Source organism: Heloderma suspectum, chromosome 5 (genome assembly GCF_057233095.1).
Source record: "Heloderma suspectum isolate Gila_16-S chromosome 5, 16-S_ref, whole genome shotgun sequence".
Lineage (NCBI taxonomy): Eukaryota > Metazoa > Chordata > Lepidosauria > Squamata > Helodermatidae > Heloderma > Heloderma suspectum.
Window position 1 is genome coordinate 52,596,336 of NC_139462.1, and position 72,089 is coordinate 52,668,424.

Consider the following 72,089-nt stretch of genomic DNA (forward strand, 5'->3'; position numbering starts at 1 on the left):
TGCAGTTATATTCACGTGGTGTTATCTTTGAGATTGTGAGCTTGGCATGTTAAAATAACCTCTTGTTTAGTACAACTGGAACGGTGAAGATGGTGGCTTTTTAAATGTACTGGTGGACAAAAAATGAGAAGAGGTAATATTAGGGAAACTTTAGAACAAGTACTGCATTGACAACTGGCAGTGCACCCCGGCAGGAACCTCACACGCTGATGGCTCTATATACATAATAAATAATAATGGGTTGGATCCAGACTTAGTCATACTTAGAGTAGATCTGTTGAGATCAGTGGGATGTAAGTTACCCCATTCATTTCAATGAGTCTACCCCAAGCATGAATAAGTCTGGATCCAACCCAGTAAGTACTAAAAGTGGCTTGATTTAAATAGTCCAGCAGTCAGCATCATCCAACTGTAGCAAAGGCACACTTTCTGGCATCTCTTGTCAATTATTAACTAATTCACATTGTACAGAAAAATGAAGCTGAGGCCACATTTGTCCACCAGTGGTACTTAGGAATGGCTGAGAATTTTGTTTGATTCATTTTTTTGATAAGAACTTTACAAAATTGAATATTTCTTCATAAACTGGTCTGAAAGAACTTGAGATTTAAAATGTTTAAATGTGGGAGAAAGTAAAACTGACAGATCATCTATCCAGGCTTTGAGTGCTTAGCTCTTAAAAGCCTGGGTTTGAATCCATGTATATTTAACCATGTTTTTGCTGATGATTTGGAGCTGCCACCTCTTCTTCTTTTTATGATAGGATAGGATCCTCATCTTTAGGCAGGTATAACATAGTCCTCTCCAAGCTGGGAATAGCTGTACCTATTGAATTTGGCCAGTGCAGAGGAGTAAGAATGTCATTTGATTTTTTTGTTTTTTGAAAAGAAGTTACTCAAATGTGCAAATTTCTTTAAATATGGGATGGAATGAACTTGAAAAGAATTATTTAAAGGAATTTGAATGTGGGAGAAAGGGAAACTGACAGATTCATCCATTGCTAGATGTACTCGACTGGAAGTATTCCCAGAAAGTTCCGATAGTGCTAACCCTTAGTTTCTAAACTGCAGAAGAATCTTGCCAAAAGTGACTCATCAACCATTCACTAGCACATGCCTTAAACTTTCCTTCAAGTCAGTAGTAGAAGTCTCAGAAATCCGCAGAACACTGTGCACTGCATTATGATAGTTATATGCAGTCTCCTGGTGCAGAGGCAGTTTTTGGGGAGCAACAGTGGAAGGATTATATTGATGTCACATCCTGTTTGTGGATTTCCCATGAGCATCTGGATGACTACTGTGGGAAACAAGATGCTGGATTAGACAGACCATCAGGGCTCTTCTTAAGTTCTTATAATAATGAAAACTACATTGGTTGTACAAATTGCAGTGATTGTCAGAAACCTGCAGATCTCACCATATCTAATTTTAGGGAGAAGGATCGTGTGAGGAAATGTGACTGTACCTAGCTGAATTCAGAACACTCACCATGAACTATGGTCTCCCAGGCAGGCAGCAAAAGACAGGACATTCAATGAGTCCCTGGTGAACCATCACGTGTAGCAGTGTTCACTTGTTAAATGTCAAAGTGATGTCCTAGCTTAACCTTATGGATCAGTTTAAGATGTGGCGGCACATCCGTGTAATGACATTGCTGCAGCTGAAAAGCAATACCATTTGCCAGGACCTCTCTAAGATATCCCTGTCTCTTCTCTTACTATTAGAAATGACAGGCACAGATTTCACTGACCACCATGACGTTTATGGACCAAATCTGTCTATATAGGATGGTCTTCCCCAATGTAGTGCCCGTGCCCTCAGATGTTTTGGACTACAACCTCCATTATTTCTGACCATTGGCCATGATGGTTGGGACTGGGAGTTGTAGTCCAAAACATATGGAGGGCACCATGTTGGGGAAGAATGAAATAGGGCAGGTGTAAGCCACCAGGTCCCCTTCAGGTGTGTTGGACTAAAACTTCCAGAATCCCTGACGATTGGCCATGCTGGCCAGGGTTTATGGCAGTTGTAATCCAAAAAATTTTGAGCACCCCAGGATTCCAAGCCCTGATATAGGCAGTTGCAAAGGGGGACTAAGGAGGAAACCTGAACTTTTCCCATCTGGTGCAGTGGTCATGTGAAAAAAAAGTCTTGTGGAAAATAGCGTCTGATAGCTATTCATGTAGTTGCACTCTTTACTCTGTGATTCAAGTACAGACTGCAAATGCAAGTGAAGTGTTTGTAATGGCATATAAGGCAAGATAAATAATAATAGGGTGACTGATGAATTATCTGGTCTGGCCAGCTGCTATATTCCTTGCAGCTGTACTCCATAAAGCTAGCTTCTTTCAGGCATAAAATCCAAGAAATAAAAAAGGGTAGGGCTACAATACAAAAACCAGAAGATGAGTCTGAGAATACCCTTGTTTCTCATCTCTTTCTACTGAAGGCATTTGTTCCAGATAATCAGCATTAAGTTATAGAGAAAGTACAAGCAATTATGTAGGCACGGATGAAAAATGAAACATTAATTAAAGGGGGGGGAGCAACCATAAGGAATACTGCCAAAGCCATAACTCACTTTATTGGCTTAATTAGAAGTAGGAGCACGGTATGTTTTGCAAGTATCTTGGTAAAATATACTTGAAAGGTGCCTAGGAACTGCAGAGAAACTTTGAGTGGAATTAAATACCGAAGCTGTATCTAGACACAACCTCAATTCCATTACGTTGGGAGCTCCAAACAAAACGTTTTGACATAACATGTAAATTTGGTCCTGAGTGATTCAGCTTATAAGCCAAACCATGTTCAGATGTTCAAATCCAGGAACATCTCACCACAGCATAATTAGAAGTTAGATTCTGTAGTGGGAGGGGGGGGCATTCAGTGTGATCAGTATCCCATTCGAAATAGTGTTGCTTCCATAAATAATCAGTGGCTGCATCAAGCAATTGCTTAGTAGTTAAGGATGGACAAATCTGGTCATGTGGAATCTGTCAGTTTTGCTTTGTCCCACAGTTGAATTTTCTAAACCTCAGGTTATTTCTGTCCTATATGTGAAGAAATTTGGGTAAAATTTGGATACAATTCTTATTAAAAAATGAAACAACATTCTCACCCATCTGCACTAGCCAAAGTCAATAGGTAAAGCTATTGCTGGCATGGAGAAGACCAGGATGTACCTGCCTGTTATATAGCTATGAAAGATGAGGAGCTGGTCAGAAAAGATGGATGGCAAGTCTAATTCTGCACCACCAACATGGTTGAAGTCACAGAGTTACAAATCCAGACTTTTAAGGGCTAAGCATTCAAAACCCTTTGCCTTGGGTGGATGAATCTGTCAGTTCCGCTTTCTCCTACATTCAGAATTTTTAAAAATCTCATGTTCTTCCCATCCCATTTATAGAGTAATTTGCAAATTGTGTTAATTTCTTATTGAAGAATTAACAGAGCAAAATTCTCACCCATCCCTACTACTAGCAGTAGAGCTTTAGCACAAAGAGTTACTCTACCTGAAAAACATCTGTCCCATTCATTTTAATGGAGAGACCTTATCCACGTGAATACAACATAATATGTGACGACTGTGTCCCACCATTGAAACGTTCCATCCCGCTGCCCCAGCTGCTCAGTTTACACAGCATACATTTTTATTTATTCATTTAATTTTATTTCTATATCACCCAGTAGCTGAAGGTCTGTGGATCATAGAACTCTGGATCACAGTATAGGTGTCTAGTCAGAATCCTACAAACTTTAAGACAGTTCTAATTAAAACTTTTTAAAAAAATCTTTATCAAAACATCAGAGGAATTAAATGCTTAAGGTTTGTGTTCTGAAGTATTTTTCTTCCCAACTGAAGACATTAGGCATAATTTTTCTAACTTATTCAGCTAATTTATTGAAATAGCTTACGTTACAAATGCCATTAATACCGCATTCCATGCTAATGAGACTCAATTTTAATAATTAAAAACAAAATGCATGAGTAGATTGACAGCACTGAAGGGGAGCTATTTTGATGAAATTTTAATAAAAGTATGATGTGGCGTTGGTATCTTTCTCCTACATGACAAAGAACCACATCATTTCCATTTTTAACTGATTAAAATCAACACAGTGATCTAAATATTTATGATTGCTCCAGGAATGTTCCTGCCGCTACTCACCCATAAACCCATGCATTTCAAAATGCAGTATGCTTATTAAGCTATCTTAGGAATGCAAATGATAATGCTCCACCAATGAAGATGTCACAGTTTGGAGAATTCAAATGACTAGATAAGAGAGAGGCATGTTACTTCACAAACAGACAGAAGTCCCCTCAATTAGTGCTAGCATTATTTATTATTCACTGCTGACCTTTATCTTTTGCAAAGAAGAATACAAAATAAACAGAGGAACCATTAACATTTAATACAACTACTTCCAACAAAACAGCAAAGGGTCACTCTCATTTTTGTTTTTGTGGCTATGCCTGCCTGGCTACCAAATGTACATGTGCCCTGTGTGAAGTGCAAAGAGCATGTGAATGTCGAATTAGGCACATGGCTCTTGGAAGTGACAACCTGATTCTTTCCCAGCTGTTGCATCTGGGTTTTTCTGAAGTGGTGTGCTGAATTCTGCATATGTGCAACTTTCACATTTAATGGGGTTTGCATGCATTTCGTGTAACTGCTATGTGTATTTTTTTAAGCAACAAAGCAAAATAAGAAATGGACTCAAATGAGAAATGTTCCCTATACTTCTCCATTCCCTGCTCAGGTTCTATGGATTTCAGGGGTATAGGGAGGTGAATCAACAAGACGTGAGCTTGCAGAAGTTCTCTGAATTTCCTGTCGAAGCTTCTTCCAACTTGAGTCTGTATCGGATGTGAGCTTTGCTTTTTTCTTTCCCCATGAAAATCCATCCATATTTTACTGTACGTTTACAAACATACACACCAGCTGTGTGCATTTTTTTAATGTACGCATTCTTCTCCCATTGATTAAACTGTATTTTAGTGCATTTTTCCAAAGTATGCATGCATTTAGGGATGTCTGGCATGGGGAAATCTGGCCCTCTTGGGGCTCAATGGCTTTACCTGGAGCCCCTACCTCGGCTTGCATTTGTGAGCCAAGTGGTGGGCTCCCCATCAGAACTTGCAGATTCCCAGCCATGGCGCAACTTGTCTCTCCCTCTCCCTGCTGTAATTTGTGGGAAAACATACTTCTGCAAAAAGGGGGAAAGTTCCCAGATTTGGGGAACAAGTCCCTGGCTCAGCTCACAAAGACAAGCTGACCCGGGGGGGGGGGTCACAATAGGAGGCCGTTGGGTCCTAAAAGGGCTAGATTTAGCCACGATAGATATCCCTAGGTGAAGCAGGGAGTCACATAGCTGCTGCTTCCAGGACATATTACCCACACTGATGCTATAGACCAGATTAAACTCATCTCTATTCAAATACCAATTAAAGGTGTTAAATCCAAGAATGTACTCTGCAGCGGTCTGTGACCTTTTTGCCTTTGCTTGTGCAAAGCAGTTGGTTAATCTTACATATACAACTAGCCAGTTCCTTCAGTTTGGGGGACTCTGGATTAGAGAGAAATTTTCCACCCTAGTTGTGGGCAGAGAAATTGGGAAGGAAATTTCACTGGATTTCTCCAGCAAGAGGAGAAATTCTCAAATTTCTCACAGGTAGGGCTCCGCATTGACAAGAGTGGCAGCATAAATTTATTTTTTAATAATGATTTTTGGCCTTTTTGTGCTGCCACTGTAAGGGGCAACAGCCTGACTTGTGTTGGCAGGCTGACTCCCATTTTGCATCCATCACAATGCAGGTAGGGGGCAGTGTTCTGTCTAGCTCTAGGGAAGAGGTGGAGCTAGGGATGTGCGAACCTACCCCCATCCGGGCTCTCCAGGTGCTGAACCAGCCCTTTCCCCTGCTCGCCAGTCCCCGGACTGCACTTGAGCCCCTCCCATGCTCAGTGAGCAGCCAACTCTCACCCCAGCAGCCTCGTCAAGCTCTGCAGTCACCATTTTTTGAAAAATAAAATAGTGATCACAAAAATGCACATATCTGCATATGAGCAGAAATGTGCATTTTGCAAAAATGCGCATTTTTGTGCGTACTCAAATCCATGCATTTCTGAAAATGCACATTTTCGTGCATATGCAGATATGCACATTTTTGCGATCAGCATTATATTTTTCAAAAACTGGTGACTGCAGAGCTCAATGTGGCCACCAAGATGAGTGTGGGCCTCTCACCAAACACGGGCAGGGGGGCTAGTGGGAACAGGGGCTCAGTAAGCTGGCTTGGGTGTGTGGGAGTGGGGGTGTCCACCAGATTCCTGGATGGAATCAGACACCCACACCATCCCCAAGTGGAGCTAATGCTGAGCCAACATCGCTCCTCCTATTTCCTGGAAGTTTCCCTCCCCCATGAAATAGGCTTCCATTTTACTGCCATTTTCTGCCATTCAGGACATTTTATCATTCATTTTTGAAGGGGAATTTAAGCTTACTTAATCACTTCAGGGCAAGTAATGATGCCATATGTGTGTTTTTCTTTCTCTTACACATCTCTCCATGATAGGCTACGTAAATCTTTATGTAGCCTATCATGGTTGGGTGGGTTTAAAAACAACAACAACCACGTACGCAAATGGTGGCGGCTATGGCCGCTGCCATTTGCGTTCCTTCTTTTTGGCCGTCTTAATCTACGTAAATATTTATGTAGACTATGACGGCGAAAATAAAGGGGAATGCAAATAGCATTCTGTCCTAAATTTCCTACCAATTACTACATGGGATGAGCCCAGATTCTAGTTATGAAAGAGGAAGAAAAACTTTTCACTTAATCCACACCATGCACAATGCACACCTCAATCATGTTATCCCCAACCCCAACTCACAATTTTTCTATAAGCCCTGAATATGATAGCCTGCCTTTCCTCATATGGGAGTTGCTTCAGCCTCCTGATCATTTGGCTGCCTGTTTCTGCACCATAAAAGTAGCTGAAGGAGGTGTGTGTGTGTGTGTGTGTGTGTGTGTGATGTCCTGTTCCTATGAGCTTCTACAGTGATATATCAGGCCACAAGTTCTAGGCACTGATTTGTAGACAAATGTTGTTCTAGCATTAGCACCTGACTCTAGCTCTGGTGTTATTATTGCACCTTGGTGTGTGCAACTCTGGAGGACAGAAGTCCCTTTCTACCCCAGTGTAACCATCCTATAGGCCTTTTTATCCCATTGGTACTGCAGAGGATGAAGCAAAGATGTACTAAACCAAAGGGCTGGATGTGTCTGATCTCGTCTCTGATCTCAGAAGCTAAGCAGGGTCAGCCTTGGTTAGTACTTGGATGGGAGACTGCCTGGGAATCAGGCTTCCTGCACTGAGCAGGGGGTTGGACTCAGTGGTCTTGTAGGCCCCTTCCAACCCTATGAGTCTATAACTGAGAGTGAGGGGAAATGATACCCAGTGTATTTGCTCCCAAGCATACAATTGCATTTCAGTGGCAGTGGTGCAAGTTCTTTCCTATTCTTCTGCAGCTTAAGCTTAATCCACAGGATCAGATGTGAAGCACAGGCAGAAACTGTTGGCTGCTCCAGCCAGCAACTGAGAGTTAGAAGAATAATGACTTGGATTAGGGAGTATCGATTTTTCAATATTAAAAGTGTGTTCCTTTCTTTGCCTCTGCATAGTAAGTGTGTACATGTGAAACAACTAAGGGAAAGAGAGAATGTGCCTTCTCTCGCTGTTTACCTTTTTCGTCATGAAGTTGATTAATGAACTGTAACACAGACACATGCTAACAAACATACAGAGAAAGAAATTAAGAAAGGAAGGAAGGTTCTTTAAATCCTTTCTTTTTAAAATGGGTATGATATACTGTACTTAAATTTACTGTCTGAGGGTGTATAGAAATGTGCACACTCATTTAGATATCTAGTACAAAATACATTAGTGATTGTTGTAAGGTTGCTTTTAAGCTCTATTATTATATAACATTATAAAATTTATTCGTATGTTGTTGTTGTTATTTATCCTTTCTAATCTCCTTCCTTGTTATTACTATTATCATTATTATGAGACTGGTTAGTAAGATTTTTGGCTGGTTAAATTGTTAAGCTTTACTATTATATGTTACCTGAAGGGCAATATATGGTTACTAGAAATGAATTGTAGGCCTGCTTCCTTGTTATAAGACTGACGATATGATATTGAAATGTAAGGTTGATTATTTATGCTGTATTGAATTGCAATATTGCCAGTGTTATAGGTATAATTTTTAAGTAGAATGGGATTTGAAGTTTCTGTGTAATGGAGTTTAAATTTAATCCTTTTAAATAACTTTTTATGTATTTTTTTCATGCTTCCTTCTTCCTTCTTCTTCTGTTTTCTGTTTTCTTTCTTGGACATGATGGCCTTGTAGGCTCCTTCCAACCCTACTATTCTTTTTTTCTTTCTTTTTCATTATTGCTGTGTCCTCCTAAGAATACTGTATTTTTGGGAAATTGTGATTACTTATTAGGTTGTTGGTACTGTTTATTTTATTTATAAAGATAAAAAATAGAATAAAAAGTATTTTTTTAAAAAAAAAGAAAGAAGAAAGGGAGGGAGTCCATTTCATTACAGGACCACTATCCAGTGAACTCCGGAGAACGAAGGTTTTTTGTTTTTTTAAAGAGGCTCTGTGACAAAGCAATAGATTTTTAATGATATTGTAATGTAAAGAGAAAAAGAACTTAGAAGATAGTTAAATTAATTTTAACATCCAGGCCAGAGAAGTATACAATATATGGATTCATTTGTTTTTAAACAGTTGAAGTGTATTCATGGAAATTATTTTAATTCTAAAGCTCGACAACTTTGCAATACATTCCATTTAAAAACAAAACAAGGTTTGTATAGATTTTTTTGTCTTTCACTCTTTGTCCTAGATAACTAAAAGCACAGTCCTATTGATTGCACCCTCACTGCTCGGAAGCCTCTGAACTTGGAGGCTTCTGGGATGCCTATGCTCTGCTGGCCTAAAGCTGGCAGGGTGGGAGGAGTGGTGGAGGTGATCTTTGCCTCCCTATATTCCATGTTTGGTGATTTTCACTAGATGGGCTTTTCTACCTGTCTAGTGAGCGCACTTCAGAGGAGGAGGGGAGGATGCTGGTGGAGGCTCAGGATATCTTGTATCCTGGCCTCTCAGGTCTCCCTCCTGGCCCACTGGAACTCCGCCTTTCCTTCTCTTCCTCCGAGTTTGCTTTTCTTTTGGACATGCGTACAGACATGCTTTAATCAATGGGAGAAAGTGCATACTTTTTAAAATGTGTGCAATGATATGTACATTTGGAAAAAATATAACTGAAAAGGAAACAACAAAGCTTGCAATCTAATACAGGCATAATTTGGTATAAGATTCAAGGTGAAAATCAGAGAAGCTCAACAAGCTTGTGTTTTGCTGAATCACACATCCCTTTCATGTGGACATAGGGATGTTAGAGAATTCCACCACGGACTCCAATGAGGTTGGATTGTAAAGATTCCAGCCCCTTGGAGTCCATGGCACAATGGACCACCCACCTCTGCCACCCCACGAAGTTGCCCCAGAATGGATCCTACCTGCCACCAGCTGGGTCTGGTCCATCCGCTGCTGTCCGCTGCCAGTCTGTGGAAGAAAATGGCATCCAGGTTAGCGGACACCATTTACGTCCCTTCTGTTTGCTGTGATAGGCTACGTAAATATTTATGTAGCCTATCACAGCAAACAGCAGGGATGCAAATGGTGTAGTGGATGCCATTTGCATGACTGTTCTTTGCAGTAATAGGCTACATAAATCTTTACGTAGCCTATCATGGCAAAGAGCAGGGATGCAAATAGCATCCGCTACGCCATTTGCGTCCACAGACTGGCAGCAGATGGAAGTCCGCCAGTGGCTGGAACCGGCTGGCGGCTCCACAGACTTGCCATGGAGTGGAGCCAGGTGGCGAGGATTCTGGGGGGGGGGGAGGGACAGATCGCCTCCCCCTGCTGCGGACCCCCCGCGGACTCCAGGTAAGGGGGTTTACTACATCCCTATGTGGACATAATTTGCAATGTGGACATATAGCCTCTCCAATTAAATATTATTCCCTGTTTGTGAGTGTATTATGTTACATTATAGATTCTAGAAAGTCTACAGGGCTTGCAATGCCCTTGCTTGATAATATATATTTACCAAAGGCCCGAGATCTGAGTCATACTGGTATAGTAGAGAGGTTGGAGTGCTGGGACTAGGACTGAAGAAACCCATCTTGAAATCTCCCTTTGGCCATGAAGCTCACTGGGTAATCTTGGGCCAGTCACTATCTCTCAGCCTGTCCTACTTCACAGTTATTGCAAGGAGACAATGGGGGAGGAGAGGACCATGTACACCATCTTGACATCCTTTGGAGAAAGGGCGGGATATAAATGTAATAAATGCAGATTCAAATAACAACAACCCCAAACCATTGTGATGTGGCTGCTGCTTCTGTATGGTTGGATCCCAGATTACACTGTTACTGTCTTTGTGCAGGATCTTTGGCTGTGTGGGAGATAGGCTTACTTCCTTCCCCCACATCCAAGCTGGTTTTGGACCACTGCTTATACCACACAGAATCTTAAAACACACACACATGCATGTGCACCCCACCCCACCCCAGGCAATGATGGCAGCCAGCTCTTTATATCATCCATCTCTTCTAAACAACACGAATGTAGCAACATGATTGTCCAAAGAAGAGTGCAGAACAAAAGATAGGCATCAAGTTCACGTAGATCCAGCCTCTCCCAGCATGGTTCCATCCAGATCTTTTGGACTATAACTCCCACCCTTCCCAGACAGCATGGCCAGACAGTGATTGCAATTGCTGTCCAGCACATCTGGAGGGCACCAGGGTGGGGGAGGCCAGATGAAACTTTGTAGTACACACTATAAGAGAAACATAGCTACACAATACTTTTAATAAGTTGCTGAAGAGCTGGCGGAGGCACAAATATAGAAATGTCCAAGAGTTAGTAATGCATCAGTGTCTTTAAAAAAAATACAGCATGGTGTAAATTATTCTGTCCTTTGGGGGATTGATCCATAGTCCATTCAATGCAATTAGTGGGCTCCCATTGTTTTTCCTAATGTTTGGATTGAAAGGAGCATATATATCATTGAGGTACAATGACATCAAGAATAGAAAGGTTAAAAATAATTAGAATGGAGTCCTCAGAAAATACATGTTTGTCAAAGATTCTAGGCAGACTTTTTAATAGCTTGTCAACAGATTTCTTATCAGAGACATTTCGTTTTCTCCATGAAAAATTTGCATTTTTTTTTCTTGTTTATGCATGCTGCATATAAGCAAGTGATGAAAACTCGTATTACAACTTGACTCAACTCAATTAGTTGCTGCTACTTCCACATGTTTGAACATAAACCTGGAAGTCATAAACCTAATTCATCAGACCCCTGAGAACTGTCTCAAAGTTATTAAAGTGATGTAGTAAATATTCATTACTTGACATTTTTAGAAATGATATTACTTGTTTTAACCAGAGAAGTATATCCCATAAAAAATTCTTTAATTCACATGAATAGTATAATCATAAAATGATAATAATAAAAGATAAATTTGCCTAAACCAAGCTAGTAAATGGCTTGTCTTTTATAACCAATGAAATCAAATAAACCTGAAGTCAAATTAATTACAAGCATTAAATAATAAGAATAACATAAATATTCATTTGTTCTTTTATTATCTTTCTGCAAGCAGAAATGTAGATGCTAGAATTTAAGCTAAATTAAAGTCAATTCATACAACCATTTTAGCTAGTCACCATCAGGGTGTGTGCGCTCATATACTTCTGTATGTGTTCTAACTTCTTTAAGATAAATTCACAAATGTACCAGTATGCACTCAAGTAATCCCCCATGCCGCCCCCCCCCCCTGACACACACACTCAATATATCTGCACCAGTGGTTTGTTTTTGCAGAATATATCCCTGAATACCATGGTCACAATCCTACATATAGGATGCAATCCTATGCATGTTTAGACAAGGAAAAAAGTCCTACAATTCCCAGCATTGCTGGGAGTTGTAAGACTTTTTTTCCAGTCTAAACATGCACAGGATTGCACCCTTAATTAAGTACATGTAATTGAAGTCAGTGGGCTTGCATTCACTGTGTTATTGTGATCACTATGTATCTGGGTTGGATCCAGATTAATAGGAAGGTAAGCAGCTGGTGGAAACTGAGGGTGAAAAGGGAGTGGGAATCCTTGAAAATGGGCAGAGGCAGCCTTCACAAGTAGAACTCCTACTTGTAGAGTTCTCTCTTTCCAGGTTTTGAAGGTTTTTCCACTCAGTTCCTTGCACCACAGCCAATGCCATTAAGCAATGCCTTCTGACCTTTAGAGAAGTCTTTTCCAAGGGCTGGGGGAGAGCTGCCATCGATGGGGGAGAAGAACAGGGGAATTCAGCTTCTAACTGCATGTTCTGCATGAGCCCTGTTTTTGATAAGTGGTATGTGCTTGGGTGTATCTGCATATAAGTGAGGGCCAGTTTCACGTGTGGATATAAATAAACCTATGTCAATTGGTCAAAACATAGCTTATCCTTTTCTTGCCCCAGTGTTATACTGGACTCAACAATTATGCACTCAAGAGATCTCTCATTTTTATTTCTCCATTATTTTGAAGGATTTTATTCAGATGCATCTTACAGGGGTGATATCTTGGGGGTGGAAGAAGGCAACCTATCTAAGTACCCTCTTCCTGTCACCACTAAGGATGGGTGGATCTGTCAGTCTGGATCTCACTGTTATTATATTGGGTTTGAGCTCAAGCTCTTTCCACCCTATCCCATTTCCAAAAGGGGTTTGTTGTTGTTGTTGTTGTTGTTAATAATAATAATAATAATTCCATGTGAAAATTTGTAAGCATTTTTGAAATGTACACATTAATGTATACTTTTTGGTGCACATTTTTAAACATAAGCATTTGGGATGCATGCACCCATTGACTAAAATCATTTCAGAAATGTATGCCTTTTTCTTTACACATTTTTCAAATGCATGTATGTTAGTGTACTTTTCTTTCTTTCTTTCTTTCTTTCTTTCTTTCTTTCTTTCTTTCTTTCCAGAATGCATCACAAGCTCAGAAATGTACAGATTTTCAACCACAAATTGCATTCGGGCCCATGCTCAGGTCTAGGAAGTGCGACTTGGGTAAATCCATTTAAAAGATCTCGATGGGATTTTTTTTCACACATCCCTAGTCACAGCTGACTGGAGCTGAAAGAAGCTTCTGCACTCTATTCTTCACAGCCCTTTGAAAGCTGTGAGTATATCAACAGACACAGAACTAGGGATGTACGAAAATTCTGCCACGGACCTCGGGGAGGCCGAATGCCAGCGCATTCGCCCCCCTGAAATCGGTGGCAGAACAGCCTGCCCCCCCACCCCCCTGGGACAAGACTTACCTTGGACGGATCTTCCTGGAGGCGGCGGCTCCGGCGGCGGCTCTGGCGGCGGTGCGGTGGCGGCGGTGGCCGGTCTTCCAACCGGTGGCCGCCGCCACCATTTCCAGTTTAAAAACAACCCCCACCTAAAAAAACATGATAGGCTACGTAAAGATTTATGTAGCCTATCACGGCTAGGTTTAAAAAAAAAACGTGATAGGCTATGTAAATCTTTACGTACCGTATCACGGCTGACTTTAAAAAAAACAAAAACAAAATGTGCTTATGCAAATGGCGGCGGCCATGGCCGCCGCCATTTGCGTTCCTTATTTTGGCATGTCTTAGTCTATGTAAACATTTACGTAGACTAAGATGGCCAAATAGATGGCGCTATTTGCGTTCCCCTTATTTTCGCCGTCTAAGTCTATGTAAATGTTTACGTAGACTAAGGCGTGCCAAAATAAGGAACGCAAATCGTGGCGGCCATGGCCGCCGCCATTTGCGTATGCACGTTGTTGTTGTTGCTGTTGTTTTTTAAGTCAGCTGTGATAGGCTACATAAACATTTATGTAGCCTATCACGGCTGACTGCAGGGACGCAAACAGCGGCGGCTACGGCCGCCGCCATTTGCGTCCCTGCTAGCCAGCGGCTGGATGTCCGGCTGCTGGTGGAGCCGGCCGGCGGCTCCGCAGAATCGCTGCAGAGCACAGCCGGCCGGCCAGGATTCCAGGGAGGGGAGGAATGGAGCACCTCCCCCCCGGCGAGGATTCCGGGAGAGGGACGGAACGCCACCCCCCCAACCATAAACATAATCCACGAAAGGTAAGTGCCTTTCGTACATCCCTGCACAGAACCCTTCCCTGCACTCATAGTTTCTGGACTGGAATTGCACCTTCAGGCAAGGACCTGCCATATTTGCTTCAGGCTAAAAAATGCTATTATAACTTAAAAAAACCACACCTCTGTTACAGGAGTAAGTTTATACCCACGCGCACACACACACGTGCGCGCGCACACACACACACACACACACACGTGTCCGTCTATCTATCTATCATCTATCTATCATCTATCTATCTATGAATTCATAGAGATTTTTAAAAGGAGAGACAAGGAGAAATAGCTGACTGAATAATACAATATTGACATTCTGGAAAATATTAAACAATGTTTAATCATATTCCAGAATATTTTACTGTTATATGTAATGGGTTGAATACAGACATAGTCATGCTTAAAAATAGACTCACTGAAACCAAAGGGACTATGTTAACATTCAGTCCCATTGATTTCAATTGGTCTCTTTCAGATATGATTAGGTATGGATCCAACTCAATATGTTTTATTCCAAAATAACGCTGTAAGTCTCTGGCCTTAGCTTATTTAGTAAAAACATTGCTAGTCAAAAAAGGATGACGATGATACAAACATGTAAAAAGAAAACAAAACGTATGTTTTCTTTTAAAATTGTCATATACATTTAACCAAACATCAGGGAATCTATATTCACAAAGTACATTTAGGGATATCATGTAAATCTGAGAGGTGGGTGGAGTCCAGCAAACTCCCCCTCCCCCCCCAGCATCCCAGCCTCCAGTCCATACTCCATAGGCTGTCATGCTAACCCAACTTGGCATGCATTGAGTCCGGCAAGTGCAGCAGTCCCTGCTTGTTCTCCAAGCCACCATTTTGTGTAAAAATGGCAGCTTGGTCATTTTTGTAAATCCCCAGAAATGGTCCATTTACACCTGTAATCTTGCCTAAATGGCTGCTTTATCATCACTATTTGTGTAAATGCGGATTTACAAAAAAGGCTGAGCCAGCATTTTTATGTAAAATAGAGGCTCGGTGAGGGATTGGCTGGCCGGACACCACTTGTCGGGCACCCACGGACTGCCTGGTAGCTTGCCATGTGTGGCAAGCAGGGGCAGATGGCCAACAGAGTCCCGAGTGTTGCATAGCACCCAGTGAGTTTGTCCATCCCTAATTCCCTATGTCTATTAGACTATGAATTTCCCATTAATTATTTTATAACAGTGTTTCTGTCAATATCAGACATAAAAGTGAAGAGATTTTTCATTTTGCCCTAATTGCTGTCTTTGAGATGAAGCAGTTCTTGCTCATGTGGGTGATAAAATAATCAGTAATAGGGGTACATATGAGAATATTCACTTTGGGCTCATTTCAAAGAGTATAAATGAGGCAGTTTCATATGCATGAAGAATTGGTTTAAACAGTATGACATGTTGTTTGATAAACACTTCAGAGATTTACATTATGGTTTGCAACCTACCAACCGAACAGAATGCCCTTTTCCATTGGAAGTACTTTTAATCAGCAAAACCAATCTAGGGATGTTGTATTTAAGCAGCACATTATCATCAGGTCACTATGGAACCAGAAATTGACACTGCAAAAAATGTTCACAGAATTTTAAAGTAATTGTGAGGGTGGTAGGAAAGAAAAGCTGCAGATTCCTTTCCACCAGATTTTGGGATGAATGAAATTCTGCTGCTAGCATAAAAGTTGCTTCCACATTTTTGCCCTGAAAAAATTAAATAAATGTGATCTCATAAATTAAGGCAAATTTTACAATGTGCATAATGATCTCCAGAGACCCTGTTGTTGTCAACAACAACAACAAACAAACAAACGAACAGCCTATGTTCCATGCAAATGCTGTTCATGCAAGAACCTTTTGCAAAGAAAATCAAGATGCATTCAGAAAATCTGTTCTGCATTCAATAGCCTGCTTCATGCACCTAATGTTAGGCTAACTGCAGCCTCCACCCTCCAGATGTGTCAGACTACAACTCCCATCATTCCCAGATAGCATGTTTATGCTGTCCAACACATCTGGAGGGCACCAGATTGAGGAAGGTTACATCCATACATAGAGTTGCTTACATTTCCAAAATTCTCCTTATCCACATTTTTGTCCTATTTCTGAAATGGATTAGGGAACCTACACTGAGATAGATAGATAGATAGATAGATAGATAGATAGATGATAGATAGATAGATAGATAGATAGATAGATAGATAGATAGATAGACAGACAGATTGTTCAGGACATGTCTTGTGCAATACCCTGTATTGTGCATATGCACTTTTGCATAGCATACTTTTCATGTGTATCTTTTCACATCCTTTACTTTACCATGGCACAAATGATTGCAGCAATGACATTATGAAATGCCTGCCCCAGAGGCATTCTAAAGCTAGCTTTAGAAAGTTAGGAGACCTCAAGAATAGCACCCTCAGTGAAGCCCCCACTAATGCTAAGGTTAAAAAAGAGGCACTGGTAAAACCTATGTTAAAAAGAAACTTCCCTGAATCCTACTCTATTGAATAATTTCCAGCCAGTCTCCAATATTCTATTCTTGGGCAAGGTGATGGAGCATATGTGGTTTCTCTGCTCCAGGGATTTCTAGATGAGGTGGATTGTCTTGATCCATTTCAATCTGGCTTGGCCTGGTTATGTGACAGGGACTTCTCTGGTCACCTTGGTGGATGGTCTACACCAGGAACTAGACAGGGAGAGTATGTCCCTGCTAATTCTGCTGGACCTCTTAGTGGCTTTTGATACCATCAAACATGGTATCCTTCTGGGGCATCTGTCTGAGATAGGACTGGGAGGCATTATAATTACAGTGGCTCCAGTTATTATTTGAAGGGTAATTTCAGAAGGTGGTGCTGGGAGAGTCCTCTTTGACACAGTGGCTGTTGGCCTGTGGTGTCCCTTGGGGTTCATCCCATCCCTCATGTTATTTAACATGTACATGCATCTGCTGGGAAAGATTGTTAGGAGTCTTGGGATTCAGTGCCACAAGTATGCTGATGACACACAACTCTATATTTCCTTTCCATCTAAATCCAAGGAAACTGTTCTAATTCTAAATCAGTGTCTGATGTTGGTAATGGACTGGATGAGGGCAAACAAATTGTCGCTTAATCCAGACAAGATAAAGGCACTCAGCCTCAGCTGGATGGGGTTACGCTTTGCCTGAAGACTCAAGCACAGAGTTTGGGTGTACTTCTGGACTTGGCCCTGAACCTGGATGTCCAAGTTTTGGCAGTAGCCCAGTAGTGATGTTAGAGAAATCCACTGTGGATTGAAATGAGTCTGTGGCGGATCAGCCCCACTTATCTCTGCTCCAGGAGGATTCCGCGCAGAACGGCTCAGGCTGCTTTCTTCTGGACCCGTCCCGTTTGCCTCTGTGCTGATCGCCATTTATTTTTTTAAAAAAATGTTGATTGGCAGGACATGCCCATAGACTTATACCCAAGATTCACAGCTGTATTTTGCGCATAAGTCTATGGGCACATCCTGCCAATCACCTTTTTTTTTTTTTTAAAGGTGATTGGCATGGAGGAGAATGGGACAGGTCCAGGAGGTAAGTGGCCCTCAAGCCAGGTGGCTCCGCAGGATCCTCGCTGAGCGGAGCCACTCTGGAGGATTCCGAGGGTGGGGGAGGAACGGGCTTTGAGGCCCCTGGACACCCATGACTAGCAAAGACTGTTTTATTCAAGCAAGCCTTTGGCATGTAAGTGGGTTGGGTGGGTTAGGTGCTGTTTTCTCATAGCTTTATTGTCTGTTATTGCTGTGTTTTTATTGTATTTTTTAAGGCATAGTTTTAGTATAGTTTTAATCAAGTTCTATTTATGATTGTAAGCTGCCTTGAGTACCATTTTTCTTGGCAGAAAGGCAGGGTGCCAATCAAATAGATCAAATAAATAAATACTCTGTGCAAAGTAAAAATGGTAGCACCATTAGAACTGGGTCTGCTGCTGGTCTTGGGGTCCTGAAAAATGCCCAGTGTTGCCACATCTAGAGGTGATCCTGCTACCTTGCTGCTCACCTTTCAACAAGCAGCTAAAATGTGGCTCTTTTATTTGCTGTTCCTGTAAATTTTCTTTGGCAGTTTTAAATGTTCTCTCATGACTGCTTTTCTTTGGGGGGGGCGTTAATATTTTTTATTGATGCTGTATTTAAAATCCAATATTTTAAATGGAGAAATTAGCCAATCAAGTTTAACCCTAACAAAGAAGATGAGAAAGAAAACAGGCAGCACCTATCAAATTGCTGAATCTCACTCATTAAACTTTACACTTGTATAAATGTGACATTTATTTTATGCTTTCTACTTCAAAATCAGCACAGACCATCCAAACAGACCTTGCCTACAATACCAAGATTCAGATGAATCCTCTGGGCCATTTTCTGAGCATAAGCCATATAATTTAATGCCCTTCCTAATTTCTGGCTATAATAGTGGAATGCAATTCATCCAACTCACCCTTAACACAGGGCCACAATTGTAGCCCTATTATTATTATTGTTGTTGTTGTTGTTGTTGTTGTTATTATTATTATTATTATCTCAAAGGACTTCTTGAGGGAGCTTTTCCAGCTCTGCAACACAAGAATAGGTAAAGAGCTTCAAAATGACATATAATTTTAATTAGTGCTCTGCCAAAAACTTATTCCACATTTTTTTGACCGTTCTCATTCAATTTGATACAAAATAAATTACTTTAGAAAAGAAATTCAAAGAAGAAGAAATGTCTGTGAAATTTTCATGGGTTGGGTTCAGGAGACTTGTGCGTAACTTACTTATGAGGTGGCTGAGGAGTGTGCAGGAGTGTCCTGTCTTTCATTATAACGTCATCTCTCCAGCCACCTGTAGCCTCCTCGGCTTCCTATACTTCAGTTAAAGCCCAGGGGAAGACATCATGAGGCAATTCCTTCCATAGGGCTTTTTCAGATCAGGAAGTAACAACAGCCTGAGAGGCTGCAGAGCAATGGAGAGATGTGTAATAGAAAGAAAACATGCACACAGTACCCTCAGCCTCCTTTCAGTAATTAAAATACCACCAGTCATTCAAAATAAATTCTAAAACTTGCTGAGAATGAGGCAAAAAAATGGAAACCTCTTTCATGGGGGAAGGAAACTTTCAGGAAATTGGAAGACACATTTTTGTCACACTACTAACTCCACCTCTTCCCTGGAGCAACACATAAAACTGCATTGTGGAGGATGCAAAATGGGGACCAGGCTGCCAACTCAGTTGATTCTGTGGCCGCTTGCAGTAACAGAGTGAAAAACCAAAATCACTTGGGGGGGGGGAGAAAGAAGCTGTCCTACAACACCTATCAATGGTGAGTCCTACCTGTGAGAAACTGTTGGAGAACTTCTCCCCCCTCTGGAGAAATTTGGTGAAATTGTCACACACACATCCTGCAATGTCTCTGCCCGCAAACAGGGTGGGGAATTTTGAGAGGCCACTTGTGCACAACTTGAAGTTTAATGTCCAGTTAAGACTGTAAGCACTCCCTCCCTACACAATCATGGGAGTGTGTGTGGATGGGACCAAGCAGGAATCACATGAAGGTGCTGATTCTATGACCTACTGTAGCCTTTTCCAACATGGCACCTACCAGATGTGCTGGACTACAACTCCCATCACCCCCAGACACCCCCAGCCCAGCACATCTGGAGGGCATGAGGTTGGGGAAGGGTGAACTATCACTTCCACATGGGACCTATATGCATATATGCAATATGCAATTTTGTGCAATCAAAACTGCCCTTTTCAAAACTGCTATGGTCACACCACCAAGCATATGGACATGTGTGTATCTCAGATGGAGGCTCTTCTTCATGTATTTAGGCCCTCCATGAAATCCCCATCCAGTCTTTCAGACAATAATATGGGAACAGCTAACTGTCAGACCCAGGACTATATTGCTGTTATATTGATGACATCAAGTCAAATGCAAACCTAGAAGAGAAATGGGATCAAAAAACTGGAGAATGATGTCATACAAAAAATATCTTCTAAGTTTCTAGCCTAAGTGATGTTCACAAAAAATAAGCCCTGTGTTGAAACATTCTTTGAAACTAGGGATGGCAGAGAATCCAATGAGGCCAGATGCGAATATTTGCGTAGCCTATCATGTCAAAAAACAGGGATGCAAATGGCATAGTGGACACCATTTGCGGCTGTAAAGCTGGTAGATTAACCTAAATGGAGCCATAAATGGATGTATTTAGGTTAATCTACCAGCTTTACATCCGCAAATGGCACCCACTACGCCATTTGCGTCCGGAGACTTACTTATACAGTGATATGGCATGGCAATGGTTGCTGGCCGCCCGTATCAACAAAATTCGCCAGTGATGCTGAGCTGGCGGCCAACTCTGCAGGATCGACGTCGAGCAGAACCGGCCTGGATGGATTCTGGGGGGAGGGACAGATCACCTCCCCCCATGGGCAGATTCCCCTGCAGAATGACAGGTAGGGAATCTGCCCATCCCTAATTGGAACAACATCCTTTCACAGTGTATATAAACACAACACTTAGTGACAGCTAACAGGAAAAGGAGCTAAATCTTAAGTTCCTACCTTCCTGAAAGTCATTATGTTTCACAAGAAAATTTCCTGTGAAGTAGATTTCAAACTACATCATAATCTGTTATTACACCAGGTGTCACAATGTAGATCAGATATAGAATTGTTTATTTATGCTTGTCTCCTTCTTTAATGTGTCACACTATATTATCCAAGATTTCAGTTCAGAAAACCCATTCATGTTAATAATTTGTTATTAGCATTAATAAGCTATTTATACTTGCTGTTCTAATTCAGTATGTTACTCATTCTTCTCTGCAGTGTTGCTTTGCTGTACAATTTCAGATAAGAAAAGTCATTACAGAAACTGACAGCAGCTTTTCTCCCTGAAATTGTGTATGTCACCTTCAGTTTTCAGTAGAAAGCTGGTATTTTTTTAAAAAACCTACCTCATTTTACCAACTGCTGATATTTTGTAATGTAGGGCTGTGCACCACTTCAGTCCAAAGCCCGAATAATGAGTCAAAGCGGGCTGCTTCAGAGGTGCCTACATGTGATACGTGGTGGAGCAGAATAGCAACGAGGCACCCCGAAGCAAAGTGGCTTGTATGAAGTAGGGATGTCAGAGAATTTCTCCCTGAATCTTCGGGAGGCCGAGCGCTGAGGCATTCGGCCCCCCGAAAGTGTTGGGGAAATTCTCCACTGGCCCCCCACCCCCCCCGGGATGGGACTTACCTTCAGTGAATGTCCCTCTCGGTGGCGGGTCCCGGCGGCGGTTCGACGACGTTTCCTCGGGGGTGGGGGCGGCGGCCAGTCTCCCGACCGGCTGCCGCCGCCGCCGCCATTACAAAATAAAAAAGTAAGTAAAAAAACCCAAACACACACCCATGATAGGCTACGTGATGATTTACGTAGCCTATCACGGCCAGATTTCCAAAGTCAGCCGTGATAGGCTACGTAAATCGTCACGTAGCCTATCACGGGTGAATTTGGGAAAAAAAAAAGTGCGTACACAAATGGCAGCGGCCCATGGGCGCTGCCATTTGTGTTCCTTATTTTGGCACGTCTAGTCTACGTAAAGATTTACGTAGACTATGGCGAAAATAAGGGAACGCTATTTGTGTTGCCCTTATTTTCGCCGTAGTCTACGTAAATCTTTACGTAGACTAGACGTGCCAAAATAAGGAATGCAAATGGCAGCGCCCATGGGCCGCCGCCATTTGCGTACGTGCTTTTTTTCCCCCCCAAAGTCACCCATGATAGGCTACGTGACGATTAACATAGCCTATCACGGCTGACTTTGGAAATCTAGCCGTGATAGGCTACGTTAATCGTTACGTAGCCTATCACGGGTTTTGTTTTGTTTTTATTTTTTCTTTCGCGGCTGGGAGGACGGGGCGCTTCTCCCCGGCCTGAATTTCAGCCGGGCGAGGTGGGGCGCCTCCCCCCCCTTGCCTGAACTTCGGGGGGAGAAGCGAAGCACCTCCCCCCCACTGCAAATCACCCCTGCGAAAAGGTAAGTGACTTTCGTACATCCCTAGTATGAACTGACTCGTCCAACTTGGTGATTTGTTCTGAGCAACCCAGACAGCCTGGGACCAAAAATATGAACTTGAGAAAGTTCAGCGAGGGGTTGAGGAAGAGGGAGGGTGAAGGGAGGAGGAAGAGGGAGCGAGCTTTGGAAAATGGAAACTCTAGTTGCCAAATCAGGGCTGAGCATCACCCAGCAATCTCCAATCAGTGACAGTGGTGGAGGAGGGGGGAAGACTGAATAATTGGAGAAAAATGGCGGCATTTCAGAGACAGAGATCATTCTGGTGGTGTTACTTAGGGATATGAGAACCCACCCCTGTCTGGGTTCCCCAGATGCCCCCACCAGCCCCTGCTCTGCTCACCGGTCCTTCTGCCTCCACCATGATCACCATGGTTTTAAAGGGCATGGCAGTTGGAAGTCTATGTGCACATAGACTTTTATGCAAAAAATGTCATGAATCTTGAGTATATGGGCAATTCACAGCCCTTTTTGCATATAGTCTATGTGTGCACATAGATCTATATGCAGAAAGTGCTGTGTATTGTCCAGGCAGGAGGAGGAGGAGGTGAGGCACACATCCCTGCTGCTCACTAGCTGTCTGCCCCTCATGAGCAGGAGACAGTTAACAGTCCTTGGGGGTGTTTCCACCAGGAATTTATCCCCACAATTGACATGCCACAGAGTGATCTCAAGGCTCCAGTTCTCCTATGTTTGGTTTATTGCCTGAGGAAGAAACTTTGACACTTCGTTATAGAGGGGCTGGTTTCCATCTTTCCCACAACAAACTCATTAGTGTCTCCTCAGAAGTAACTCCCATTGTGGTTAATAAGGCTTGCCTTCTGAGTGCCCACAGAATCCCCCTCAATTGACATGGCACAGTTTAAAGCCCAAATTTCCTAAGTGCTGCAAAGTGAAATCTCAAGGCTCCAATTCTCCTTTGTTTGGTTTATTGCATTAGGAAGAAACTTCAATCCTTCCTTATAGAGGCCCTTCAGGTTAAAATGGGGGCTGGTTTCCATCTTCATGTTTACTGCTCTCCCTCCCAGCACAAGCATATGTGTGTCTACTCAGAAGTAACTCCCATTGTGCTCAATGAGGCTTGCTCCTGAAATGCAGGTGCATGTGGACTTTCAGGGGAAAGGAGAAAGGGGGGAGGGGGAAGCCTCTCTTATTGGTTGAGCAGCCCCTGCCAGTCAGATGACGTTCACTCCAACCCCCACCCTCACCAGGAAGTATGTTGCGTGAAGCAATTTTTAGTGCTCCAGAGAAACTGCTCGTGGAGCCTTGCATGGACCACATCTCAGCAAAGCTGATTTCTTTTAAAAAATCTGGTACTCCTCCATTAGCTCCTCTATCCATTGTCATGGAAACATTGCCATAGAGAGAAAAGCAGGCAGGAAGAGGCGGCGGCTAGGGATGGGCGGATCACTTAGCTTGTTCTGGGTGGGGGGGTCTGCAGGGGGGGGAGGAGATCCGTCCCTCCCCCCAGTATCCATCCAGGCCGGCTCTGCTCTGAGGTGATCCTGTGGAGCTGGCCGTCGGCTCCGCAGAGCTGGTGATACAGCTGGCCGCCATTGCTGTGCCATATCGCTGTGCTAAGTCCGGACGCAAATGGCATCCACTATGCCATTTGCATCCCTGTTTTCACGTGATAGGCTAGGCAAATTATATTTACATAGATATTTGCGTAGCCTATCGTGTGAAAAAAAAGGGACGCAAATGGCATAGTGGACGCCATTTGCACGTTTTTGTGGGACAAATCAAACTTCAGCTGCATCTAGCACAAAAAGTACCAGGCCAAACTGTCTGAAATTTGGCACATGGGATCCTCTCCAAGTTGGCAGAAAGGGCCCCAGGTTTCATATATTTATCATGAAAACTGAAAAATATATGACCATTTGTGTTTTCCCATGCAAGCCAATGGGAAAACACCCAAACTGAGTGATCTGGGTATCCGAATCTTGCTTCAGATCTGGAACCAAGTCAAAGCGAAGGGGGTCCAAATTGGTCCAAGTCAAAACAGGGCTGATTTGGAGGGTGCAAAGTGGCATACAAAGTGAAGTGAGGGGTCCATGCACAGCCCTAACCCAATTTATCAACTAGTGTTGGGTCAGATCCCCTATGCCTCTAGTCAGAATGACTCAGTCAGAGATAAGTTGAGTTGGTTCCCCCAAAATTGGGAAGTGACTCTCAGCTAATTTCTGAAACAAGACAAAGTTGGCCTATGAATCCCCAACCCATTGAGCCCCAAAACTGTCAAAAAACAATCTGGGCATTGTGGAGGCTTTAAAGGCTGCAAATATGCATGGACAAATCTGTCAATTTCACTTTCTCCCACATTCCATTTTTTTAAAAAAATCTGAAGTTCTTTCTCTCCCAAATATCAAGCAGTTTGCAATTTTTTAAAAAATTATTTGTTACATTTTTATACCGTCCAATAGCCAAAGCTCTCTGGGCAGTTCACATCAATTAAAACTACAAAGTACAGAATAAAAATATTGTAAAATATAAACGTATAAGAACTATAGTATAAAAATAAAACCAGAATAAAACCTAGCACAGATGCAGAGATTCAGTAACAGATTTTAAACAGCAAAGTCAAAAGACTATAATGCTAAAATGCTGGGGGGGGGGAAGGGTCTTCACCTGGTGCCTGAAAGAGTACAAAGTAAATTATTGGTAAATTTTGGCAAAATATTATAAAAATGAACTGAGACCAAATTCTCACCCATCTGCATGATCAAAGTTCAATAGGTACAGCTATTCCCAGCATGGAGGGGATCACAATGTACCTTCCTGCCATGTTGTTGTCAGAAAAAAGTGGTGGCAACCCTAACTCAACGTTAACATAGGTGGACCTGTACGAGCTAAGTTCTCAAAGACCCGGCCCTTTTTTTTTTAACTGTCAAGTTAATTCCATCTTGAATATGAAGGAATGTGTGCATTTTGGTAAATTCTTATTTAAAACATGAACTGAAATAAAATTATCTCCCATCCCTAGCTGTAAATGACAACTCCAAGGAGTCCGTTGTGGGAACTCTCATAGGATGATGAGCTTTCATTTGCAGCTGAGATCATGAAGCAGCACATGCAAGCTTCCGTGACCTCAGGCTGCAATCTTCAGGGACAGGGGAAGGACGGGACACTACCTTTGAGACTCTCCTAGCTCCATGGGATGGCTTTGCACCTGGTACTATGGGTATTTGGAAGAGCCCAGAATGTGGGGCTGCAAAGAAGTCCTGTGCAGGGAAGTAAAAAGGCTGCTTCTTAAAAATGCCAGTGGAGGGCCAGATCTTCCTCCTCCTTGTTGAAGAAACCTTGGGGAAAGAGGATCTTCACTAGTAGGTATCTATTTTGCTTTTGTGGAGTTTGCCTGCTTCTGTGAAGGGATGGGTGAGAATTTTATTTCAGTTCATTTTTGATAAGAATTTACCAACATTCACAAAGTTCTCCATATTTGCAGCAAAAAGAACATGATTTAAAAGAAGAAGAACTAGGGATGGGGGAGAATTTCTCCCCAAAAATTCGGGGGGCTGAGCGCCAACGCATTCGGTCCTCCGAAGGTAGTTCGGGGAGAACTTCTTTGCCCCCCCACCCCCCCCCGGGATGGGACTTACCTTTCATGAATGTCCCTCCCGGCGGCGGGTCCCGGCGGCAGTTCGGCAGGTCTTCGTCAGGGGCGGGGGCGGCAGCCGGTCTTTCGACCGGCTGCTGCCACTGCCATTACAAGCAAAGTAATAAAAAACAACACGCCCCTGTGATAAGCTACGTAACGATTAACGTAGCCTATCACGGCTAGATTTGCAAAGTCAGCCGTGATAGGCTACGTTAATTGTCAAGTAGCCTATCACGGGTGACTTTAAAAAAAAAAAGCGCGTACGGCTAATGGCGGCCCCCATAGGGAGCCGCCATTCGCGTTCCTTATTTGGTCCCTGTAGTCTACGTAAAGATTTACATAGACTACGGCGAAAATAAGGACAATGCAAATAGCGTTGCCCTTATTTTCACCGTAGTCTACGTAAATCTTTATGTAGACTACAGCGAACTTTGGGGGGAGCAGCGAAGCGCCTCCCCCCCACCGCGAAGCAAGCTGCGAGACCAGGTAAGTGACTTCCGTGCACCCCTAAGAACATGGGAGAAACTGAAACTGACAGTTTTGGATATCCCTTTTTCTGTGTGCCTATTTAATTCAGTGAAGACCTTAAGTTCAGGCTGAAGGAAGTGCCCATCCAGATGCAGAGACCCCACTGCCTTTCACAGCTAAAGATTGTGGACACTTCCAAGGCAGAGACCTCAGAGGTCAGAAGCACTTGCAAGTCCTCCTGCTATCTGCAGCCCAGGAGAATCCCCATACAGGGACTCTCCTGGGCTGTGGATAGCAGCTTGCCCTTTGCAGCCAGAGATCAGAGCACCTGCAGGTAGAGATTGGAGAATAAGTGAACGTTGAGGTTGCCAAGATTCTCTGAACATCAGCTAGCTTCCCATCTCTCCTCAATTTGCACCCATGTTTGCAATCAGTGTTCATTTTGCACAAATGGGAAAATTGCACAAAGCAAGCAGTGATCGAATGTAAACGTTATACACCCCCCACCAAATTTGTGCAAATTTCTCCCATAGACAGAAGCATGGGTGATTTAAAAGTTGTGCATTTTGAGGAAGTTGTGCATTTTTCAAGTACAAAGTTTGTGAACACAAATACAAGGTCGGTAATCTGCAAACATTTTTTGGAGAAAATGCACTCCATGTTGCATTCAGGATTACAAATGGGACATTTTCCAGTGATTTGCAAACTGAAACAAAATTCTCATTCATTCCTACCTGCAGGAACTCCTAATCTCTGGCTGCAGAGAAGCATCCTATAGCCCATAGCATCCCTATGATGGGACTCTCCTGGGCCATGAGAGCCTCCTTCCCCTTGTGGGTTGAGTAGGGATGGCGTAGAATTTCTCCCCGAAACTTCGGGGGGCTGAGCGCCAACGTGTTCAGCCCCCCGAACAAGTTTCGGGGAGAAATCCTCCGAACCCCCCCTGCCCCCCGCACACCCCCCCGGGACGGGACTTACCTTCACCCAATGTCCCTCCCGGTGGCGGGTCCGGCCAGCAGTTCGGCGGGTGTTCGAGCGGGGCGGGAGCGGCAGCCGGTCTTTCGACCGGCTGTCGCTGCCGCCATTGCAATCAAAGAAAAAAAAAAACGCCCCCTGATAGGCTACGTGACGATTCACGTAGCCTATCACGGCTAGATTTGCAAAGTCAGCCATGATAGGCTACGTGAATCGTCACGTAGCCTATCACGGGTGACTTTAAAAAAAAAAAAGCGCGTACGGATAATGGCGGCCCCCATAGAGAGCCGCCATTCCCGTTCCTTATTTGGTCGCTGTAGTCTACGTAAATGTTTACGTAGCTATCTGCGTTGCCCTTATTTTCTCTGTAGTCTACGTAAACATTTACGTAGACTACAGCGACTAAATAAGGAACGCGAATGGCGGCTCCCTATGGGGGCCGCCATTAGCGTACGCGCTTTTTTTTTTTTTTTAAGTCACCCGTGATAGGCTACGTGACGATTGACGTAGCCTATCACGGCTGACTTTGCAGATCTAGCCGTGATAGGCTACGTGAATCATCACGTAGCCTATCAGGGGGTGTTGTTTTTTTAACTTTCGCGTTCGCGGCCGGGCGAGGCGGGAAGCCTCCTCCCCGGCCTGAATTTTGGCCGGGGCGAGGCAGGAAGCCTCCCCCCCGGCCTGAATTTCGGCCGGGGCGAGGCGGGAAGCTTCCCCCCCAGCCTGAACTTCACAGGGGGAGCAGCGAAGCGCCTCCCCCCCACCATGAATGTCCTTTGATGACAGGTAAGGGACTTTCATCCACCCCTAGGGTTGAGACAAGAATTTTGTACTGCAGGTTGAATTTTAATCCAAGCCACAGAAGAATTTGATAATTTGAGGCTTATTATGCTTGTCTCTTCGGGGGGGGGGGAGACATTCTAAGCCCTCAAAGCTTGTATCCAGGACCAAACTAGGCATGATTTGCCAGGATCTCTAGACTGAACTTCTACATGAGTTAATTGGCATTCTCATGTAATTGTGATTTTACCGGTGTTGGCATCTTCATTCATTTGATACATCCAAATCACTATTCCCATATATGCATAAACTACTACTGTGCCACTCATAAATATTTGTAATGCCCTAATGTAAAGGCCACTTCAACACCACTAGATATGTGGTATGAACAGAGTATTGGACTTGAAGCAGGATAGATAGGTTCAAATCCCCATTGTAGGCAATTTTAAGGCAATGGGAATTTCAGACATATCAAAGAGGCATAGTTAAAATGGCTGTCTGAACCAATGTTTGCTTTTGCTCTATTATTGGCAGGAAGCTTGACCTGGGGAAAAGCGAACTTACCAAACAGGTCAAAACCACACAGGACAAATTGGGAAATTTCTACAGAACTGTACAAGTAAAAATATGATGTCGTGCAAATATGAATAATTATGAAGCTGTGGAATTAAAGGATCACAGTAGCCAGAGTATAGTAAGTAATTACATTTCATATCATGTTCAAGTGTAAACCTATAAAAGAAAAGGGAGGATACTGTGTAAGGTTGCTCCTGGCAGGGAGTAATCTCCCTGCCAGGAACAGAAAAGTGGACAGAAATCTGTATAGGTAATGTATGCACTGTGTTTTGTCTTGTTTTCTTTTCCTATTGTAATCTTTGTCAACAAATACCATGGTATCAATTTCTTTCTATAATTACCTTAAATAAATTTGCTTGGTGTTAATTAGGGATGCACGGATTCCCTACTGTCTGTTCCAGAATCCATGGGGGGGGAGGTGATCCGTTCCTCCCCCCCCCAGAATCCTCCAGAGCAGCTCTGCTCTACTTGGATTCTGGGGGGGGGGAACTGGCTTGGGGGTGCTTACCTTCCCTCCTGTCAGCCAGAGCTGTTCGCCTTCTCCCTGCCCCTGCCGATTTCCTTTAAAAAAAAGTCTTAAAAAAAAGGTGATTGGGAGGATGTGCCCATACTAGACTTATATGCGAATAGAGTCATGAATCTTTCGTATAAGTCTATGTGTCCATAGGCACTCCCAATCTAGGGATGGCGGAGAATTTCTCCCCGAAACATCGGGGGGCCGAGCGCCAACGTGTTCGGCCCCCCGAACAAGTTTCAGGGAGAAATCCTCTGCCCCCCCGCCCCCTGCCCCCCCCCGGGACGGGACTTACCTTCCCTGAATGTCCCTCCCGGCGGCGGGTCCGGCTGGCGGTTCGTCCGGTGTTCGAGCGGGGCAGGAGCGGCAGCCGGTCTTTCGACCGGCTGCTGCCCCCGCCATTGCAATGAAAGAAAAAAAAAAAACGTCCCCTGATAGGCTACGTGACGATTCACGTAGCCTATCACGGCAAGATTTGCAAAGTCAGCCGTGATAGGCTACGTGAATCGTCACGTAGCCTATCACGGGTGACTTTAAAAAAAAAAAAAAAAAGTGTGTACGGATAATGGCGGCCCCCATAGGGAGCCGCCATTCCCCTTCCTTATTTGGTCACTGTAGTCTACGTCAATGTTTACATAGACTACGGCGAAAATAAGGGCAACGCTATTTGCGTTGCCCTTATTTTCGCCGTAGTCTACGTAAACATTGACGTAGACTACAGCAACTAAATAAGGAACGCAAATGGCGGCTCCCTATGGGGGCCGCCATTCGCATACGCGCTTTTTTTTTTTTTTTTTAAGTCACCCGTGATAGGCTACGTGACGATTCACGTAGCCTATCACGGCTGACTTTCCAGATCTAGCCGTGATAGGCTACGTGAATCGTCACGTAGCCTATCAGGGGACGTGTTTTTTTTTTACTTTCGTGTTCGCGGCCGGGCGAGGCGGGAAGCCTCCTCCCCGGCCTGAATTTCGGCCGGACGAGGCGGGAAGCCTCCCGCCCCGGCCTGAACTTCGCGGGGGGAGCAGCGAAGCGCTCCCCCCCACCGCGAAAAAGCTGCGAGAAAAGGTAAGTGACTTTCGTTCACCCCTATCCCAATCACCTTTTTTTAAAAGACAATCTGCAGGGAGAGGGAGGAGGCGATTCTGGCTGGAAGAAGCAGCCGAGTGTGGTTCCGCCTCCAGTCCTCCTGGAGTGGAGGTAAGTGGTCCTGATCCACTGTGGATTCCTGAGGCCGGATTCCAAAGAATCTGGCCTCATTTGAATCCACAGCGGATTTCTCTGACATCCATAGTGTTAATACATGTTTAAAACATAATCTATATGAGCATCTATTTATAAAGTAACTGTGTTGAGTGTAAAATGACGGAGTCCTTTTCAGCAGAAAAAACACCTCTCTATGGACCCAGATATAGGCAGACAACCTGTCCAAAGGTCTCCTTAATTAGATTTATTATCCATAAGTAATTTCTCCTACCACTCAGCCATGAAGCCCACTTTGGCCAATAACCTATCTTAGCAGAGTATTGTGATCACCTCCAATACACTGCTCTATCCTCTTCAGAGAAAGATAGGCAACGACTTTAACAAATACATTGTTTTATTATGCTGTCCTACATATAGAGATGACATATGGATTTCATGTTGGTCAATGAAAATAAAAAAAATGATACAATTAAAATGGTTGCTTTCAAATACAAATCTTACCATGAATGTAGGCTTTTGTTGTTTGCTTTCATTACATGTGACACCAGTTGCTCCTTCAAACCGTCTGAGTAGTTGTGGTATGCAGGGCTACTCAGTTCAACAAATTTAAAAGCAGAAGATTTGAATTTTCATCTTACTATGCATTCTTTTGCATGTACTTATTTATTCCTTCTAACATGTATTTCCTGCCTTATAGCTCAAAGGGCTATCAAGGCAGCTTACAAATAATTTAAAACCAAGCAATAAAATTACAATCCAAGTTATAAAGCAACATCTTCAAAGCAAGCTTTTAAAACACAGATTAACCAAAACTATTCCCTAGCAGTATTTAACAGTACATCATAGACAGCAAACACCTGTATAAAGAATAAACAGCCGTGAGTTCACTTTTATTTGCACAAATCGTGATTTGCGCAAAATCATGCTTATGAATATTTATGGAAATCACTATTTGTGCAAAAATCATGGCTGTAATTTGCACAAAATTCTGCAAAAATGGTCACTTACACCTGTGATTTTGTGCGAATTGTGTTATTTATGGCCACAATTTTGCACAAATTGTGGTTTTCATAAATATTCATACCCATGGTTTTGCACAAATCATGCCTCATGAATTAAAAAAAGGCAGGAAAGTTCCTGAATTTCTGGACCTGACCCACCACTCGGCTCACAAATGGTCACCAAGTTGGGACCACCATGGGGATCTGTTAAGCCAAAAATTAAACAGGATTTCCCCACAGTGGCCATTCCTATTTGAGTTTAGTCTCCTCAGAAGATCTTAAAGCATACAGGACACATGTGAACAACCATTATGTGAAATGTGAATTATACTATAAGATGGCACATACATTAAAAAAGAAGGATTTCTAACTATAACCCTAACCTAGGGGGGTGCAAATGAGCAAACCCCAAGCTTGTCAAGGTTCCCTGATTTCCACCTCAAAGCTCATTCTGATTTCTGTCCATACCTAGGGTTGGCGGAGAATTTCTCCCCGAAACTTCGGGGGGCCGAGCGCCAACGTGTTCAGCCCCCCGAACAAGTTTCGGGGAGAAATCCTCTGAACCCCCCGCCCCCCACACCCCTCCCGGGACGGGACTTACCTTCGCCGAATGTCCCTCCTGGCGGCGGGTCCGGCCAGCGGTTCAGCGGGTGTTCGAGCGGGGCGGGAGCGGCAGCCGGTCTTTTGACCGGCTGTCGCCGCCGCCATTGCAATAAAAGAAAAAAAAAAACCGCCCCCTGATAGGCTACGTGACGATTCACGTAGCCTATCACGGCTAGATTTGCAAAGTCAGCCATGATAGGCTACGTGAATCGTCATGTAGCCTATCACGGGTGACTTAAAAAAAAAAAAAGTGTGTATGGATAATGGCGGCCCCCACAGGGAGCCGCCATTCCCATTCCTTATTTGGTCACTGTAGTTTACGTAAACATTTACGTAGACTACAGCGACTAAATAAGGAACGCGAATGGCGGCTCCCTATGGGGGCCGCCATTAGCGTACGCGCTTTTTTTTTTTTTTTTAAGTCACCCGTGATAGGCTACGTGACGATTGACGTAGCCTATCACGGCTGACTTTGCAGATCTAGACGTGATAGGCTATGTGAATCGTCACGTAGTCTATCAGGGGACGTTTTTTTTTTTTAGACTTTCGCGTTCGCGGCCGGGCGAGGCGGGAAGCCTCCTCCCCGGCCTGAATTTCGGCCGGGGCAAGGCGGAAAGCCTCCCCCCGGCCTGAACTTCACGGGGGGAGCAGCGAAGCGCCTCCCCCCCACCGCGAATGTCCTTCGAGGACAGGTAAGTGACTTTCGTCCACCCCTATCCATACCATACTGTGAGCTTTGCTTCTTTTCTCTTTTCACACAAAAGTTCTTACATATTTTTGTGAAAATTTTTCTAAATGCACACATCATATGTTTGCATCTTTGAAATGTATGCATTTTTCCAATGCATGTTTTGGGGGGTTGGGGGTGGCGCTAATCACATCACAACCTCAAAAATATATGGACGTCAACCACACAGACTGAATTTGAGTTCATGTTTGGTTACTGGAGGTATGAATTGGGTAACCTCAGGTAAAAAACAAACTACAAATAATTTCTATACATGCCTACCCTAAATAGGTAGCCATTTGGCTTACTAATATCTACATAGTATCCTTATTTAAAGCTGTGTCCTAAAACAACTGCACAAACACCTTAGATTCCTGCTTATCCTTTGTAGCATTTTCCCACTGTCATCTGTATTGCCTGATGCTATATTTTTCAGAGACTAACTAAAGAATTATCTACTTTGAATATTTATTTGATTTGTGCCCCACCTAGGGATGGCGGAGAATTTCTCCCCGAATCTTCGGGGAGCCGAACGCCAACGTATTCGGCCCCCTGAAATCGGCGGTGAAATTCTCCGCCCCCCCGCCCCCCCCCAGGATGGGACTTATCTTTCGCGAATGTCCCTCCCGGCGGCGGGTCCCGGCGGCGGTTCATCGGCCTTTCGATGAACAAAACAAAACCGCAATAGGCTATGTAACGATTAACGTAGCCTATCATGGCTAGATTTCCAAAGTCAGCCATGATAGGCTACGTAAATTGTTATGTAGCCTATCACGGGTGACTTTGGAAAAAAAAAAAGCGCATATGCAAATTGTGGCCCCCATAGGGAGCCGCCATTTGCATTCCTTATTTGGTCCCTGTAGTCTACGTAAAGATTTATGTAGACTACAGCGAAAATAAGGGCAATGCAAATCTTTACGTAGACTACAGGGACCAAATAAGGAACGTGAATGGCGGCTCCCTATGGGGGCCGCCATTTGCGTACGCGTTTTTTTTTTCCAAAGTCACCCGTGATAGGCTACGTGACGATTGACATAGCCTATCACGGCTGACTTTGGAGATCTAGCCGTGATAGGCTACGTAAATCGTTACATAGCCTATCACGGTTTTGTTTTGTTTTTTTACTGCACTTGTAATGGCGGTGGCGGCAGCCGGTCGAAAGACCGGCTGCTGCCCCCACCCCTGACGAAGACCCGACGAACCGCCACCAGGACCCACCGCGGGGAGGGATATTCGTGAAAGGTAAGTCCCATCCCAGGGGGGGCGGGGGGGGAGAATTTCACCGCTGATTTCGGGGGGCCGAATGCATTGGCACTTGGCCCCCCAAAGTTTCGGGGAGAAATTTTCCCCCATCCCTAGCAGAATGACAGTAGAGAGGGAGCTAACCTAGCCTTCCTCAGAAGGAGCAGTGACCAAGAAGGCCCTCTCATAAACATGCCCCCTAAGGCAGCAGTACATTTGTAGAGAAGGATATCACTGCATAGTTGAGTTGAGATGAGTTGAAAGTAGGGATGTGGCAGGAGTCTGATGTACTCCCCCCTCCTACTCATCCTTCTGGATGCCAATCCGTGGACTGCCAACACTTACCTGCCCGTGTTCAGCTCCCTGGACAAGCTACCGGGCAGTTCACAGGCACAGGCAGTTCACGGGCAGCAAGTGGTGCGTAGCCACCCAACGCCTCAGTGAGCCACCACTTCATGTAAAAATGATGGCTCATTGTTTTATGTAAAAGGCATTTTACACAAATGGCAGCCCTAAAGCGTCCATTTACTGTATGTAAGATTACAGGAGTGAATGGTCCATTCCTGCCTGTAATCTTGTGTAAATGGCTGCTTTATGGCTGCCATTTGCATAAAAAAGCATTTTACATAAAATAACGAACCACCATTTTTATGCAAAATGGTGGCTCACTAAGGGGTCGGGCAGCTGTGTGCTGCTGGCCATGCACCTGCTGGTCACCTGGTGGCTCATCCAGAAAGCTGAACATGGTGGGTAAATAGTGGAGGTGTGGCAAGAGGCATGTGGGAGGATCATGGGGTGGTTCATCCACTCATAGTTGAAAGTAGGGGGCATGGTGGGAGGAAGACGACAGATGTGTATCCATGAGACTGAACCTGATTAAGAAACAGTGTTATTGTTCAGTCATTAATTCGTGTCCGACTCTTCATGAACCCATGGACCATAGCAGGACAGGCCTTCACGTCCTGTGCTTTCTCCCGGAGTGTGCTCAGGTTCATATTCATTGCATTGGTAGGGACGTACAAAAATCACTTACCTTTTGGGGTTTATGCTGATGGTGGGGGGGAGGCGCTCCGTCCCTCCCACCGGAATCCTGGATGCGGGGGAGGCACACTGTTCCTGGCCGGCCGGCTGTGCTCCGCAGCAATTCTGCTGAGCCACTGGCCGGAGCCGCCAGCAGTCGGACATCCGGCCGCTGGCTAGCAGAGATGCAAATGGCAGTAGCCATAGCCGTTTGTGTACCTGCAGTCAGCCGTGATAGGCTACGTAACTGTTTACGTAGCTTATCACGGCTGATTTAAATAACAACAACGCACGTACTGTTATTTAAATAACAACAACAACGCGCGTACACAAATGGCGGTGACCATGGCCGTCGCCATTTGCGTTCGTTATTTTGGCACGTCTTAGTCTACGTAAAGATTTACGTAGACTAAGATGGCGAAAATAAGGGGAACAGAAATAGCGTAGCGTCTACGCTATTTGAGTTCCCCTTATTTTCGCCGTCTTAGTCTATGTAAATGTTTACATAGACTAAGACGTGCCAAAATAAGGAATGCAAATGGCGGCGGCCATGGGCGCCGCCATTTGCGTACGCGGGTTTTTTTTTTTTTAAGACAGCCATGATAGGCTACATAAACATTTATGTAGCCTATCACGGTGTTTTTTCAAAATCTAGCCGTGATAGGCTACATTAATCTTTACGGTCTATCATGTTGTTTTGTTTTGTTTTTTTAACTGGAAATGGCAGCGGCAGCGCCGGTCGGAAGACCGGATGCCGCAGACGCCGCCGCCGAACCGCCACCGGAGCTGCCGCCGCCAGGAACATCCGCCCAAGGTAAGTTCCATCCCGGGGGGGGCAGGGGGGCGGTCCGTTCCGCCACCGATATCAGGGGGCCGAATGCGCTGGCATTCAGCCTCCCCGAGATCCGTGGTGGAACTTTCGTACATCCCTATGCATCGGTGATTCTATCTAGCCATCTCATCCTCTGCCGTCCCTTTCTCCTTTTGCCTTCAATCTTTCCCAGCATCAGGGTCTTTTCCAGGGAGTTTTCTTAGGGATGTATGAAAATTACTTACCTGTTCATGGATTATGGTGATGGTGGGGGGGGAGGCATTCCATCCCTCCCCCTGAAATCCTGGACGGAGGGGAGACGCTCCGTTTGTCCCCCCCCCGGAATCCTCCTTGGCCGGCTGTGCTCCGCGGCGGCTCCGCAGAGCAGCCGGCCAGGCCCAGCCAGGCCAGAGACGTCCACAGCCGGATTTCCAGCCGCAGAGAGCTCCGGGAAAAAAAAAACTGCATACGCAAATGGCGGCGGCCATTTGCGTTCCTTATTTTTGATGTCTTAGTCTACGTAAATATTTACGTAGACTAAGACAGCGAAAATAAGGGGAACGCAAATAGAGTAGCAGACGCTATTTGCGTTCCCCTTATTTTCGCCATCTTAGTCTATGTAATTATTTACGTAGACTAAGATGGCCCAAAATAAGGAAGGCAAATGGCGGCAGCGATAGCCGCCGCCATTTGCGTACGACTTTTTTTTTTTTTTTACCCAGACTTTTTAGGCTACGTAAAAACTTATGTAGCCTATCACGTGGGTGTAAAAAAAAAAACAACAACAACCCTGCAAATGGCGGAGCTGCCCAGAAGATCCACCCCAGGTAAGTCTTGTCCTGGGGGGATCCGTGGGGGGTGTCGGGGGGGTGGCAGGCCGTTCCGCCAAGGATTTCAGGGGATCCGTGGTGGAATTCTTTGCCAACCCTAAGTTTTCTATTCACATTAGGTGGCCAAAATATTTGAGCTTCAGTTTCAATATCTGTCCTTCCAATGAGCAGTCATGGTTGATTTCCTTTAGAATTGACTGATTTGACCTCCTTGCTGTCCAGGGCACTCGTAAGAGTCTTCTCCAGCACCACAGTTCGAAAGCATCGATTCTTCGGCGCTCACCCTTCTTTATAGTCCAGCTCTCACAGCCATACGTTGCTACTGGGAAAACCGTAGCTATGATTATATGAACCTTTGTCGGCAAGGTGATGTCTCTGCTTCTTACTATGCTGTCTAGGTTTGCCATAGCTTTCCTCCCAAGAAGCAAGTGTCTTTTAATTTCATGGCTACAGTCACTATCTGCGGTGATCTTGGAGCCCAAGAAAATAAAATCTGTCACTGCTTCCATTTCTTCCCCTTCTATATTCCAGGAAGTGATGGGGCCAGATGCCATGATCTTTGTTTTTTTAATGTTGAGTTTCAAACCAGCTTTTGCACTCTCCACTTTCACCCTCAACAAGAGGCTCTTGAGATCCTCTTCGCTTTCTGCCATTAGGGTGGTATCGTCTGCATATCGGAGGTTGTTGATAATTCTCCCAGCAATCTTAATTCCGACCTCTGATTCATCCAACCCGGCATTTCTCATGATGTACTCTGCATATAAGTTAAATAAGCAGGATGACAATATGCAGCCTTGTCGTACTCCTTTCCCAATTTTGAACCAATCGGTTCTTCCATGTCCGGTTCTTACTGTTGCTTCTTGACCCTCGTAGAGGTTTCTCAGGAGACAGATAAGGTGGTCTGGTACTCCCATCACTTTAAGAATTTGCCACAGTTTGTTGTGATCCACACAATCAAAGGCTTTAGTGTAGTCAGTGAAGCAGAAATAGACGTTTTTCTGCCACTTGGCTTTCTTGCATTTCTTTTTCTTTGGGATGGATTGAGTTGCTGCCTCCTGAACAATGTTACAAACCTCCGCCCATAGTTCCTCAGGCACTCTGTCTATCCGGTCTAATCCCTGAAATCTATTCCTCACTTCCACTGTGTATTCATAAGGGATATGATTTAGGTCATACCTGAATGGTTTAGTGGTTTTTCCTACGTTCTTCAATTTCAGCCGAAATTTTGCAAGAAGCAGCTCATGATCTGAGCCACAGTCAGCTCCAGGTCTTGTTTTTACTGACTGAATGGAGGTTCTGCATCTTTTGCTGCAAATTACATAATCTATCTGATTTTGTTATTGACCATCTGGTGATGTCGATGTGTAGAGTTGCCTCTTGTGCTGTTGGAAAAGAGTGTTTGCTATGATCAGCATGTTCTCTGGGCAAAACTCTACTTGCCTTTGTCCTGCTTCATTTTGTACACCAAGTAGGGTTGGTGGAGAATTTCTCCCCGAAACTTCGGGGGGCCGAGCGCCAACGTGTTCAGCCCCCCGAACAAGTTTCGGGGAGAAATCCTCCGAACCCCCCCCCCTGCACCCCCCCCCGGGACAGGACTTACCTTCACCGAATGTCCCTCCTGGCAGCGGGTTCGGCCGGCGGTTCGGCGGGTGTTCGAGCGGGGCGGGAGCGGCAGCCGGTCTTTCGACCGGCTGTCGCCGCCGCCATTGCAATCAAAGAAAAAAAAAATGCCCCCTGATAGGCTACGTGACGATTCACGTAGCCTATCATGGCTAGATTTGCAAAGTCAGCCATGATAGGCTACGTCAATCGTCACGTAGCCTATCACGGGTGACTTTAAAAAAAAAAAGCACGTACGGATAATGGCGGCCCCCATAGGGAGCCGCCATTCCCGTTCCTTATTTGGTCACTGTAGTCTACGTAAATGTTTACGTAGACTACGGCGAAAATAAGGGCAACGCTATTTGCGTTGCCCTTATTTTCGCCGTAGTCTACATAAACATTTACGTAGACTACAGCGACCAAATAAGGAATGCGAATGGCGGCTCCCTATGGGGGCCGCCATTCGCGTACGCGCTTTTTAAATTTTTTTTAAAGTCACCCGTGATAGGCTACGTGCCGATTGACGTAGCCTATCACGGCTGACTTTGCAGATCTAGCCGTGATAGGCTACGTGAATCGTCACGTAGCCTATCAGGGGGCGTTTTTGTTTTTTTTTAAACTTCTGCGTTCGCGGCCGGGCGAGGCGGGAAGCCTCCTCCCCGGCCTGAATTTCGGCTGGGGCAAGGCGGGAAGCCTCCCCCCCGGCCTGAATTTCGGCCTGGGCGAGGCGGGAAGCCTCCCCCCCGGCCTGAACTTCATGGGGGGAGCAGCGAAGCACCTCCCCCCCACCTCAAACGTCCTTCGACGACAGGTAAGGGACTTTCGTCCACCCCTAACACCAAGGCCATGCCTGCCTGTTATCCCGGTGATTTCTTGACTTCCTACTTTAGCATTCCAATCCCCTATGATGAAGAGGACATCTTTTTTTGGTGTTAGTTCTAGAAGGTGTTGTAGGTCTTCATAGAACCAATCAACCTCAGCTTCTTCGGCCTCAGTGGTTGAGGCATAGATGTGAATTACTGTGATGTTGAATGGTTTGCCTTGGATTTGTACTGAGATCATTCTATCATTTTTGAGATTGTACCCCAGTGCTGCTTTTCCCACCCTTTTATTGACTAGAAGTGCTACTCCATTTCTTCTAAGGGATTCTTGCCCACAGTAGTAGATATAATGGTCACCTGAATTAAATTCGCCCATGCTTGTCCATTTTAGTTTGCTGATTCTGAAGATGTCGATGTTCAACCTTGCCATCTCATGTTTGTCTACCTCCAGCTTCCCTTGATTCATTGATCTTACATTCCAGGTTCCTACACAGTATTGTTCTTTACAGCATCGCATTTTCTTTTCGTTACCAGACACATCCACAGCTGAGTGTCTTTTTGGCTTTGGCCCAGCCACTTCACTCTTTCTGGCGCTACTTGGAAATTCGCTCTGCTCTTCCACAGTAGTTTATTGGACACCTTCCGACCTGAGGGGCTCATCTTCTGGCGTCATATCTTTTAACCTTGTGATACGTTCCTTGGGGTTTTCTTGGCAAGAATACTGGAGTGGGTTGCCATTTCCTTTGCCAGTGGACCACATTTTGTCAGAACTGTCTGTCATGACCTGTCCATTTTGGGTGGCCCTGCACGGCATAGCTTATGGCTTCACTGAGTTACGCAAGCCCCTTTGTCACAACAAGGCATTGATCCATGAAGGGGTAAGAAACAGTTGGGGAAGCCTAATATATTGTCCATATTGATCTATAAGTGCCTAGATAAAAGAACAATTGTCCAGCACTGTATTCACCAGAACTATCTCCATTTTTGAGGCTTCAGAATTTCACAATGTCCTTCCTGAAGGAGTGTGGTCCTTCCTTTGCATCAACAATTCTCTCCCCTGGCTTGGTTTTTACATAGAATTGAACGGGACTGTCCCAACACAGAGACTACCGAAGGCTGACCTTAAATAATTGTAAAAACAATCAAAGACCATTAGGGATGTGATGGATAAGTTGCTACAGCAATATTCAAAGCAGATACCATTCCATCACTTCACAGTCATATTCCCCTTTCTCTAATTATGTAATCCACTACAAATCTGGTACAAGTCTATGGGAACAGATTCCAAGAAAGTCTGGAATTCTGGGTATTTAAGAGTTTTGAAATAGGGCAAGATTCAACAGATGTGATTTTGAATATCATTGTATACTCTTATGAAAGTAGTGGCACCTGTAGAATATATTTTAGGGCTACTTGAGGAATTCTGTCTCCAATGCATTGCTTGGGGAAAAATTAATAAAAATACATTATCTAAATATGATTTTCTCTTGAGAGAAAATATGTTTAGAAGTTTGTGTTTTGAGAGAAAATATTTTTAAAAAACCTTAATTAAATGTGAATTTTCTCTCCCCCTCCCGCCTCCCCCATCATATGTTAATGCAAAAATTGGATGCAACTAGGGGTAGATGAAAGTCACTTACCTGTCCTCGAAGCTTGTTCGTGGTGGGGGGGAGGCGCTTCGCTGCTCCCCCCGCGAAGTTCAGGCCGAGGGGGAGGCTTCCCACCTCGCCTGGCCAAAATTCAGGCCGGGGGGAGGCTTCCCACCTCGCCCGGCCGAAATTCAGGCCGGGGAGGAGGTGCCTCGCCTCGCCCGGCCGCGAACTCAGAAGTTTTTTTTTAAAAAAAAAAACGCCCCGTGATAGGCTACGTGACGATTAACGTAGCCTATCACGGCTAGATCTGCAAAGTCAGCCGTGATAGGCTACGTTAATCATCACGTAGCCTATCACGGGTGACTTAAAAAAAAAAAGCGCGTACGCAAATGGCGGCCCCCATAGGGAGCCGCCATTCGCGTTCCTTATTTGGTCGCTGTAGTCTACGTAAAGATTTACGTAGACTACGGCGAAAATAAGGGCAACGCAAATAGCATTGCCCTTATTTTCACCGTAGTCTACATAAATCTTTATGTAGACTACAGCGACCAAATAAGGAACGGGAATGGCGGCTCCCTATGGGGGCCGCCATTAGCCATACGCGCTTTTTTTTTTTTTTAAAGTCACCCGTGATAGGCTACATGACGATTTACGTAGCCTATCACGTCTGACTTTGCAAATCTAGCCGTGATAGGCTACCTTAATCGTCATGGAGCCTATCACGGGGGCGTTTTTTTTTTCTTTGATTGGAATGGCGGCGGCGGTCGAAAGACCGGCTGCCGCTCCCACCCCGCACGAACACCGGCCGAACTGCCGGCCGGACCCGCTGCCGGGAGGGACATTCGGCAAAGGTAAGTCCCGTCCTGGGGGGGTGCGGGGTGCGGGGGAGGCAGAGAATTTCTCCCCGAAACTTGTTCAGGGGGCCGAACACATTGGCGCTCGGCCCCCCGAAGTTTCGGGGAGAAATTCTCCGCCATCCCTAGATGCAACTGACTTATCAGAGAACATAAGAGAAAGTGACATGGACTTGTTGAAACAGACTAAGGGGGGAATCCTATGCACATTTAGAGAGACAAAAGTTCTGCAACACCCAGCATGCCACAGCCAGCACTGCTGGCTGGAGGATGGAGGGAGTTGTAGGACTTCTTTCTCTCTAAACTTGCATAGGATTGTGCCGTACATTATCTAGTCCTAATTTCTCTCTTCCACAGACCACAGAACAGAAGTGTGCTTCTTTTTTCAACCATTCATCATACCCACAAGCTTCTCTTCTTCTCTCCCACCACTGCCTGCCCACTCTTACGCTGATCTTGAGCTACTTGATTGTGATGTGCAAAAGTGTCTTTTGTCTCTGGAGTCTTTTGCTTGCATGGTGATGTTTATTGTAATGTGAGATTGTCAAAAGCAATTAACACCTTCATAAATTATATGTCACCAAATACTCACAGAATGATGTTTCTATACATTGCTCTATACATTGTACTAATCAACTTGGATAAAGAGTTCACAAATGCTTGATTCTTCTCAAGGGCATCCTGGCATGTAATTATCTTCAAATAATTCATGATGGTTTCTTAAAGCCTGCTGTATTTGAATTTTTTTAAAAAACACACACACACATATGAAAGAAGGTATAAGAAAGAACATTTTAATCAGCAAAGTAGGAAATTATCTAGGAAATATTAATAGGAATAACTGAAGCCTGATACTTGAAAGTATTACTTTAAGTGTTTGACACATAACTGAACTTCAGTCATCTTGAACCACTCAAGAAGATAACACGATACACGAATAAGACAGAAAGCAAAAGTGAATGTCGGAGAATTTCTCCACGAATCTCTGGGAGGCCGAATGCCAACGCATTCAGCCCCCTGAAATTGGTGGAGAAACAGTCCGCCCCCCCGGGATGGGACTTACCTCGTGCAAATGTCCCTCGCGGCGGCGGGTCCCAGTGGCGGTGCGGCGGCGGCCGGTCTTCCAACCGGCTGCCGCCGCTGCCATTTCCAAGTAAAGTAAAAAAAAAAAATGTGATAGGCTACGTAAAGATTTACGTAGCCTATCACGGCTAGATTTTCAAAAAGCACTATGATGGGCTACGTAAATCTTTACGTAGCCTATCACAGCTGACTTTGAAAAAAAAAAGTGCATACGCAAATGGCGGTGCCCATGGGCGCCGCCATTTGAGTTCCTTATTTTGGCACGGGTAGTCTACGTAAATATTTACGTAGACTACAGCGAAAATAAGGGCAACGCAAACAGCCAAAATAAGCCATAACAGCCATAATTCATTCACCCGGCTCTGCTCCGTGGCAGCTCCGAGGAGCAGCCGGCCAGGGCCGTCCGCAGCCGGAGTTCTGGCCGCGGACGGGCTGCTGCGGACGCAAATGGCGGCCACTGTAGCGGCCGCCATTTGCATCCTTCCAGGCTGCTGTGATAGGCTATGCAAGTATTTACTTAGCCTATCACAGCATGCCCCCCCAAAAAAAAGTGTACGCAAATGGCGGCGGCTATGGCGATCCACCATTTGCGTTCCTTATTTTTCGCCATTTTATCCTACGTAAATATTTATGTAGGCAATTACGGTGAAAAAAAAGGGAACCACAAATAGTGTAGTGGGTGCTATTTGTGGTTCCCTTTTTTTTCGCCTAATTGCCCACGTAAATATTTATGTAGGATAAAACAGCGAAAAATAGGGAATGGAAATGGTGGCCACCATAGCCACCTCCATTTGTGTACGCCATTTTTTTTTCTTGGCTTGCCATGATAGGCTACTTAAATACTTACGTAGCCTATCATGGCAAAGACCAGAATGCAAATGGTGGCTGTGGCAGCCGTTCAAAAGACCAGCCACCTCCGCCGCCGTCGATGCCACCGCTGGAGCCGCCGCCATCCGGAACATCCACTCCAGGTAAGCCTCATCCCAGGGGGAATCTGCAGGGTGGCGGGGAGGGTGGCAGGCTGTTCCACCACGGATTTCGGGGGGCTGAATGCCAGTGCATTTGGCCTCACTGAAATCCATGGCAGAATTCTCCACCAACCCTAGTTCCATGGGGTTTTCTTGGCAGGAATACTGGAGTGGGTTGCCATTTCCTTCTCCAGTGGAAGACATTTTGTCAGAACTCTCTGCCATGACCTGGCCATCTTGGGTGGCTCTTCACAGCATAGCTCATGGCTTCACTGAGTTACGCAAGCCCCTTCGCCAAAACAAGGCAGTGATCCATGAAGGGGAAAAGAGAGAATAAAACGGACTTATTGTGAGGTTGTTAACAGACATTAACAGTTTTGTTTACCAGAAATGAAATGCTTCATTACACTTCTCAGATTGCTTGTGCTTTGGGGTCATGACATTGTAAACCCATCAGAGGCCATTGTGACAAGATAGTCCGTAGTCTACGTAAATCTTTACGTAGACTACGGCGAAAATAAGGGCAACGCTATTTGCGTTGCCCTTATTTTTGCCGTAGTCTACATAAAGATTTATATAGACTACAGCGACCAAATAAGGAACGCGAATGGCAGCTCCCTATGGGGGCTGCCATTTGCGTACGCGCTTTTTTTTTTTTTTTAAGTCACCCGTGATAGGCTACGTGACGATTAACGTAGCCTATCACGGCTGACTTTGCAGATCTAGCCGTGATAGGCTACGTTAATCGTCACGTAGCCTATCACGCGGGCGTTTTTGTTTTACTTTTTATTTTGCGGCCGGGTGAGGCGAGACACCTCCTCCCCGGCCTGAATTTCGGGGGGAGCAGCGAAGCGCCTCCCCCCCACCGCAAAGCAAGCTGCGAGACCAGGTAAGTGGCTTTCGTGCACCCCTAGTCCATTCTTCCCAAGTAGTATTACAAATCAGGTTAGTAAGAAAATTGCCATAATCCAAATGTGATGAGGGAGACTGTAGCTAGGGGTGGGTGAATTAGTCTGTTTCTAGTCCATGAACACTTTTGTATTCATCCATAAATTCATTCCATCCCATCTTTACATTAACCTTTTTGGGGGAGGGGGAGAAATGTGCAATATGTATTTGTAGATATATTTTCTGTCAAAATACACATTTTAAACATATTTTGATGTTTTTCAGCTGCTGAGAACCAGTGATCGGCAAACTTACAGTATCAGAAATCATAATTCATTCACCCAGTTACATATCCAATATTATGAGTTTGGACAAAAGATGCCATTTATCGATCTACAGATTTTTGTGCATGGACATCACCAAACTGCATCACCAGTATGAGACGAGCATACTATAGCTCCCCCCACCCTAAGCCCATGTGTCACAGTGTCATGAGTCACAACATAACCTTCTGTTACCGGTGTTTTCATGTGCGCTGATTGGTTCCTTTGGCAAAGATTAACTAAAAGATCACAGTAAAAACTGTGCATTGCAAGTGGGATGTTTGCATATCCAAAAAGGAAAGGATTACAGCAAGCAACATCTGAATATGTGCAAAAATGGCAGGCCTGGATGCTCAGTCATGCATACCATGCAAGAGCAGAAAATGTAAATTAAGTCATGATCAATCTTGGTTTGAATTCTGAAAATATTAAAGTTCATTAAATAGAAAACCAGGATCTACAGATTCAGCCTTACAAATGTAATATATTTTATGTGCAAACCAACTACTTAGAACTGTGTTGCAAGTTCCAATCTGCACATTAGTCCCAGTTGTCTAATTAGTCCAGCTGGGTCAGTTTGTATCTGAATGCACAAATTCCAAATTCCTCAAGCATCCCCAACTGTAGCTCCTATAGCCAGGATCTAAATTTGTAAAAGAAACAGGTCTATGCAGAAGGCCTAGGGCATGCTTATTTCACAAGAGAACAAACCACATGACTATTGAGTCTCCCCCTCTCCCAATACCCTGCAACACATTCAGTATTTCTGAGAAGCTGGAAAAATGTATAGTTTGCAGACTACTACTTATAATTATAATTGCAGTTATTATTCTGTTTTTGCCTTCTAATTTTCTTTGACTCAGTTGTGTACTTGTAAACAACACTATTAGATCCTCATATCTCATGACCTGTCAACTTACTATTTTCTCTCGTATTCAGCTGACCTCTTTTCTCAACAGTGAGCCACTAATGTAAGACAGATGAGCCATTCCAAATTAAAAGAATGCAATTCAACACCACTGTCTTTGAAAGGGCTATGCAAGTTCAGAATTTAGATGTAAGCACAATGAATGATCTCTTAAAAAGAACCAGCTTTACTGTGAGATGCCCAAATATAGTTCTCTATATTTTGGTTTCTCCTGCACTCCAGCAGCTCCCAGTGAGGTGGGGTGGCAGCAAGCAATAAATAGCTGCCAACATCGAGCAGCAACCAAGACAGAGAGAAGTCCTATGTGCTTACTGGCAAACATTTGTTGGAGATTGCTGAAGCAAGGCGGCAACTCATACACCACTACTCAGGTGTACTACAGCTATGGGCTGAAAATATCATCTGCCTCTACCAGGTGCTTCTGGCCATTCACCAGCAGCTCATCTGCACAGTGCTATGTGTTACCCTATCTCATCTGTTCCTCTCCTTTGCTGTGCAGACGTAGCGGCCTTTTACTGCTTTTTGCCCTACCATAGCAGCCATCACTATCCTGTGACTGGGAGAGAATCAAGAAGCTCCATGATACCTGAACTTGATTGTAATTTTAGACCTGAGATGATATTAGGCTACTTCATCAGCCTTAAAAAAAAAAAAAAAAAGACTTCATCAATCTTTCCATAGTACCTATATAGGGGGGGTCATGGCCAAGCTTTCACCACCTGTCACCACTAATGATCAACACCAATCTACCAGGGGCAGGGGCATTTTTCTGATTCTGATTGCTCAGGCATCATCAGTGCTGGGAAGTTGCCATTTAATTTTCCAAGAATGCAATGCTCTAGATATCCAGGGCACTGCATTCTGGGAAAATTAATATGGTGGGGCACCTCTTCTGATGAGAGCCAAGAGGCCTGGGGGTGGGGACAATAATTGGTGGTGGCAGTAGGGAGGAGATCATTGACTGGGGCACATTATCAGTGGCAGGGGAGATGCTATTGGCAGCATTGTGCCAAGAGCCCTGTAAAGCCCAGTGGTGACCCTGGTTTCTATATTGGTATCATTACCATGATTTCCCCCAAATAATTCTGTTGTAGATTCACTCCTAGGAGAACTACAGTTCTGTTACAAGAGGACATTACTGCTTAACATGTGTAGCAAAGATATACTCTAGATTAAAGGAACTATTTTATGACTCTGACTCTGAACTGAAGGAAAATAAGCTTCAAGTCTGGCACTTCATAGCAGTGGTAGTGCTATACCCAAATGTAATAAGTGGCAACATCTTACACTACCTTGACAGCTAATGAAACCTGCCTAATCAATGCTGGTGTATTAGATGTGGGGTGCTGCTACTTATGATTTATAAACAGTATGGAAGTGATGGCTATTTGATGCTGGGGGCACAGTGAATGGGTGGATTTTGCTATCACTTCCTGTGATCATTTCCTGTGTGCACAAGGGGCCAGTACTTTTATTTTAACAAATAGCTCTTCATTTATTTTTCATATATATGTTTGTTCAGCATTGCTCTGATGCTTCAGTAAAGCTTTCAGTGAGCTTATTAGCTAATCATCCTTTAAAATAATATCTACATTGACACACTTGATTTACACACAAACTGGAGATTTGATTTCCAGGGCTATTTCCTGTTATTATAAGCACCTGATTGAATAAGCTGCTGTTTGGTGTCAAGGCTTGTTACCTTCTTAACCATTATGAATTCTCAGGTGGTTTCCTTGTAGTTTAATATACTCACCAGTTTTTTTCTTCAAGATCTGATCTGGTATGTCCATTGCTTTTTGCTTTTTTTATATTGGTTCTTCCATACCTGACCACCCCATATCCACTACTGTGAACACTGGGGAAATATGTTCATTAATATATTTTTTTTTATCATCATCATCCCTGCCTCAACAGTCTGGGTATTATTTTTGCAATCTCCCTAAGGATGAGCGTTCTCTTTCACTAATCTCTAGTTTCTAAGGTACTTGGGGAAAAAGTTTTAATTATGTTCACCACTTATGCAATTTATTTCCATTCTCTGTATTAGCTTTTGTTATCTTCACTTAATTCCATTCTGCTATCTCTGCATTCCTCATATCTAGCTCCACCTGTTTCATACAGAACATCATCTATCCTTTTATTTTATCTTGATTACATTATGCAAGACTGTTTTATTCACGTTGGTTTTCTTTTTTCCTTAAACATTTGTTATGTGTTGTGCAAAGAATACTCCCAAGCCCCCAGAAAGTATTCATTTGGCTTCTAAATCTTCATTTTAGAACATCTAAATTACAATCACATAATGTGGCTAGCCACGTCTCTTATGCTAATAAAATAATAGCTGTGTTCTTAAGTTCTTAACCATTGTCTAGAACAGATTATCCTCCATCTCTGACATAATTTAGATAGTGCTTGATTTACAGTTGTTTTGCAGGTATCAGATTGGCTGTTTGAGCAATGGCTGTTAAAATCAGTTGCTCCCTTTTATTGAATGGCATGTATATTTACGCTGGCATTTTCCCCCTTTCAGTTATGATTTTTGGATGCCACATTTTAAAGGCAAGATCTAGCTGCTGCTGCTGCTGCTGGTTGTGTTTTGTTGCAGTTAATTTTGGTGCATGATAGTTGAAGGGAGAAGGGATGGCTCTGTTTCTCCAGGACCAGTAGCCCTCCAGCTGTATACTTAGAACAGCCTCTCCCAGGTTTTGGAGTTCTGGATTTCCCCTACCTTGAATGCTCAGGAAAGGAAACAAGACAGGACAGGGGAGAATAAGGTTTATTTATCATGCCGTATAAAGGGTTGGAGCTTCATGGCAGAGCACATGCTTTGCATGCAGAAGGAGGTCCCAGGTTCAGTCCCGGCATCTCCAGGTAGGGCTGGGAAAGACTCCTGCCTGAAAGCCTGGAAAGCTGCTGAGTTAGATGGACCAATGGTCTGAGTGGATAAAGCAGCATCCTATGTACCTATGAGGAATGAGAAATAAATCACTTTCAAATACTGGTTTCTGATAGGGGTGTATTTTATTGAACACATGTATTCCAAGCATTCACTAATTTATGTGCTCATATGACCTAAGCAGTCCAATTGTTTGGAGACTTAATTAGCTGTTATAAAGATTATTGTGTTTTTTATTTTATTTTATTTGTGAGCGGGGGGCGGGGGACAGGGGGCGGGGGGTGGGGGGCGGGGAGAAGAAAAGCTATAAATGCTAATTTGTAAATGATATGGTACTATATACCCAAGAGATAAAGATGGAATGTTTTATAATCCAGAATTACCAGATTGACAAATTTTACAGTTCACATTTCCCCCTTTGTGCTTATAAACATAAATATCAGTCATTATACTCCAATATGCTTTGCTCATTAGGATGATCTTTAATGATGCTGACTCAGCAAAATGCTAAGGACAGTTTAAACCTTAAACTTTGTTGATTAGAAAGATCACAGTATGTTAGGGCCTATTTGCTTTACTGGCAAATATTCATGTCTTCTGATTTTGTAGTACCACAACACTTGGCCTTCATAATCTAAACTTGAAATAGTTAATGTGCTTTTAAAAAGAAACCCTAAGAATATGCCATTTCATATATGAAATACTATCAGTTACCTCTTTACTAATGTGAATGTCTTGCTCTTGAGAGATAATGAATGCCAGTGTCCAGACAATAGGCAATAATGACAAAGAAAACTTTGGGATTTTATTGGGTGAAAAGCATCCTATCATGGCACATGGCAATCCACCATTCAAACTGAGCAGATCTTCTTGCACATTACCCAACTGGCTGCAATTGGCGTTGGATACAAAAATTAACAACTATGGGCAACATGATCCATAGCTTAGTAAAGTCAATGTACACTTCTGCAACCTTTAATAAGGGTACCCCAATGATTTTGATTTATTTGCTCTCTAGTATGGGTGCTTAGGACTACAACCTTGAAGTGTGCGTGTGTGTTGTGGGGAAAACAAAGGGTGTGAGAACCATCCCAGCCCAAAGGATGACGCTGGTGGTCATGTATCTGAAATACTGACCTATACTGAGGCCTCCCACCCCCCACAACCCCCAGAACAGCCTTTGCCAACCTGGTGCCCTCCATATGTGCTGGACTACAGGCCGCCTCATCCCAGCATTGACCACACTGGCTGGGGATGGTGGTAGTTGTAATCCAACACATCTGGAAGGCACCAAGTTGGGGAAGGCTCAGGTAGAGGTTTTCAGTCTTACATTGTGTATATGTATGTTGACTTTCAATTAAAGCTGTGCGCAGATGGCCTCTCGAAATTCTCCAACCTACTTGTGGGCAGAGAAAGTGAGGGAACAATTTCACCAAATTTCTACAGCGGGAGGAGAACTTTCAACAGTTTCTCACATGTAGGGCAGGGGTTGTGGCACAGCTTCTTTCTTTGTAAGGGTTTTTAGTTTTTCTGTGCTGCCACTGCAAGTGGCAACACAGATTCAAGTGTGTTAGCAGGCTGGCCCCCAGTTTGGATCCACCGCAGTATGGGTGGGGGCAGTGTTGTGTCTAGTTCCAGGGATGAGGTGGAGTTAGTGCTCTGCTGAAATCTGTCCTCCAATTTCCTGAAAGGTTTCTCCCCCCCCCCCGTGAAAGAGGCTTCCATTGTTCTGCCTCATTCTCAGGGTCTTTATAATGTATTTTGTGATGTTTTTGAGCTTACCTAATCACTGTGATGTGGCCGAGGATGCTGTGTATGTTTTTTTCTTTCTATTACACATTTCTCCATTGGTCTGCAACTTCCCAGGCTGCCTGCGCTTCCTGATATGAGAAAGCCCTATGGGAGGAATTATATAATGATCTTCCCCTGGGCTTTAATTGAAGTGTGGAAAGTTGAGGAGGCTACAGGCTGCCAGAGAGATTATTGTACATTGTAAACAGGACATTTGCACACCATCCTCAGCCACCTCCTAAATAAGGTAAGCACAAGAAACCTAAACCCAACCCATGAGAATTACTCTGGGTTTCTTCACCACTAATTTCTTTTTGAAAGCAGTTTCTTTTCTATCAAATTGAATGAAAATGGTTGAAAAAATGTGGGAGAAATTTTCGGCACAGCACTACTTTTAATTCCCACTAGATTCAGTGGGGCTCCTATAAATAAATATGCATAGAATAGTCACTATACAGTGCAATCCTAGAATGTCTACTCAGGAGAAAGCCCCATTGAATTCAGGCAGCATAGGCTGCAATCATAAGCCTGCTTACTGAGGAGTAAGCCCCACTGAACTCCATGGGACTTACTTCTGAGTAGACATGGCTACGATTGCACTTCATGTGATTTTAAATTCCAATACTTATTACTTAACTGTGAAATATGGATCAGGCTGTCAGTTTGATTTCCCCACAGCATTTTCCTTTCTTAGTAATTAGATACCAACTTAATATTAGTAGAAATGTTTAAGCATATTTGGCTCATGTGCTATTTTTAATTAAGGTTCTGTCCATGACCTTTTAACTACTGTCCTTCAAGGCAGCCTGTGGCAGGAATTCCACTTTTTAGTGTCAGCTTTACATACAATAAGCTCAAAGAAATATTCAAGCATGCTGGCTGCTGTACAGCTAGCTTTTCAGAGAAACAAAAATGCCATTGAAAGTTCAGCCTTTAAACGTTAGAAACATTTTCACCAACATTCTCATATATGTCACAACATTTCAAAAATATACAAAATTAAAGTGGCCGGATGTTTTAATATCTTTATAGAAGAGGGGATTTCTCCCAGGGCAGCTTTTCTCAACCCTGAATGACTAGCTAAACCAAAATAGCTCTTTTACACACCTATTACACAGTACAGGAGCCATTTGTATCTGCCCAAGCTAACAGTAAACCTTTGCATGTCTACTTAGAATTACTTCCTATTGAGTTGAATTGGTACCAATTTAATCTTTGTAACCTCCCAGAGAGCTTTGGCTATGGGGCAGTATAGAAATGCTAATGCTAATAATAATAATAATTCCATGTATGTATGTAGCAGATTATATCCTAAAATACATTAATATAGGAACATTTCACAACTTAATTCCTTCCATCTACAAACTCAGTAAAGCTGAAATATTCACTGTTTTCCTGTAATAGCATGTTTGAACATATGTGGAAAATATGGGCCAATTTGGGTGGTATTCAGTGCTGACCTACCACTAATGCAAATGTCGTTGTGCTAGCATAAACTGTCTCTACAACAATGCAAATTGCACTTGCTGTCAGTTTTCTGGGAAAGCCATTCTGGGAAAGCCAGTATTGCTGCTGCAGTAGTGACAGTTTATGCTGGAGCAGCATCACTCATGCTACTGGTAGTACAGCATTGGATACTGCCCTTTGTGTCGTGTATAAACCCTTTAAGCGGGCGGGGGGGGGATTTTTTTTATCCCCAGTGCTGCCACCACCTGTGGGGAAACTGCTCCTTCAGTGGGCTGTCCCACCTATGGGGTTTCTTATTTATGGCAAATGCTTATATTTCTGGGCCTAACGAACTCTCTGCCACTATAACACAGTGTACTACAAGCTGCCCATTTTCTGCTGCCATCAATTCTCTTAGAATACTTAAAGCCTCCTAGTAGCTGGTATAAGAAGCTTAGGTGTGAGATCGGCACCAACAGTAGAGAAAAGATGAACTATTTAACAAGTAATTTATTAAGGGCATATTTTGTACATAAGGGATTACTAATATTTACTCTGGATTTTTCACAAGACTGCTTAGTGACAGTTCTTAAGGACTCAAGAGACACAAACCTATTAATGACTTCTTTTACCTCAGGCCAAATTCCCTAAACCTCCACCCCAGCCAAATACACTTACAACCAGGTCCAGCTCTTGGGTACTGCTTTCCTCTGACACCAAAGCTCCTCCTGTATTTCTGGCTGTTTGGACAGTTTACCTGGATTTTTTACTGACTGCTTGTATAACCTTTGTGGAGGAAGGTTTTCAGACCTTCCCAAGGAAGACAGCAGGCTGGGGTTTTTCTGACACTATAAGCCTTTATTAAGCAGAGCATGCTAGTATGGGAGGATCACACACATTTCAGGAGGTCCACACGAGCAGATTCTGAACAGAGCATACAAGCATGGGTGAATTGCACACATGGGAGGTCCACACCTTAGTACAGATAAGCAGAAACTTATATAGTTTGCAATTTCTTGCTGTGCCATAGTGCTCAGCCAATCAGGTACTAACATGCTGGTGGGGAATACTACAGCTGAATCATGTACATACAGGGAACAAAACCTTCCAGCACAGTTTTCTTATCTACTTACAATATTCCAGCTTTACAACATCCCAGCGCATCCTCTTTATCTGCTTACAATGCATTTCTACTTTTCCCACCAATGGCAATATTCAGAACACTTAGAGGGAGGCCTATCTTTTCGGCTGCAGCCTGAACAGAACTACAGTTTTTCCTTCTCACCTTCTTCTGGCAAGATCTTAGGGCAGCCTCCTGGTGTAACACAGTCATCTACACCTGATCTTCACCAGCCATGTATGGTTCTCCCACAGAGAAGGAACAGTTAACATTCAGGCCTCAGCTGTTGTGGGAGAAAAGAACTTTTCTGCAGGCCTGAACCAAAGTTCCCAAGATGGAAAAGTATTAAGAATGTCATAGGAGAGTTACTGTGAAAAATAAGACACAAATAACTGGGTGAGAGGGTGGAATAAACATTCCTAAGCACAGATAAAGACTCTGACTGACTCCAATTCCTGTCTTATGGAAGACAATGGTTATCACTCTGTTTGTTCATGAGATAAAGAACTGCCTTGCAAAAAGTTGCAAGTATTTGAGCCCAAGCTGTGCTTAACGGTGTATACATGATTCTCATAGAAGGAAGCATCCTGTAGATGTGATAAATGCCTGATGCATGCGTGATCAGTTTAAACTCCATGTGATTGGATATGGATATAGGTAGCCTTCGCTAACTTTTGATAGGCTAAGGCCTTTGCTTAGCATTTTCTATGTATGTATTTTGTTTTCTTTATAAACCATGTAACCTGTTCGCCCTATTTGTAGTTCCTTGGTGAATTTACCTGTGTATACGTACTTTGAATAAAGTATGATTTCGGATACATGACCACCAGCCTCATCCTTCAGGAGGGGATGGTTTTCACTCTGTTTCCCTGACACCATTAACTTTCCCCTCAGCTTTCTCCTACTCTTTCTAAAACAACCCATACCAACCCGCAGACCTTTTCCCTCCCAGACTGCCACAGACTGACTGACTCTCAACTGTCATATCTTAACTGCCATTTTTCAAATGCTCTTTTCCACCTAGCTAGAATTCCCAGACAATCAATGGACTTTACCTGAACCAGGCCCAATCTAAGAATATTCAAAGTCATTGTCTCTCTCCCTCCCTTCAGATTATCACTAAGTAACTACTACACGGACAGTAACAAAATAAGGCTTCAGACCTACTCAGATATAGTATAGTCTCACAGAGGCCACACAAAGTAAACATTACATAACAACAATAGATATATACAAGTTCTATACATTTATTCATGCCCTTTAATATATACTAGGGTTAATGTCCCAAGCAATTTGTTCGAGAAATATGGGGACACCTAACCCCAAAGGCAGTATGAAAACAAAGTGAAGCACTATTGACTTGCATTTATTTAAACAGAAGAGTTAAAGATATGCTAAATACCTGCGTAACCCTCTGTTTTGAGATTAATCGCATTTTTAAATGTTTAGGTTTTAGCTGGATGGTGTCTCACAGGCACAATCCTATTCATGTATATGTAGAAGTCAATTGAATTCAATGATTCTTACTTCCAGATAGGAATGCATAGGATTGCAGCCTAAATGGCTTCTGCTACGAACCTAATCTGTTTTATTTTGGTCACTTTTTGTTCACTTTTAACCTTCATTTTCCATATTTAAAGGTTGCCTGCTTATTGTCAGGGTATCTTCTGCTGTTGGCAGTATATCCGTGGGGCTGGTGGAATTGGCATATACACTTTGCAAACGATTGCACAACTCAGATAATGGGAAATAAAAGTTACTGCTTCTGCATAGAATGCTGCCATGTGTGATGACTGGGTTTTTGTTACGTTTTATAACCCTGGGAGTGTGAGCAGTAACATCTAAATCAGTGTTCAGAGATATCCTATACATGTTTATTTACAAGAAAGTCCTACTGAATTCAGAGGGTCCTACATCTGAATAAGTAGTAGTAGTAGAAGTCATTCATTAAAATTATGTAAATACTACCTTTCATCATAAAACATAACAAGGTGGTTTACAAAATAAAACTGATACAATAAATCCATAGTGAAACATACACCAAATATCCATAATTCAATAGGCTGGCACTAAAAATCATTGCCCAGGAATGTCCATGTGATTAGATACATTTTTACTAATGGGCACCTATTTTACTGAGAGGTGCCCATTGGATCTCCAGGGATAGGTCATTACACAGTATGGTGGCCACCACAGAGAAGACCTTTCCTCAGGTTGCCTTAAGATGTATCTCCACTAAATGTGACACTACTAACCAGCCTGTAGATGTCCTATGTATGTTTTCTCACGCATATGCATAGCATTGCAAGTTTGCAACCCAACTTGTAAATCCCAAGAGATGAAAAAATATCCTAAATAGTCTTCAAACAGAATATGTGTCTGAATTTCTGAAGTCATCTAATGAAGCATGGAATGCAGGAACTGTCAATGCTGAATTTGAACTATAGTTTGCAAAAAATAAAAATAAAAATGGATATATAAATCATATGAACTGGTAGATTCATGGTTTCCTGTGCATAAAATTATCAGAAGTAGAAGTATTCGAAAACTGGAATCCTAGAGCCAATGAATTTCTTGCCAGTTCCAGTGGCTGGTAATGTTGAAGTGTTAACTTGATGGTTTGATGACCAAATGGAAAATTGTTCTTGTTGTTGTTATTTACATTTCTATACCGCCCAATAACTGATGCTCTCTGGGTGGTTTACAATGCTTAAAAAAAATTAAAAATACAATATACAGAGATTAAAAACCATTTACATAAAAAAACACAAAAACAGACAATATACAGAAAAGAAACATATATCTAAAACAGCTTCAAACAAACAATCTCAAAAGCAAACAACCATAGCATAAGACATTACAGGACTGATTAAAATTTATCATATGCTGCCAAATGCCTGGGAGAAGAGAAAGGTCTTAACCTGGCGCCAAAAAGATAACAATGTTGGTGCCAGGCAGGCCTCATCAGAGAAATCATTCCAAGATTTGGGGGCCACCTCCGAGAAACCCTTCTCCTTTGTTGTAGGGATGTACGAAAGTGACTTACCTTTCGCGGATTATGTTGATGGTGGTGGGGAGGCATTCTGTCCCTCCCCCCAGAATCCTGGCCGAGGGGGGAGGCACTCCGTTCGTCCCCCCGGAATCCTCGAACGGCTGGCTGTGCTCCGTGGCAGCTCCACGGAGCAGCCGGCCAGGCCAGGCCCGGCCAGGCCAGAGCCGTCCGCAGCCAGATTTCCGGCCGCGGAGGGCTCTGGGTAAAAAAACAAAACAAAACAAAAAAAACCGCGTACGCAAATGGCGGTGGCTATGGCCGCCACCATTTGCGTTCCTTCTTTTTACCATCTTAATCTACGTAAATATTTATGTAGACTATGACGGCGAAAATAAAGGGCAACGCAAATAGCGTAGCGGGCGCTATTTGCGTCCCTTTTTGATTCCCCATTTTATCCTACGTAAATCTTTACGTAGGCTAAAACGGGGAATCAAAAGGGGACGCAAATAGCGCCCACTACGCTATTTGCATTGCCCTTTATTTTCGCCGTCATAGTCTACGTAAATATTTACGTAGATTAAGATGGTAAAAAGGAGGAACGCAAATGGTGGCGGCTGTAGCCACCGCCATTTGCGTATGCAGATTTTTATTTTTTTTTACCTACCCAGCCGTGATAGGCTATGTAAAGATTTACGTAGCCTATCACGTCTTTTTTTTTTTTTACACAAGGCAAGCCTGGAAATGGCGGTGGCGGCAGCTGGTTGGAAGACCGGCCGCCACCACCGCCGCCGAAGCTGCCGCCGGAGCCGCCGCTGGAGCCGCCGCCTCCGCCACTGCCGGAGCCTCCGCCGCCTGGAAGATCCACCCCAGGTGAGTCTCGTCCTGGGGGGGGATCCGCGGGGGATGGGGGGGCAGGCCGTTCTGCCACGGAGTTCGGGGGATGAATGCACTGGCATTCGGCCTTACCGAGATCCGTGGCAGAATTCTCTGACATCCCTACTTTGTTGCCGCTTTCCGAGCTTCCCGCGGTGTAGACAGCCAGAGGAGGGCCTTAGATGTTGAGCATAGATGTCAGGGTGGAAACTGAGCCCAGAGAGCCTCAGAGCAGTTCGGATTCTGAGGAAGAACAGCTATCCATGGGAGAGGGGCCAGCTCATCCCTCACAGGCTCAGCACCTGGCAGAAATTCCTCCTGCTAGCATTCCAGAGATAAATAGCGACCCCGGTTGTGAGGGAATGTGGGAGGGGGGCTTCTTAGACACTCGACACAGACGGAAAGAGCGACAAGCGATGGAGGGTGCGGAAAGGAGGCGTAGCGCATGTTTGGCGCGCAAGCAATGGCCGCCTCCCATGGACCCAAGGGAAAGAGGGAGGATCTCTCCCTAGCCCATAAGTTCTGGGTCTTCAAGTGACTCTCTTTCAAACAGGGATCAACTGACTACTTGAAGCTAAGGCTACCCTGCTGTTCCTTGCTTTAGTCATTGGTGATTAGCATCTGAAAGAGTCATTAAGTTGTAAAAGGATTAAAGCTTTGAAAAGAAATCCTTTCATCTGTGTCTTGAGTTGGCTATTGGAATCTACTGGGAGAAGCCGCCAGAGTGCTCTTGACAGTAGTATAAGGGTAGGTTTGTGTTAGAAGAGGAAACATACAGGCAGCCAGTGCAAGTGGGCCAGAGTCAGTCTTATATGTTCAGACCTTCCGGTCCCTGTTATCAATCTGGACACCACATTTTGCACAAGCTGCAGCTTCTGAAACATTTTCAAAGGCAGCCCCATGTAGAGTGCATTGCAGTAATCTAACTTGGAGATTACCAGACCATAGACAACTGAAGTCAGGTTATCCCTGTCCAGATAGGGGCATAGCTGGGCCACCAACCGAAGTTGGTGGAAGGCACTCCATGCCACTGAGGCCACCTGAGCCTCAAGGGACAAAGATGGCTCAAGGAGAACCCCCAAGCTATGAACCTGCTCCTTCAGGGGGAGTGCAACCCCATCCAGTACAGGTTCAGCACCCTCCATCTGGTCAGAAGAACCATCCACCAACAGCATCTCAGTCTTGTCTGCATTGAGCTTCAGTTTATCAGCCCTCATCCAGTCCATTGCCACATCCAGGCACCAATTTAGTAGGGGTGCACGAAAGTCACTTACCTGGTCTCACAGCTTGCTTCGCGGTGGGGGGAGGCGCTTCGCTGCTCCCCCCGAAGTTCAGGCCGGGGGGGGGGAGGCTTCCCTCCTCACCCAGCTGAAATTCAGGCCGGGGGGGAGGCTTCCCGCCTTGCCCGGCCGAAATTCAGGCCGGGGAGGAGGCACCTGGCCTCGTCCGGCTGCGAAACAAAAAGTAAAAAACAAAACAAAACGCCCCTGTGATAGGCTACGTGACGAAAGGGGCCATTCATGCAACATTACAGGCCAAAACTTTACTAAAGAGTTCTGTTACAACAGTACATGTTGTTACAACATGTTGATTAAAAAAACATTCTCAGAGAGAATACAGAAAACAAAAATGACTAAAACTCTGTTGTAAAACATCAGTGAAACAGTTTCAGACTGAATTTGAAAAATATCAATGCACCTTCATGAGGAGTCATGTTATTCTGTTGCAACAACAAAGAACAGGGATGTGCCAGGGATGTTTAATGACTGAATTAAACTCTTGGATATCTTCTTCTGGAAATAAATGTGTATCTGATAATTGTGTGTTTTGGGGTGTTTTTCAAAGTGACTTTGTCTCATATCGTCTCATATGATCAAGACGCATCTGAGCATCTCTTTAAGAATATGCATTCAGGTGAACTTATAGAACTTAAGGACAATTAACTATGACATGTTGAACTGAAGAGTAAATACTGATCCTGCTAGTACATAAGGCTAGCATGTAAAATGTGTGTTTTTCTTCAGCTTAATTTGATGCTTAGAAAATAAAGCTGCATTTTTTTCTCAATTTCTCTAGAACTGTTTTTGCTGACAGCAGTTTTGTAAGGAATGACTAGTAGTGAAAAAGAAGTTTGACTCAATCAGGGAAAACACTTATTTCATCCAGACACAGCATTTAATGGGACACATTCCATTTGATGGCTAGTCAAACTCATGCAACATTATGCTACTGCCGTAAGTATGAATTCTTAAATTAAATTTGTATTAATTAATTTCTACTGAGAATATAGAACACTGGATTTTGTCACATGCAGGAGAGCATAAATTATAATTATCTGTAGTTAGAATCTGACAGTGTGACTAGTGCAGCAGCTGTTTGGAAAGCAGACACTCTAGTAGGATTTCAGCAAGATATTTTTCATTATAGAAAGATATTCTTTTTAATATGCTACGTATTTGTAACTCTATCTTGAATTCTGAAATCATCTATATGTTCTTGGCTACCATTGCAAATGTCCTTCTCCCATTCAGAAGCTGCATCAAGTGGGTGAAAGGGCAGTGCCACAACTCATGGAGGCTGGTTTACTCTTCACTGAAGCACTGGCTGGTGTTATGAGGCAGACATCAAACATTTGATATAAATGTCCTATTTTCAGTCTTTCCCAGTGATAATCATTTCTCTGATGCATACAGCTTTCTAGCTGTTGAAAAAGTATAGTGATATGTTGTTACTTCCCGAGACATTCATCGAGGTCCAAACATATGCCCCCCCTCTGTGTGTGTGTGTGCACGCGTGTCTCTCCCTACGCACACGTGTGCACGTGCACACACACTAATCCTTTGCTCCGAGATATGAGAAGATGAGGCAGGAAAAAAAAAATTCCTATGAAAGGCCACTGACAAATGGGAAAAGTAATTCAAGGTTTCAGACCTGGTTATGACTATGAGACAGAAACAGCCTTGGTCACCCTGCTTGATGACTTACACAGGGGAATGGACGGGGAGAGTGCAACCCCTATTGGTTCTTCTGGACCACTCAGCCACGTTTGATTCTGTCAGCCATGGTATCCTTCTGGACTGTTTGTCTGGGTTGGGCTTAGAAGGTGTGGCATAAAAGTAGTTCTGATCCTTCTTGGAGGAGTGGTCTCAGGAGGTGGTGCTGGGGAACTTCTATTTCTACCCCATGGACATTGGCCTGCAGGGTGCCACAAGGTTCTATTTTGTATCCCATGCTCTTTAAGATCTGAATGAAACCACTGGGGGAAGTAATCCAGAGGTATGAACTAGGGATGTCGGAGAATTTCTCCATGAATCTTGGGGAGGCCGAATGCCAACGCATTCAGCCCCCCGAAATTGTTGGTGAAATTCTCCATCCCCCCCCTGGGATGGGACTTACCTCCCTTGAATGTCCCTCTCAGCGGCAGGTCCCGGCGGAGTTTCGTTTTGGCGGGGGTGGGGGCGGCGGCCGGTCTTCCGACTGGCTGCCGCCACTGCCATTACAAAATAAAGTAAAAAAACACAACAACACGTGATAGGCTACGTAACGATTTACGTAGCCTATCACAGCTAGATTTCCAAAGTCAGCTGTGATAGGCTACGTAAATTGTTACGTAGCCTATCACGGGTGACTTTGAAAAAAAAAAAGCGCGTAAATGGGCGCTGCCATTTGCATTCCTTATTTGGGCCTGGGAAGTCTACGTAAAGATTTATGTAGACTATGGCGAAAATAAGGGCAACGCAAATAGCATTGCCCTTCGAGGACAGGTAAGTGACTTTCATCCACCCCTAGGATGAGGGAGATTTTATTTTGGGTCGACCTGGGTAGATGGGTTTGCACTTCCCCTAACAGACTGAATGTATAGTTTGGGAGTCCTCCTGGACTCTGGGGAAAATCAGCAACATAAGCCCTTTTTACTTGCCCTCTCTCATATACTTGCCCACCTGCCCACTCTCAAAGGTAGGCATTTACCATAGTGACCCCACAACTCTGGAATGTGTTACCACTGGGGGTCCATCAGGCCCCATCATTGCAGGCTTTTAGGAAGGCCCTGAAGACCTACTTGTTTATACTGGCCTTCCAAGATTAGGTTTTACCAGTCTCTTATACTTATGTAAAACAATTGGCCTTTCCCTACCACCACTGTAGCAGGGGTGGGGGAAGAAGGAGAGAAGTTCCACTCTCCCCCTCACATCCCTGCTACAGCAGTGGCAGTGACAGGTAGCTCACTGAGGGACCAGGTGCCTGCAGACTTGCCAACTCAGCACGTGCCAAGTCGGGCAGGTGCTGGAGTCCATGGACTGGCATCTGGGGGGCTGAGCTGGCAATTTCTCACTGGACTTTGAGCCCCAGCTGGACGCCTGCACCATCCCTATAAATAAGAAAGAGCCAACAGCTGGTGGTGTGTTCAGCCAAATTCCAAAGTGGGCAGAGACTGCAACACTGCAGGATTGCATCTCTCCCCCCATCTCTCTCTCTCTCTCTCTCTCTCTCTCTCTCACACACACACACACACACACACACACACACCAAGCAGAAGAGGTCATGATTCCCAGAAGGAGGATGCAGAGAGCAAGACTGGAACCACAACATCAGGAGAGGTGGATGACTCAGAGAACTACATGGGCTGAGGGCTGCACATGGCCCTCAGACTGTAGGTTCCCCACCCCCATTTTAGGAGATCAGCCCAAGGAATCCAGATCTCAGTTGCCTGTGGAGAGCTTCAAAGTCACAAAGTGGGAGGAGGACCTTCTCTTTTCAGTCTGGGATGTAAACAGAGGAGAGTTAAGGGAGGAGGCCCACCAAACCTCCCAGATACCTCTTCCCAGTGCCATGCAGAAGGTCATGGTGTAGGAGATGCAAACCCCAACAGAAATTGAACTGAGGTCTGTCTGACAAGAGCAAGAACAGCTTAGGCCCCGAAGAAGGGAGGATCTATACTTACTGGTATAAATGAGAGGTAGGCAACCTGTGGCCCTCCAGATGTTTGTGGACTCTAATTCCCATCAGCTTAAGCCAGCATGGCCAATGGTCAAGGAGGATGGGAGTTATGGTTCAATAACATCTAGATCAGGGGTGTTGAACCTCTTCCAGCCCAAGGGCCAAAATCCATTTTGGAAAAGGTCTCAGGGGCTGCATTTCAGTGGTGGGTGGAGCTGAAGGAAAAGAGCAGGACCAAAAATACCAGCATATTTTAACTTAAACATCTTCCTATCAGTAATTAAACTTTAGGAGAGACAAGTCAAGCTTTTAGAATGGGAGGGAGGGAGAAACTGCATTAAAGCTGGAAAACTACCAAATGTTAGGTGATGGGAAGAATGGTGGTAGGGTCAGGGAAAGGGGCATGGCTATTTGGGAAACCTTGGAGGGCTGGATTACGCCCTCAGGCCTGAGGCTCTGCACCCCTGCTTTAGAGGGCCACAGGTTACCCACCCACACTATAAACTAGGGATGTCAGAGAAACCTATTTGGGGGGTGGAGTTCAACACAATTCCTAGATTCGGGCTCCCAGACATCATTATGGTTCCTGAAGTCAGTCTGCAGTGAGTCATGCCAGTCTGCAGTGAGTCGTGCCAGTTTGCAGATTTTATGGGCATTTTATGCATTTTTTTCCAACAGCTTCTGCAATTTGCACAAAATTCTGAGCAATTCATGCAAATTATGGCTTGACACCAAAATAAAAACCCAACCAAAAAATGTGCAAAAAATGTTCCCGGAGTTCAGGGAAAAGCCCATAGTTTGGCCCGCAAACATAAATCAAGTAGTACATGCTGGGGAACACCATCAAGCAAATAAAGAAGAAGATCCAGATTTCCCAATGAGAGACATCCCTGCAATAAACAAGCATTCCATTATCCAAATCTCCCTTGCCTCTCTGCATGTAGTGTCGATGGGTAGTATCCAATAGGGGCCCAGGCACACGCAGCCAGCTCAGGTCTGTCTGAAACCAGCCCTGCTAGCCCAGATCCACGTGTGGCCCTGACATAGTGCTTCCAGGGGTAAGCCCCAATGTGAACAAAAATGATGGTTTCTGGTAGGGACACATTGCGCCCCTTCCAGAAAAAAATATTTTTGTTCACGTTGGGGCCTGTCCCTGGAAGTACTATATCGTGGCTGCACATGGACCTGGACTGGCAGAACTGGATATGTGTGGACTGGGGTCGAGCAGGGGTGGCCACACGCACATGGCCCCTATTGGATACTACCCTATGTCAGCTTGAAATTTTATTACATTGAGCTGCCCCAGCAACTGCCCAGGTCACAATAGCATGGTTCACAAGCCAAATTTGATAATACTCATATGAGACTGAAATTATGCAATACGCCTTACTGGATATGGGTTGTATCTATTCTTCTTAGTCCTGCTTAAATAGGCCCACTGAACTCAATGGGATTTAAGGTGATCATGAATCCTATTAAATTCAATGGATCTACTCTAAGTATGACTAAGTCTGGATCCAACCTGATAGTTTTTGTACTTGTATATCACTTCTGTGTAAGGAAAAGAATAGTATACTTTAATGTATTACACAACATGTCAGAAATGTGAATGTTTCTGCTTTGCTTCCTGTACTCTTGTTGGGAAGCCACAATGGGCCATATCTTCCCAACAAATGTGCACATTATGTGCATCTCCAAACTGGTTCCTTCCAGAGATGGAGGGATGGAGAATCAGCAAGGTTCAAACTCATAGAATCGTAGAATAGTAGGGTTGGAAGTAGGGATGTACGAAAGTCACTTACCTTTCCACAGATTATGTTGATGGGGGGGTGTTCCGTCCCTCCCCCTGGAATCCTCGACGGGGGGGGAGGCAATCCATTCCTCCCCCCCAGAATCCTCCTCAGCCGGCTGTGCTCCACAGCAGCTCTGCGGAGCAGCCAGCCAGGCCCAGCCAGGCCAGAGCCGTCCGCAGCCGAATTTCCCACCGCGGAGGGCTCTGGGTTAAAAAGAAAAAACAAAAAACCGCGTATGCAAATGGTGGCGGCTACGGCCGCCGCCATTTGCGTTCCTTATTTTTGCCTTCTTAATCTACATAAATATTTACGTAGACTATGATGGCGATAATCAAGGGGAACGCAAATAGCATAGCGGGCGCTATTTGCGTCCCTTTTTGATTTGCCGTTTTAGCCTACATAAAGATTTACATAGACTAAGACGGCCATTTGTGTACGTGGGTTTTTTTGTTTTTGTTTTTTTACCCAGCCATGATAGGCTACGTAAATCTTTACGTAGCCTATCACGTCTTGTAAAAAAAAAAGAAAAAAAAGACAAGACTGCAAATGGCGGTGGCGGCAGCCAGTCAGAAGACCAGCTGCCGCAGCCGCCGCCGCTGCAGCTGCCGCCGGAGCCGCTGCCACCCAGAACATCTGCCCCAGGTAAGTCTCATCCCAGGGGAGATCTGTGGGGGGGCGGGGGGGCTGGCAGTTCTGCCACGGAGTTCGGGGGGCCGAATGCACTGGCATTCAGCCTCACTGAGATCTGTGGCGGAATTATCTGACATCCCTAGTTGGAAGGGGCCTACAAGGCCATTGCATCCAACACCCTGCTCAATGCAGGAATCTAAGTCAGAGCATTTGCGACACATGGCTGTCCAGCCTATATTGAATGCCTCCAGTGTGGGAGAGCCCACCACCTCCCTAGGTAATTGGTTCCATTGTCGTATTTCTCTAACAGTCAGGAAGTTTCTCCTGATGTTCAGCCGGAATCTGGCTTCCTGTAACTTGAGCCCATTATTCCGTGTCCTGCACTCCGGGATGATCGAGAAGAGATCCTGGCCTTCCTCTCTGTGACAACCTTTCAAGTACTTGAAGAGCACTATCATATCTCCCCTCAGTCTTCTCTTTTCAAGGCTAAACATGCCCAATTCTTTCAGTCTGTCTTCATAGGGCTTTGTTTCCAGTCCCCTGATCATCTTTGTTGCCCTTGCTAAACCCTCTCCAGCTTGCCTGCATCCTTCTTAAAGTGCAGTGCCCAGAACTGGACACAGTACTTCATATGAGGCCTAACCAGTGCTGAGTAGACAGAACTAGTACTTCCCAGGATTTGGAAGCTATGCTTCTATTAATGCAGCCCCAAATAGCATTTGCCTTTTTTGCAGCCACATCACATTGTTGCCTCATATTCAGCTTGTGATCAACAACAATTCTAAGATCCTTCTCGCTTGTAGTGTTGTTGAGCCGCATATCCCCCATCTTGTAACTGTGCATTTGGTTTCTTTTTCCTAGGTGCAGAACTTGGCATTTATCCCTATTAAATGTCATTCTGTTGTTTTCTTCCCAGAGCTCCAGTCTATCAACTCGTCAAGTTTCTCGTCTTTTCATTTCTCTGACTGGTTCATGTTTATCTCATTCCCAATCCCAAACCCGAGCTTCTTTTTTTTCTTTTCAAACTGAAAAGTACATATTTCAGTATACATTTTTAAGTGCTCACCAAAAATATGCACTTCCCTCCCATAGACTTAGGCATGAAAGTGCACGTTTTTAAAAATGCACTTTTTTGACCATGATCACAAGTTCGGGACATTCCAATACTTGCAAGTTTTTCTAGGAAATTGTGTTCCTGTTAGTGTTTGGGTTTTGAAGTAAAAGCAAACCAAAATGAAATTCTCATTTTGGTCCACAACTCCCAGAATTCCTGACTATCGGCTATACCAGCTGGAACTGATGGGAGTTGAAGTCCAAAACATCTGGAGGGTGCCAGGTTGCACAAAAATGTTTTACACATACAATTCCTGCACCTGCCCTGCTACCTGGATAGCATTACCCTGCCCTGGCCACCTCATTGGTTATTAGATCAGTCCCAGAACTCATAATTTGTGTCTTCTTTTCAAAACTACAGCATATTACAGAGAGCTCTATGATAAACAGCATATTAAAATAAAGCTGCAATTTACCATTGGGCTTCTTATTCTTCTTGCTTTCATCAACCAGTTCAGTTACATACATTGCTGATTTTAAACCAAATTTCTCTGGGTATATTATTCTGAAAATCACAGTAAAATTTTTAAGAAGGACATTTGCTACCTATATTTTGAAGAATCCTGATGTTTTTTATGCCTCCAAATTCCCCATGAAAAACTGGAAGGGAATTGCTTGATACAAGACAAGGTAGTTGACCTTTCAGGATTGTTAACTGACACTTTTTATGACCGTTGATATTTCTTAGCAGTGAGTTTATCACTACAAGAACTGTACTTCTCAAACCACATAATGTCAGTTTTATGATGCATTCAATTTAACAGCTTTAAGGGCACTGTTCCCAAACTAATGTCTTATAAAAGCTTAAAGGCATGCAATTTTAGTTAGAGATGTGCAGGAGGGTGCTAGAAAAATCTACATATTAGAATACAGAAGAAGAAAAATAACCGTGCATCTTTCTATTTCAGTAATTGGTTCTTTTTGGTCAGTATTGTGAGAGTAATATGACCTATAGCTTGTCCACATGGCTCTTTCATATTGAATCATATGCAGCAACTCAGCATTGTGTCATTATTATATGCAATAGACTGTTTATTGTCTCAATATCGGGAGTACTAACAGATCTCAGTGTGTTATGTGGTGTTGACAACCACTATGGAAATTTTTGCACTTGTACACCATTATTTCCATTATTTAAACTCTTCAGGTGCTAGTGTGTTTCCATGTAGGCTAATAGAGCCACGTTTCCACATACTCTACTAGTGGGAAGTTGTCCCAGTGGGTGGGGTGGTAGTGGCACCTCAAAGCCACCCATCTCCATGGGTTCCACAATGAAAGTACGTGCCTATGATATCAACAGAAAATATGCTTTCCTTCAGATAGTTTCTTTAGGCATACAGTAGCTCATAACACAAAATAAAAGTAAGCAAATAACCCAGCTTTATTAAGGCAATGATGGATGGCTATGTGGAGGTAGTTGTATTTTCGATCATGGCTACTAGCATAGCACCTTACATTGGGGATGAGCCAGGTAGGTATGAGCATTAGGTGAGTAAGAATCCTCTACCTCTCGTCCTCTCCAGTGCTCAGGGGCAGAGAAGTCTGCCCCACCATTACAGCTGTAGAAGACCATTCTGGCTGAAGGGGTATGGGACTGAATGGGGAATGCTGTTTCAGGCTGTTCTTGACATGCCCTTTGAGCCCTCCAAGCCCTCTTCTCACTTACCACATCCTCTTCCTCCTCCCAAGGAGCTGGCTGCCAGCTCTGCATTACTGGCAAATGACAATACAGCCGGCAGCCATTGCTGTGCCTTATCGCTGTCTAAGTAAGTTTCCAGATGCAAATGGCGTTGTGGGTGCCATTTGCGGCTGTAAAGCTGGTAGATTAGCCTAAATGCAATGCAGCCATAAATGGCTGCATTTAGGCTAATCTACCAGCTTTATGGCCGCAAATGGCACCCACTACGTCATTTGCATCCGGAGACTTACTTAGCAATGGCTGCCAGCCATATCGACATTCACCAGTGATGCGGAGCAGGTAGCCGGCTCTGCACGATCGACGCAGAGATGGATCTGACCTGGATGGATTCCTGGGGGAGGTGGAGGTGAGTGCTCCATTCTGCCATGGGCCCCAGTGGGTCTGGATTCTTGGAATCCGGCCTCATTGGGGTCTGTGGTGGAATTCTCCCCCATCCCTACTTTCAAAGTAAGTACTTCTTAAAGCTTTCCCATGTCATCGAGCCCTGCTGTGGATCAGTTCCACTTATCCCTGGTTCTTTACTTTCCCTCTTCCTCTTTCCCTCCACTGTCTTCCTTCTCCATCCTTCCTCCACCACTGTTTGTTGGGACTCCCCAGGCTCCTTTCTCCCATCATCCAACTCTAGTCTGCAGTCAACTTCCATCTCTACCTTCCACCTCTCCTCCTACCCCCCCCCCCAAAGTTGCCTCAGCTCTTAAATGCTGGTGCCCTGCTTGCTGACCCTACTCTTCTACTTCTTGCTGTAGCATAGCAAGCTGATTTTCTGGTCAGGCAACAGCTTCCCAGTCAGTATCCTCTGCTAGTGTTGTTCTTGTGCTTATCTTACTTAAGGGGTGGCCAAAGAGTGTCTGTGAGTCTTCCACTGTACAATTATCTCTCTGGTAGCCTGTAGCCTCCTCAGCTTTCTACACTTCAGTTAAATTCCAGGGGAAGGCATCATGAGGCTATTTCTCCCATTGGACCATTTCAACTCTGGAAGCACAGGCAGCCTGTGAGGATAGCAGTTATGAGATTAGGGATGTCAGAGAATTCCACCACGGACTCCAGTGAGTCCATGAACAGCCTCCCCCCCCACCCCGCGGAATCCTCCCAGGATGGAGCTTACCTGGTGGCAGATGTGGCAGCTCCAGCGGCGGCAGTGGCGGTGGATGCGGCAGCGGCGGCGGATGCAGCAGTGGCTCTGGCTGGTCCCTCAGCCACAAATTGTGGCTGTCATAGTGGCCGCCATTTGCGTGGCTGCCTTTTGCCATGATGGCTATGTAAATACTTACATAACCTATCACAGCTTGACAGCCACGCAAATGGCGGCTGGCGTAGCGGCCGCCATTTGTGGCTGCGGCCGGACCCAGCCAGTGGTTCCTCGGAGTCACTGCAGAGTGGAGCCAGCCGGGGAGGATTCCAGGGGGAGGGACGGAGTGCCTCCCCCACCGCCGATGCCCCAGAAAGGATTGGTGAGTGGGATTCGTACATCCCTAGATGAGATAAGCTCAAAAGCACCACACACAAAAATGAGAAAACACCCTGAGAATGAGGTTGAACCATGGAAACCTCTTTCACAGGAGAAGAAAACTTTCAGGAAATTGGAGGACAGCACTAGCTCCACCTCTTCCATGGAGCTGGCAACAACACTGCCTACCCTCACACCTGCATTGTGATGGATGCAAAATGGGGGTTAGCCTGCCAACACAGTTGATGTGGTAGCCACTAGGGATTGCATGGGCACCCAATTCAGTCTGGGAATTCGGCAGACCTGCTCCTGCCCACACCCCTGAGCCTTGTTTGCTGAGCCTCTGCCCCTGCTTGCCCCCTGCTTGTGCTTGGCGAATGGCCTGAACTCACTGTGGTGGCCTCATCAAGCTTCGCAGTCACCACTTTTTGAGAAATAAAATGGAGATCGCAGAAATGTTCATATTTGCACACATGCAAAAATGTGCATTTTGCAAATGCGCATATTCACATATGTGCGAAAATGTGCATTTTCCAAAAATGCACATTTTCATGCACACACTAATGTGTGCCTTTGCAAAAATGTGCATTTCACACATGAGAATATGCACATTCACAAAAATGCACATTTTTGCGTATACAAAAGCATGCACATTTTGGCAATCGCCCTTTTTTTAATGGCAACTGTGGAGCTTGACAGGGCCACTGGGGTGAGTGTGGGCTGCTTGACAAGCATGGGAGGGGCTCAAGGGTTGTCCAGGGACCGGGAAGTGGGGGCAGGGGTTGGTTGGGTGTCTGGAGAACTGGGATAGGAGTGAGTTCGCACACCCTTAGTAGACACTTGCAGTGGCAGCACCAAAAAATCAAAAAGCCTTATGAAAAAATAAAGAAGTTGTGCTACATCCAGTGTCAATGGGGAGTCCTACCTGGGAGAAACTGTTGAGAATTTCTCCTCCCCTTGGAGGATTTGTTCTCCCAATTTCCCTGTCCACAAATAGGGTGGAGATTTTCAAGAGGCCATTTGTGCACAGCTCTTTTCCTTGCATCAGCAACACGAATGCTTCTTTCTTTGGTTATTTCTAACCTCCTCCAACCCCAGTCCTGCTATTGTAGGGATGTACGAAAGTCACTTACCTTTTCACGGAATATTTCATGGTGGGGGGGGAGGTGCTCTGTCCCTCCCCTCGGAATCCTCGACAGGGGGGGAGGCAATCCGCTCCTCCCCCCTGGAATCCTTGATGGCTGGCTCCACTCCGGCCAGGGCCATCCACAGCCGGATTTCCGGCCGCAGACTGCCTGGTGCGGACGCAAATGGTGGCCATTTGTGTCCAGCCAGACAGCCGTGATAAGCTACATAGATCACCACTTTTAACAGAGATGACAGTGGAAGGAGGACAGTGATATAGCCTCTGACATCATGAAGCAGATTTCATGGTCTCTTCTATCAATATATAATGGGTGCTCTGTAAGAGCCTGAATATATCAAAAACATGGGAACCTGCATGATCAAAGTAGCTCTGCTTTGAAAAGAGCTGTTAATAAGGGGGAAAATGTGTGGAGATGGATATCGACTCTCAAATAATTGACATTGTGCTTGCTATACATTGGCCAACCTGGTTTATCTTTTCTACTTCCTGCCACCTTGCATAAAAGTTATTATGTGAGCACACTTCTCTTTTTTACACTAAGAGTTTGGGATACTTGGTAGTATGGAAAAAGTAAAGCAGAAAACATGAAAGATGGAATAATTGTCCCTGTTTTCCAAACTCTACTCTGGTGAAGAGGGTAGAGTGGGCATAGTGGGCTTCAGCAATGGTAGAAGCTTCATTAGGAATAGGTGAGAAATTCAGTTCAGTTCAGTTTTGATAAGAATTTACCAAAATTCACAAAGTTCTCCATACTCAGGAGGACAAAAGGAACTTGAAATTAAAAATAATATCAAATGTGGGAGAAACCAAAACTGAGAGATCCATCCATCCAGGCTCAGGGGTTTGAGTGCTTTGCTTTTACAAGTCTGGGTTTGAATCCCTGTGTATCTAATCATGTTAGTGCTGAACTAGGATTGCCACCTTTTTGTTCTGACAGGCTCCTCATCTTTAATAACTATATGGCAGCCGGGTACATCATGGTAATCTCCATGCTGGGAATAGCTGTACTACCTGTTGAATTTCTTTGGTATAGATATGAGAGGATTTCATTTAAGTTCTTTTTTATCATTATTTACCAAAATTTGCAAAGTACTTCATCTTTGGGAGAGACAGAACTTGAGATTTAAAAAAAATTCAAATGCAGGAGAAAGTGAAACTGACAGATTTGCCCGTCCTTATGCTTAGGGTTGTGTGAACCCACTCCGTCCAGGTTCTTCAGGCACCCGCCCATCCTCTTCTCCTGCTCGCTGGGCCCCATACTGCACTTGAGCCCCTCCCATGCTCAGCAAGTAGCCTGCAACTCACCCCGGTGGCCTCGTTGAGCTCTGCGGTTGCCATTTAAAAATAAAATGAAATGGCGATAGCAAAAAGTGCATATTTGCATATGCATGAAAATATGCATTTTCACAAAAATGTGCATTTTGCACATATGCAAATAGGTGCATTCACAAAAATGAGTATTTTCGCACATATGCAAAAATGTGCATTTTTACGATCAACATTTTATTTTTCAAAAAATGGCAACTGTGGAGCTTGATGAGGCTGCCAGGGTGAGAACAGGCCACTCACCAAGAACAAGCAGGGTGCAAGTGGTCTTCCACCAGATTCCTGGACAGAATCGGGTGCCCGCACCATCCCTACTACTGCTTCATGTTTAAAGCTTAGCTGCTCATGGGTTCTCTGAGCATGCTCAGAAGTGTCCACACATTGCTACCATTCTACACAATGAGCTGGGCTGGGAGCCATTTGGAATTCTATTACCCAAGGTCTCTTTGAGGCAATTAGGGCTAGACAAATCTGTCAATTTCAGTTTTTCTCAGTTTCTCATTATCCAAATCTTAAATTTGGTTCACACCAAATGTTGAGAATTTTTGTTAAAGTTTGCATGAATATTCACATGCATCTTTGTGCACATTTATCCTATTACAATAGGGATGTCAGAGAATTTCACCACGAATCTCGGGGAGGCCGAATGCCAGTGCATTCGGCCCCCTGAAATTGGTGGCGAAATGGTCTGCCCCCCCGCCCCCCCAGGACAGGACTTACCTTGGGCGAATCCTCCTGGCGGCGGCGGCTCCAGCGGTGGTTCGGCGGTGGTTTGGTGGCGGCGGCTGCGATGGCCGGTCTTCCGACCAGCTGCCACCACCGCCATTTCCAGTAAAAAAAAAAGAAAAAGTGATAGGCTACGTAAAGATTTACGTAGCCTATCATGGCTAGATTTTTTAAAAAATATCATGATACGCTACATAAATGTTTACGTAGCCTATCACGGCTGGGTAAAAAACAAACAAACAAACCATGCGTATGCAAATGGCAGCACCCATGGGCGCCGCCATTTGCATTCCTTGTTTTGGCACTTCTAGTCTACATAAACATTCACGTAGACTATGGCGAAAATAAGGGGAATGCAAATAACGTAGTGTCTACACTATATG